At 51.3% G+C, this 68,471-nt stretch overlaps 3 protein-coding genes and 1 non-coding gene across 8 annotated transcripts; 2 read left to right on the top strand and 2 right to left on the bottom strand.

Moving 5' to 3' along the window:
• Window positions 1–13,983: 13,983 nt before the first annotated feature.
• On the bottom strand, window positions 13,984–20,024 carry ISCU (iron-sulfur cluster assembly enzyme). The gene is made up of 5 exons (XM_037156104.2): window positions 19,862–20,024; window positions 18,214–18,327; window positions 17,329–17,439; window positions 15,530–15,608; window positions 13,984–14,514 (listed from the first exon to the last, which is right to left on the bottom strand). The coding sequence occupies exons 1-5, from the start codon at window positions 19,973–19,975 to the stop codon at window positions 14,429–14,431; spliced, it is 504 nt and encodes a 167-aa protein (XP_037011999.2). The 5' UTR covers window positions 19,976–20,024; the 3' UTR covers window positions 13,984–14,428.
• Window positions 20,025–21,144: 1,120 nt separating this feature from the next.
• SART3 (spliceosome associated factor 3, U4/U6 recycling protein) lies at window positions 21,145–49,539 on the top strand. 2 transcript variants are annotated; one of them, XM_037156102.2, is made up of 19 exons: window positions 21,145–21,687; window positions 26,267–26,393; window positions 26,688–26,792; window positions 29,806–29,990; window positions 31,026–31,131; window positions 32,261–32,385; window positions 36,124–36,279; window positions 36,977–37,115; window positions 37,538–37,645; window positions 38,315–38,392; window positions 38,518–38,576; window positions 39,555–39,664; window positions 41,268–41,380; window positions 43,027–43,103; window positions 43,764–43,932; window positions 45,765–46,219; window positions 46,729–46,881; window positions 47,735–47,925; window positions 48,587–49,539. In XM_037156102.2, the coding sequence occupies exons 1-19, from the start codon at window positions 21,376–21,378 to the stop codon at window positions 48,759–48,761; spliced, it is 2,943 nt and encodes a 980-aa protein (XP_037011997.2). In that variant the 5' UTR covers window positions 21,145–21,375; the 3' UTR covers window positions 48,762–49,539. The 2 variants fall into 2 exon arrangements, with proteins under 2 accessions (XP_037011997.2, XP_037011998.2); XM_037156103.2 differs by having other exon boundaries at window positions 21,146–21,687; window positions 31,080–31,131.
• A 1,629-nt stretch (window positions 49,540–51,168) lies between these two features.
• FICD (FIC domain protein adenylyltransferase) lies at window positions 51,169–59,103 on the bottom strand. Of its 4 annotated transcripts, none has more exons than XM_037156101.2 (3): window positions 59,026–59,103; window positions 57,131–57,489; window positions 51,169–54,062 (listed from the first exon to the last, which is right to left on the bottom strand). In XM_037156101.2, the coding sequence occupies exons 2-3, from the start codon at window positions 57,429–57,431 to the stop codon at window positions 52,987–52,989; spliced, it is 1,377 nt and encodes a 458-aa protein (XP_037011996.2). In that variant the 5' UTR covers window positions 57,432–57,489; window positions 59,026–59,103; the 3' UTR covers window positions 51,169–52,986. The 4 variants fall into 4 exon arrangements, with proteins under 4 accessions (XP_037011996.2, XP_053525674.1, XP_053525675.1 ...); XM_053669699.1 differs by having other exon boundaries at window positions 58,970–59,080; XM_053669700.1 differs by having other exon boundaries at window positions 58,965–59,074.
• A 2,556-nt stretch (window positions 59,104–61,659) lies between these two features.
• On the top strand, window positions 61,660–61,789 carry LOC119057497 (small nucleolar RNA SNORA33). Its single transcript, XR_005084102.2, has one exon. It is a non-coding gene; the product is annotated as a small nucleolar RNA SNORA33 (small nucleolar RNA).
• Window positions 61,790–68,471: the final 6,682 nt, after the last annotated feature.

The following is a 68,471-nucleotide window of genomic DNA, read 5'->3' on the forward strand; positions in this document are numbered from 1 at the left end:
CTATGAAGGTTCTCGGTGCCCCTGGCGAAGCCTCCTTACTGCTGCTCCTCTCCACCCCCCCGCCCGCCCCCAGGCAACTGGTAATCTGCTTTCTGTCACTGGGATTCGTTTTTATTTTCTGGAATTTTACATAAATGGTACTGTACAATGTGTATTCTTTAGGTCTGGCTTCTTTCACTTGGCATTCATATTTCGAGATTTGTGTTGTTTGTATCAGTATTTCACCGTTTGTCATTGCTGGGTAGTGTTCCCTTGTATGGCTATATTACAATTTGTTTATCGGTTCACCTGCTGATGGCCACTTGGGCTGTTTCCAGTTTGGGGCTATTGCAAATAAACCTGCTGCGAGCTACTGATGTTATGTTACTTCTTCCTCACACCCTTGTTAATGAGACAGTCATTATTTCTTCCCATTTTCTGGGTGAGAAAAACAGAGAACCAGAGAGGTGAAGTAACTTGTCCAAAGTCACACAGCCAGTAGTTGGAACAGAGAACCTTAAATAGTGGGAATGTTTGAGCTAAGTGACCTCAGGGAACCTCTACAGGTCAGAACCCCTAATCGAGCCCAGCCCCTCGATATTTAAGAGGGTGTCTGAGGACCAGACAGGAGCTGGGATGGGTCCAGAGCTGGTGAGAATCGGGCTGTCTGGTGGGCAGCCTGGCGCTGTGCCCAGCTCTGGGCTGCTTCATCCCGGCTCTTCCCCCGGCTCTTCCGTCTGGTGTGGGGGAGGGACCCGGCCTGCCTGGAGTGGGGCGGGGGTTTGCCCTTTTTCCCGGAGGTTTTCACTTCAGGGCCCCTCCGGCTGCTCAGAAATAGCAGGAAGGATCTGGCCCTGGCTCCAGGGCCCAGGAGCTTTCCCCACAGCTGCTCCCCCTCTCGGGCCAGTCCAGGGTTTATGGCAGCAGCTGCAAAGTATAAAATAGCCCTGCTCATAAATCTGCTCTTGCCAGCGTCCCTGATGCCAGAGGCCCCTGCAGTGCCCAGCGCAGGCATCCCGCACCGCACGGGGGCCCTGCAGGGACTCCTGGGGGCGCCCTGGGAGGCTGGAGGGTCCAGGTCTTAGGGCGGCCACCTGGGACCTCTCCCTTAGGGTTTGGGGAGCCAGACTTGGCTGGCAGGTCTGGAGGGGGAAAAGGAGAGACTGGGATTGCCAAGGGGTCAATGGCTGGGGACAGCAAGGGGAGGAGGAGGTAGTGGGACATGGACATATGGAACCGGGAGACCCAACTAGGCCCTTCTAAGCTGTATGTCTTCAGGCAAGTCAGAGGTAAGCTTACCTCTTTGAGCTATGGGTCCCTCCCTTGTAAAGCCGGGACCACAGTCCTTGCCTTGTACCCCACCCCCCGTCCCCCAGAATGCTGAGCGGTTAATAGAATGCAAATGTACTTCACAGTGTACAGGGCAGTGTAGCATAGTGGTTAAGGGTGCAGGTTTCGTAGGACCTGGGTTGGAATTTTCTCAGCTGTGTGATCTTGGGCAAGTCACTCACCCTCTCTGGGCCTCAGTGTTCTTATCTGTGAAATGGGAATAATGGTGGTACCTACTTTGGAGGGTTGGTGGAAGCAGAGTTTGTTCACTTGGGACCCTCAGGACAGTCCCCCCACTCCCATAGGTGTTAGTGAATGTGAGCTTCTGTTAGCTGTATACTGTGAAATGCTGTGCCCAAAGATGAGAAAGGGAGGGAACTTCTGTCTTTAAATGTCTGGCTGTCCTGTCAGTTGCCTCTTTCTCTAGGTCTAGGTTTAGAAGTTTCAGAGTCATGAGATCAGTGATTCTTAATGCTTAACATTTTAGAGCCTTAACATCTGTTCTTGGGGGTTAAGGCAGATGGTCCTAGAAGTGAAACCAAGCAACGCCAGCAGCCAGGGAAGTCCTGTGACCTTCAGGGAGGGGTGAAGGCTGTGGCCAGAGGAGAGACACAGGCTCACGCTGCCGCTCTTCAGGTGATGTAAAGACCCCCATCCCCTGGGCCCCTCTGCAGCAGTTTGGCGCCCAGAGGAGGCCAGGGGTCATGACGCAGCTGTTCCCTGTCTCCCTCTGGGGCGTGGTGACCCCAGTCAGGGCTTAGACGTTGTCTGGGCTAGCCTAGCTGGACACGTGGCTGGCAACCAGGGCTGGGGGGCCCAGGGACTTGGATTCCAGGGGCAGGCGCCAGGACTGTCTCTAAGCGGCGGGAGAGGTGAGTGGGATCCAGTGAAATTAGTAGCCAGGTAACCTAGTGCAGCCCTTCCTTCCTCTGCCACGTTCCCATCCAGAAAACAGACCAGATTCCTGTCGGTGCTGATGAGAGCACGCAAGTCCTCCAGGCACAGTGGAGGAAGGGCGTAAGGTGCCTGGGGTCCGAAAGACTGGTGTTGGAATCCCAGTCTGAATTCCACTTTCCAGGCCGAGTGATGGAGAGCAGCCTCCGCCCCTCTCAGAGCTGAGGTGCCTCACCTGCGACACCACTAGGTCTGCCACGTCGCAAGGCTCAGGGGAGCGTGGCCCAGGGCCCTGGATGGGGAAGGAGCTCCGTTTTTCTCAGCTCTTCTCATTGTCCTTGTCGCCCCTACCGTCGGGAAGCTCCAAAGAGGGTGTCACGGGCAGTTCTGAGGTCAGGCGCGGTGCGGCTTCTCCTCCAGGCCCTGGGGCCCGGCATGGAGCTGGGTACTCAGTAGGTGCTCAGTGAGTGCTTAGCAGGGAGTGCTGAGCTCCCTTGAATGAGGCCCAGAGGGGAAGGGTGACACTGGGGAGCTGGACATCTCTGCGCCTGTCCTGGGAAAGGTTGCCACACAGACAGGCTCTAGGAAACCCCCCGAGCCCCCCAGTTTGTGGGTATACATAACAGGCATAGCCCCGAGCACGTTCTATACACTGGGTCCGCACACATCGGAGCGGGGCATGGGTATCATCCACTTTCCACAGGGGAGCGTAAAGAAGCTCAGAGAGGTGAAGTGTCTCGCCCAAGGTCACACAGCCAAAAAGTGCTGGGCTTTGAATCTCCTGGGGCTGTTGGTTCCCGTGGCCGCTGCTCCGCACGGCCTGCAATCCCATTCCTGAATGAACGAGAATGAATAAGTGCAGGGACACAGGGTGAGGGGCTGGAGGACGGGGCCCAAGGCCAATGTGTCCAAACTTCCGCGTGGTCCCACAGCTCAGCCGGCCCAGGAATGTTCTCACGCTGCAACATGGTGCACACCCCGTGGTCTGAAAGCAGAAAGGCTGCACAGGGGGCTTTGACCACACCCCACCACAGGGTCAGGCGGTTCCGGTTCACAAACGGCGCATGTCCACACCCCACCAGGCAGGCAACTCAAGGTGCCCTTCCGGCTCAGGATCATATCCTGCGCACCATGACCCAACAGGTGGCCGGAGGTCGCGGGGCTGGTGAACGACCAAGCCAGTCTGTTGGACTCCAATGCCCTTGGCCCTGCCCAAGGTGCTGCACACAGGAGAGACCCCGAGAGTCCACAGGGCCTGGAGTTCAAGCCACAGCCCCAGGGCTCACTGGAGGCGTGAGAGTGGGGTTGGGAGGTTCTGGGAAGGCACTGGCCTAGGGTCTGGACCCCCATGGTGGAGGCCCGGCTCTGTCTCTCCCCGGGCTCTGCTGCCTGAGCAAGTCACTCGGGCCTCAGCCCCCTCTCCGGCACAGGGGAGAAGGAGGCTTGCTCCGAATTCCAGCCACCTGGTGCCCCTCCAACTCTGTGACCCATCTCAGGCATTAGCACCTGGAGAAAAGACCTTCGGGCTGCAATTTCCCCTTAATTAAAAGAATCACTCGGTTCTTGGACATGAACCTCTTGGGAGAACCTGCTTCTTCTTCCCCCTTTAATTCCTCCCAGAGAGCTCAAGCTCCCCCACTTTAAGAGACCTTCAGAAGAGACCTCCCAGATTCTTCCGTCATGTCGCTAGCATCAGCAACCGCACACTACCAGGAAGTCCTTTCTCCTACCTAACCCAAGAAACGAGCCCAAAGACGAATTCCCCACGCCTGGTCTGCGGCGGAGCCCTGGCCGGGGGACTGGGCCAGCCGTGGGACAGCCCATTAGAGCCACTTTGGAATTTTTCTCATGACCTCTCCTAAGATAAGAACATGTTGTCTTTGTCCAGATTCGATCTTCGCGCTGTCTGGTTTTGAACAGACAGGAGTTAAGGGAGAAGTGGCCCCTTTTGGAGGGTCCTGTGGCAGCCACCCACCAGTGTTGTAGATTTCCCTGCCCTCTGCCCCAGAAATTCTTTTCTGGAACCTACTACCTACGAACCGCTGTGTGTGACCCGGAGATGGATGGACAGGGTTGTCTGTGCCACTTGTTTAGATGAAGGAGAAGGAATGTGCTCACGTGCCCACAGTGCAGGATGGTGCAAGGGACAGCGGTCCTCTCTAGTGACGGGTACCCCGAATTCGCTTTGGAACGAGGGTCTAGAACATAAATAGAGTCAATATCTTCCAATTTGCTTTTCTCATGATGGCTTCACATGCAGTCATTTTACCAACGACAAACCATTTCTGCTCAGTGAACTGTTGACAAATGCGGCTCCACAGAAGTGAGATGACGTGGCTTGGTGAGTTGGGGAGAGGTTTCAGGTGTGAGGTTTGGGCCGGTGGCTCAGCCTCCTTGTGGGGTGCGGTCCATCTCTTGGGAGGGGAAAAGAGCTTTGAGCTCCAGGGGGGCAGCTGTGACATGATGGACTCACACAGGAAAGTCCCCTGTTTGAGGTAGGAGCCCAGACCTCAGGTCACCTGGGCTCCGGGCATCGTGGGAGTGGAGCAGTTCAGACTTGGGGTGGGGTGGGGTGGGGTGGGGGGCCAGAGCTGGCGCTGGAGCTTACAGAGGGAGGTCACCGATGGCAGAGCTGGAGGGCCTTTGCGTCATCCCACAGGTTCAAGGACACCCTGCACACGCACGTCTTTGCAGACTCATGGCATGCTCCTAGGTCCTCCTGGTGGGCTTGCCACTCACAGGGGACACGTGCAGCACTTTCAGAGACGCTGCCAAATGACTTCCAACATGCGTCCCTCATTTCCATGCCCATCTTGGTCTGAGTGTGCTCCCATTTTCCCACATCCTTAATAACACTGCTAGTTTTTTTCTTTTTTTGTACCCAAATGTGTTTCTTGGGATGGTCCCCAGTCATCTTGATTCAGCTGCTCTTCGTGCCGCTTCCTTCTGAAGGAGCCCCCCCGTCCCGCCGGCCTGGCCTTTCCTCCCGTCGGCTGACAGAGCCCAGTGGGGTGGCCAATACACAGAACCACGTCTGGGCTGGGCTAACGACGGGGCAACGGGTGATGTTCTCATCCCGGGCACTTCACACCCATGGAGTGGGACCTGGGGCTCTGCACCAGGTGCTTCTTCTTGTGTTTCGTCTTCTGGAGACGGAGGGAGGAGGGTGTCAGCGAGAGGCATGTTGTCTGGGGAGGCGCTCCCCTCTGGAGAGCAGCTCTGCTAGTTTTGAGCCTTTTTGCCAAGAGGGGAGACACGGCACAGCATTACCGCTTCAGGGATGGCGCTGTGGTTGCCGGTGAGACAGGCCTTTTCCTGATGGAGTCTCTCTGTGAATCACCCGCCTCTGTCCTTAGTCCCTGTCAGCGTTCGTTGGGTGTCTGCTGGCTGTCAGGGACTTTGAGACACAGAACCCTTTGTTCTGATAAACTTACTTGCTTATATAAGCTGAAGGAAAATCGAGCTGGAAGGGAGTGCGGGTGCCCAGGGGTCTCTATTTTCTCCTTTGCTACCCCCGCAGGGGCCCCTAGGGCTCAGTGGTGCATAGTTTGCAAATAATTGGTATAGTCCTACCAGTCAAGTGGCAAATGGGGAAACCAAGACCCAGAGTCACCCAGGAAGGTAACGGCTGAGGCGGGTCTCCATTCTAGGCCAGCCGACAGTCAGTGCTCATTCCGGGAGAATCTCTGGGGAGGCAGATGGTCAGAGCATCCAAGAGGGGACTGTTCATAGCTTCCTGTCGATGCTCCTCACTGGCGCTTTGTGTGTTTTATTGCAAAGGCTGGAACTTCTAATTCAATGTCATTGGTGGCGGTGGTGGAGGTAGTGGTGGTAGTGATGATGATGGAGGTGGTGGTGGTGGTGATGGTGGGAGTAGACGTTCTTGCCTGGTTTCTGATCTTAGCAAGAAGACCTCCAACATTTTCCAGTGGCCACGAGGTTGCTGTCATTTCCTGGTAAATATCCTTCTTCACATGAAGGAAACTCATTACTTTCTATTCTCGGATTGCCGAGATTTCGCGTTGCAAATACGTACTGAAGTTTGGCAAATTCTTTCCAGTATTTACTAAGATGAGACAGTTTTGAGGAACGAGACGAAAACATGCCTAGGAAATCTGAACGAGCTGCTTTTGTCTGAAGCCCAGAACTGCCCCCCACCACCACCCCATTGTTCACTTTCCATCTCTTCCCCGCTGAGCAGATACTTTTCAAGGCCTGGGGAGCTGGACATGGGACGAGGGTGAGGCATCAGAATAGAAATGATCTCCTCGTGCTGGGTCAGCGCTTTCCGCCTGCTCGGCTTCTGCTGCTGTTTCCGGTACTAATCCTGGGGGGGGGGGAGCAGTCCCCCCCTACTTGTTCCAGACATAGCCCGAGACATTCTGAGGTTGCGTTAAAATGCTGGTGGCAGACAGACAGGGGGGATCTTGAAGCCTTGCATTCCTCTCCAGGATCCTGGAGCGGGGGGAGGGGGGTGGGGGTGACATGGGGAGGCTGGGAGGGTGTGTGGTGGGGGAGGAATTTTTCCTGGGGGGGAGTTGGTTCAGGGTATGGGGAGAAGGGCCGGTTGCTAGGCAGAATCGGCAGAGATGAATCATGTTCTGGCGTGAGCTGGGTATTGGCTAGAATGCGAAGTTGTTTAAGTTGGTGGAATTTTTTTGTTTGAGCTGGAAAGGAATATGGATTCATTGGGTCCGATCCCTCTTTTTGCAGATAAATGACAAACACAGAGGGGAAGAAAGGTTTGCCCAGGGAGTAAGGAACCCGTCTCTTACCTCCCCACTTTCCCCAGGGCGCCCGCTGCGGGGGCAGGCCCCTGGCCAGAGCAAGCCTTCGGGAGCGCCCCAGAGGTTTAACGGCGAACCCTCAGACCCACTCCCCTGAGCAGCACAAACCCAGAGTGCTAGGTGCTGCGAAGGAAACAATCAGTGTGATGACCCGGTGGATGGTCGTGGGTCTCTGCTTAAGGCAGGCTGGATGGGGTAGCCTGTCTGGGGAGATGACATCTGAGGCGAGACCTGAGTAGAGGAGGCAGCCTTGTGAAGCTCTGGGGAAGAGGACTCTGGGCAGAGGGCCCAGAAAGTGCAAAGGCCCTGAGGTGGGAATGAGCTTGGCGGAGCTTGGGGGGCAGCAGGGAGGCCAGTGCGCCAAGCGGGCTGAGTCTGGGCCCGACAGGGCTTTGGAGGCCAGGGCCTGGCTGGAGGAGAGCCCTCGCTCTGCAGAAGGCAGAAGCACCTCTCCCTCGACGCCTTCTCCCGCCCTGTGGTACCTGCTAAGGGCCTATGCTCTGGACGAACGAGCATTTAGTAAGCACCTGTGGTGTGCCTGGCCGTCCAGGGCACTTGGTCTGTGTAATCTTATCTCACCCTACAACACCCTCTCAGGTTGTCCACGCGGGAAGGACAAGTGAGAGAGGCCCACAGCTGCCCAGGGACCATTCAGGGCGGCGGCCCCGACCCAGAGGCTCCCTCCCCTGAGGCTGTCAGCTCAGCGAACTCGGCCAGAAAATGATTTGCTCGCACGAGCAGCGACCTAGAAAAGAGTGGGAAAGGTCAAGAGGAGACTCAGATCTCTGTGGCCGCCCAAGAAATCTTGCCAGAAAGCAGGGCCACGCTGTCCTGAGCCTTTGGGGTTAGGATAGATGAGCACCCACTTGAAGGGAGATGGTTCTCAGGGGCCCTGCCGTTGTGGGAACGTGAGCAAGATTCTGGGGCTGAAGGGCAGAAGGACAGGGTGAGAGAAGCTCCCCCGAGCTCCTCAACCCTCAGATACTAAGCCCAACAGATGCCTGGGATTCTACCACTAAGGTTTCTTCACTGGTGGTAATGTTTGCTCTTGGCCTCTCTTCTCGTAAAGTGCAAATCTCCTTTTGGAGAAAGAGTGAGAAGAAGTCTCAAGGCCAATAGTGGGATACAGTTTAGAGATTGTAAGCTGTAGGACAACTCTGAGCCTGTGTGGAGATCCCCACGGAGCCACGGAGACTTTTGTTGGGCTACGCTGCTGCCCATCTCCTCCCTTGGCCCAGTTCTGTGTTCACCACCCTTCCCCTCCCCCCAGGTGTGATCCCAGGAACACTCCCGAATAAACGCCTGACTCCCATCCCAGAGATGGCTTCCTGAGGCATCTGACCTGTAGCAGTGGTGGTAATGATGGTGATGGTGGTGATGATGGTGGCGATGGTGCTGATGGTGCTGACGATGGTGGTGATGGTGGTGGTAGTGATAGTGATGGTGATGATGGTGGTGGTGGTGATGATGATGGTGATGGCGGTAGTGATGATGATGGTGATGGTGATGATGATGGTGATGGTGGTGATGGAAGTGCTGTTGGTGACAGTCACCACGATGGCACTGTGGTGATGGTGGTGAAAGCTAATAACATATATTGAGCACTTACTGTGTGCCTGGCACTGTGCTTTTTTCCTTTTTTTTTTACTCTGCATTTGATAATTCAGGTTATCCTCACAATAGTTCTACGACTTAGGAGTTAGTAGGCTGCCAATTTTCTAGACAGGGAAATTGAGGCTTAAAGCAGTGAAGCCCCTGCTTCCGGCCACAGGCAGAGAGCCTGGCTGAGCTGGGACAGGAATGCAAGCCCAGAGCCTCCCATCCGAGGCTGTCCCCTAACGTCCTGGGGTCCTGCACAAAAGGGTGCAGTGACACAGCGCCGCATGTGGGGTTTGGGCCGAGGCGGGTCCAGCCCCAGCCTTTGACCCGTTGGCCAGGAAGGTCCCTGGGCCAGGAAGGGAGGCCCCTGGAAACTCTTTGGTACCAAAGCCCCAGGGGAGTAAGCGCCCTCCCTGCGGGGTGTGGGTGGGCTGCCCGAGTTATTCTGAGAGCCGGCCGCTCTGAAGTGAAGCCAGCGGTGGGAGTGTCCAGCCTGGCCTTTCCGAAGATAGCTGGGTGGGGTGTCGCTGGCGGCGTTTGAGGCCGGGCCTGGGGAACAGCCGTGCCCTGTGGTTGGCCCAGTACTGTGGAGAGAGCTTGCCTGTCAAGCCATGTGTGACAGAAGTCATGTCTGTGTATCTCCTGCAAGGGTAGAGGGAGGCCACAGCTTTGCTTAATTTTGGAGTCCTTGCCGGGAGGGCTGGGCTCATGGTAAAGAAAACCAGGTTGGCAGCTTGGAGGTGGCAGTATTTAAAAAATAGGAACGGTAGTACTACCGGTAGTAACAGCAGCAGGAAGAGTAACAGTAGTTACTGTTAGTAGTGATACTGATAATACCATCCTGGTAGTAACCGTGATAATGCCAGGAGAGATACAGCAGTAGCCTTGGCCTAGAACCCTGCCTCCACCACTTCCTGGCTGCGTGAGCTTGGACACATCACTTTACATTTCTGGGTCTTCATCTGTAACACGAGACCATCATGGTGCAGCAGATTTCTGTGGACTTCTGTCCCGGGTGAAGGAGGCCCCAGCAACTGGGGCCTGGGAGGCGGGGCTGAAGTTGAGCTCAGTCACAGCAGCTGCCGTGACGACGCTGAGCTTTCCCTGCGCCACGAGCTTTATACACGTGGTCTCAGATGATTGTCACATCAACCAGACCAGGCAGCACTGTTACCTTTCCCAGTTTGCAGAGGAATAAGCTGAGGCTTGGGGGGGGAGGTGAAGGCTCTTGTCTAAGGTCCCACAGTTGCAGGCAGCCTTCGAACCCGCCCTGTCCGACTCTCCAGTGCTCTGAGCTCACACTGCTCTGTCCCGGGCGCCCCCCCATCCCCAGCCCCTGTGTGGAGGTGGTCTTCTCCGGGAGGTGGCTAAGGAGCTGGCTGATGTCATCTTGGAGGGTGGAGAAAGCAAGCAGGCCAGAAGGAGCGGTTGATGAGGCCCACCTCCATCCTCTGGTTAGGGCTGGAATGGGTGTTTAAGTCTCAGTGGGACCCAGAAGTCTTTTGTGCTGTCATGAGGATGGACACAGAGTCCTCACTCTTTTTTAAAAAAGCTTTATTATTATTATTATTATTATTACTACTACTAATCTTGGGCAGAGAGAGAAACACTGATTTGTTGTTTCACTCACTGATGCATTCATTGGTTGCTTCTTGTATGTGCCCTGACTAGGGATCGAACCTGCAACCTTGGCATATTGAGATGATGCTTTATCACTGAGCTAGTCAGCCAGGGCCCAAAGTCTTCACTCTTGCCTCAAGTTCAAGGGGCCTAAATCATCCAGAGCTGCCTCCTCATTTGCTTGGCTCTTTAAGAGGGTTCCATGATAAACAGAGCTAGTTTTGAGAGGATAATGCTTCAAGTGAGGTTCTAAAACTGCACTTTAATGTGGCCTCAAGTGGCCAAAAGCCAGGAATAACATGTAGGAAAGGTTAGAGGCGTGGTCAAAGCTGTGGGTCTCCAAGGGGGTCAGAGGTGGACAGAGCATCTCAGCGAGGACTTGAACCTACGGCTTCCTGGCTGTGCCGTCTGGGGCAATTCATCACACCTCTCTGAGCCTGTTTTTCCACCCATCCATCCACCCTCCCATCCACACACCCATGCATCTCTCTACCCACCCCTCATCCGTGTACCCATCTGTTTACCCACCCACCCATCCATCCATCTGTCCATCCAGCCAGCTTCTCCCTAAGCATTCACGAAGCCCCTAGTAAGTTGAGAACTGTACCAGTGGCCGGGATGTCTAATTCAGACATTGGCATTAAACCACCTTACACAGTCACCAACAGAAGACTAAATGACAGACCACCACACACAGAATACTGAGTAGCCGTTCATGACAACGAGGCAGGTGTGTAGGAGCTGATAACAAAGAAATATGCTCAAGTGGAGAATGAAAAGATGCAGAAGTGTGAGAAGTGCACTACCATTTGTGTAAAATAAAAAAGGGTCTGTTTCTATACATACATACCTGGCTATGCCTAGAACATTTTTGGAAGGGCACTTAAGCGCGCATCAGAGATCACCTTTGAGGAAGGAATTAGTAGGGGCGGGTTGGAAACAAACCGCGCTGTTCTGTTTCAGGCTGTTTGCATTTTTTATAAAAAATATTGCATTATCTGTTTAAAATTGGAAAAATAATTTATGTATGAAAGAGAAGGCTCTGTCCCTGGGTCATGAGTGGTGTAGGAAGAGAAGAAAACGGCAAATTATCACGCCTTCCATGATACATGTGTAATTAGGGAGGTACGGCGGAGGTCGGGGAGCACTGAGGGGCACCTAGCTCAGCCTGGTGGAATCAGGGCAGGCTTCCTAGAGGAGGTGCTGCCTGAGAGAGGCTCTCAGGCCCAGTGGAGGTGAAGGAAAGATGCTCGGTGAGGGCATTCCCAGCAGCAGGAACAGCGTGAGGTCTGCAGTTACCGTTCAGTGTGGCTGGAACAAAGCGTGTGATGTGGTAGGAGGTTTGGAATTTGTCCAAAGGGCAACAGCAAGTCATGGGTGGGTTTTAAGAAGAGGAGTGAGAGGGTCAGAGTTTTGCTTGGAAAGACCCCTCTGGCAGCCACGTGGGGAGTGGTCCCAGCAGTGAGACAGGAGGCAGGCAGGCTGATGGGGAGGCCCGGGGAGAGGGGATGGAGACCTAGAGTAAGGCAGATGCTGGGCGGTGGTGGGTGGGGCAGAGAGGAAGCAGGATTCAAGAGCTCTTTGGAGGTGGGAAGTGACACGTTCTCACAAGTGTAAGCATCCTTCAGAATAATTTTAGCAAACTGCTTTGCCAAGTGCACAGCGCTTCATGGTGGTTCCCACCCATGAGCACACATTGGAGACTCCTGGGGCGCTTCAAAAGAACACCAGTGCCCCGGCCACGCCCCCACGGCACTGATGATATCGGACTCCACGATGGCTCAGATGCATAGCCCTGGCAAGGGCCGCGCTGTGTGGTGGTGGGTTGGCCGAATGGACGAACCGGGCTCATCCTGTTGGTTCACCTTCTTCACACACATGGTCAGGGCGCGGGCGAGCCTCTGACGCGCAGTCAGAACCCGGTGGCACGTTCTGCCCGAGGGGAACCAAGCGGGAGAAGTGTGGGCTTTGGGGCCACCCAGCTCAAGTGAGCTGGCTTGAGTCAGTTGACCTCTTGAGCCAAGTATCCTTGTCTGAAACTGACCTCAGTGGGTTGTTATGAGAACGAGCGGGGTCACAGGTGTCAGGGCCCCGCACAGAGCAAGGGTGACTGGTGGACCTGTCAAGATCCCAGAGGAAGAGTTGGAGACCCACTTGGAGACCGAGTAAACCTTAGGCTTCAGCTATCGAAGGGCGCACAACGCCCTCGTGTGGTGGAAACTAGATTTGCCTAGGAACAGGAGCGCTTTAACGTCAATTTGAAAAACCGCTCATTTCTTTTCGCTGCACCACGACATAGTTTGAGGTTCGGGCTATTCTGGTGATACTGTTTTGGTGGTTTACACGAGAAAGTGGCATCTGATGTGTACAGTTCAGCTTCAACGCTTCAACTCTCAGAGGGCGTTAACCAGGACAAAAACATCTCATTTAAGAAATCCTAAAAAAATGTGGTGGGGAATTGTAGGGTTGTCACCTATAATATAGAAGGGAGAGACCAGCAGCCTGGAGGGACCCTGAATTAAACAGTAGGCATGCCACACACGGGACAACGTGGTGCGGCTCACCGGCGGCTGTAATCTGAGATTCTCCTAAAGGTCTGTGCAGGCTGCAGGCGGCACGGAGCTTGCTTTGAAGTTCCGTGCCCCGCCCCCCCCAACCCAGAGGACTTCAAAACAAAGCAAAACAAAACAAAACAACAAAACAAAACAACAACAAAAAACAGCCTGGCTGGTTTTGTTGCTCAGTGGATTGAGCATGGGCTGTGAACCAAAGGGTCACCAAGTTTGATTCCCAGTCCAGGCACATGCCTGGGTTGCAGGCCAGGTCCCCAGTGGGGACCACAAGAGGCAACCACACACTGATGTTCTCTCCCTCTTTCTCCCTCTCTTCCCCTCTCTCTAAAAATAAATAAAATCTTTAAAATATATATATTAAGTATATATATACACACACACACACACACATATACATATTTTAAAAGAGGTGTATTTAAGAGAAGAGGCAGCTAGCTTATTCCTGAGCAAAAAAGCCACCATCAGAAAAGACACCTCTTAACGTGGAAGAGTTGAAGGAGACTTGAGACTGCTCTCTAGAATTTCAACGTCAAGTTTTCATGAGAAAATCAGGTGGGCTTTTGGTTGCATGACTGGGTGCCCCAGAAGGCTCCAGCCTGCCCAGCCCACAGGGTGGGGGGATGGGTAAGGGACAGTGATCAGCACCGTTTTCTCTCGCTTGAGCCGTGGAGCCGAGTTTCCAGCTTGCTGAGCACACCCACACTGCTCAGAAAGAGCGAACCAGCTGATGGTGTGCCCCCCCCCCCCCCCCCCAGGGCAGAGGAGCAGGCAGAGGGGCTCCTCCTCGGTGGCTGGCTGAGCTGCGACGGAAAGTCGCCTGCCTTGACCCACGGCACCGTCCTGAGGCTGGAATTCTGTATCTCCACTCACTCCCTGGCAGCTCGAAACTGTGTTTGGTCCCCACCTTTCAGGCATCGTCCAAGTCCAAGCCGGCACTCATCAGATTTCAGGACTTCGAAAACTAGTGAGGTTACAGAAAGAATCTTCCGCTTTCCCTCTGAGTTGTCAGTCTATTACTAGTTTGCCAAGAGCAAACAAAAGCGACGGCCATCTCCTCGTCCCCTAAAATGGGACATCTGGCTTTGTACAAGTCTCCATACATAGCCTCCCGCTCCCCGCCGTGTGCTCAGGGGTGTGTGCGGCCATGGCCCACATTCGGGATCCCCAGGGGCTGTGGGGTGTGGTATCCAAGAGACACGGCCTTGCAGAGGGAAACACATTCTTTTATTTATTATATATATGCAGATCTGTTTTATGTACAATACTCAGCTCTGTCAAATAATCACACCAAGGCATTCTGTTGGTAACCTTCCCCAAATAGATTCGGGTAAAACACACCTCTGAGCACTTCATGGACAAGCAAAACTTGAGACTTCGCTACCAATGGCAGTTTTTGAGACCATATACACACAGTTCCAAATAAACATAAACCAGACTAAGGCGACAAAAGGGGCTGAAAGAAAGCACAGGATTCCAAACAGTTAAACGGTGTATTTTGCTGTGTTACAGCCACACGTGAACAGCAAGGCTGCGGCAGGGCGCAGCTCTGCCCTGGGAGCGCTACGGCGGCTGCGCGGCGGTGGGCAAGCAGCGGTGGGCAAGCGGCTGAAGCGAAGCGTCCTGCGGGCAGCTCTGCCACGGGGGGGCTCATTTGCCCTCTGCCTCCCCTTTCTTGGGTTCTTGTTTCAGTTTGTAGTCCGCCAGGGCGGCCTTGATCGCGTCTTCCGCCAGCACTGGAAGGAAGAAAGGACAGCCAGCCTCAGTTTCTAGACCGAGAGAACAAGTCTTGGGAATAGAACTTCAGGCGGGTGGGGGGGGCACTGGGCAGGGCTCAGCCGCCCCTCCCGGAGTGCGGGGGATGGGGCAGGCCTGGAGACGGCAGTTTGAGCCAGACCCCCACCCGCACCCCCGTGGCCATGGAGAAGGAGCGGGGGCTAAGTCCCCAGGGTTCCAGGGTAGTTCCTGAGTCTCTCCGGATCTACTTTCTCTTCTGTGAAAACGGACAACTGTGCTTTCCTCGCTGGGTCTGTGTGAGGACGCGCATAGTGTGGCTGGCACACAGTAGGCACACAACAAATGTTAGTTCCCACAGGGAAGACTGGAGTAGATGTAGGACATGCTGGTTAAGCTGGCTGACGTAACCTAGGTCACGTCACTCTCCAGTGACCCTACATTTGAACACTTGTGTGGGAGCAAGGCTGTGGGGGAAACTCCAAGTCCGGGGGCTGGAGTGACGGCCCAAGGCCAGGCAACAGCGGACAGCCTGAGCTCAGGGTCCGGTGCCCGAGAAGGCCGATGAGAAGGCTGCGTTCTGTCTGAAGCAGTGTGAAGACGTCTGCAAGCTACGCCCTGTGTTCACGGGCACAAGAAACTCCAGCTCAAGCGGAAAGAACCCGGGACGGAGCAGACTCCTTGAAGACCGCGATAGCCTGTCCCTGTCCGGGCACACGGTTCTCCCATGAGCCCTCCCCGAGCCAGAGGCCTGGCTCTGGCTGCCTTGTAACTCATCTGGTCAGTAAACCTCCATCAACCTGCTGAGGCTCTGGGACGCACTCAGCCAGAGGCTGGCACAACCGCCACCCGCAAGCTCCCCAACAGGCGGTGGAAGACCAGGGCTCTGGCTGGAGCCCTCTGGAGGTTAGAGGGACAGAGCCCTGCCTACAGAGGATTTGTCATCACTTCGCCACCAAAGCGAGATGACTCCAGTACACACACATACTCCCGCCCCCCCCAAGAGGGTGGACTCACTGGAGCAGTGCAACTTCACTGGTGGGAGGCACAGCTCCTTGGCAATGTCTGTGTTCTTGATGGTCAAGGCTTCCTCCACCTGAGAGGCGCGTGGGGAAGAGAAGCGGTTAGCGGTGCTCCGACCGGAGGGACAGATGACAGAAAGGGAAGGCCCTCAGGGGATGGTTTCTACTAATAACTCCCAACACAGGTGGAGGACCTTCTCGGGACCCCCACTGGTGTGTCAAGACTGCAGGGGCGGTGTCTCGGGTGGGAGGTGTACACAGCTGTGTGGCCTGGCTGGGCTCGGCAGGGCCTCTGTGAGCCAAGAAGAGACCCTGTGAGAAGTCTCTTCGGAATCAAATTTGCGGGGGCCCCCCACTTCCTGCGCTGGTTTTGTGAGTATCAGCTTCTCCGATGTCCTTATACCAAACGCTTAGAATGAGCCCCTTCAACTAGCAGTGCTGATGGCACTGGGAGGTCGCAGAGGGTTGGACAGGCTGCTGTCCAGCGCGGGACAGTGGCACAGGCAGGTCCGGGCCGAGCGCTCCCCGTAGACTCCTCCTCTGCCGACCCAGGGAAGAAGGTGCCAGGGTGTGGCTGGGCCCAAGGGCACAAGCAGAGGCAGGCGGCTCCTCGCCCTTGGGGAACAGGGGCCGCCAGCTTAAGAAAAGCCGGATTTCCCCATCCTTCTGTTCCCCTAATCTGCCAGTTCTGCTAACTCCACTGAATTACCACTTCAGTTCTGTTTCTGGAAACTCAGATGGGAGGATCTCAAGGTCAAAGGCCATCTTCCTCCACTTTCTGATTGCAATTCAAAGGCCCCTTGCGGCCAGCTCCTGGGAGCACAGGTGCCCTGTCTCCTTTTCGCCCCTTTCCCTGCAGACAGCTGATGACAGCGCACTGCAGAGCCACCTCCCACTAGAACAGGTCAGGCGCGTGCCGCTTGGGCCCAAAGGAGCTCGCCAGCCAGCAGGCCCCGAGCCGCAGGAAGCAGGTGGCAGGTGGCAAGGCAAACCGCTCCGCTGCAGAGCTGCCCAGTGCCGCCCGCACTCTTCTGCATGACTCAGCTTCCCACATTTGCGTCCTCAGGGCTACAAGGATGAGCAGCCTGCAGTGGGGCTTTTCTGAGAGGGTTGAATGATGACTAGAGTGGAGAAAGCACAATTCTTCACTGGGCTCGGGGGCCTTTACTCCCGCAGCTGCTGGGGAGACAGGCTTTGGCAGAGAAAAGGATGGAGATGTTCCCGCCTTTCTCCGCCCTCCGAGGGCCTGCGACTGGCCACCTGCATCACTGTTCGCATGTCCGTGTTCACTCTGCCCCACCCGCTGCGTGTTCTGGGTCCTGCAGGCCCTCTCTCGCACAGGCCAATTTCTCATTTCAAGAATCCTTAAAAGCTACCTGCAATCCTTCCCGAACACACGAGAGAAAACAAACCACCACACAGCAGCCCCTGACCCCACCGAGATTCCTAAGAAGTTGTACCACCAGCAACCTTGGAGAAGGCCAGATTCCTTCTAAGCCTATTGTGTTAGATGGAGAGGTTGAGGGTCTTTTTAATATTTAATTAGAAACAAAACACCATGGAAATCCCCAAATGAAAACGATGATAAATTTAGTTTAGCGTCCCCCAAACTAAAAACCATTAATAAAACTATTCACTGTTCCCGAGGCGGAGAAGAATTTAATAAAAATCTGGGTAGGGGAAAGGAAAAATCATGGTTACTTTTCTCCCCCCACCCATCAGGCCCTCCCCATAACTGAGCACCGTGTTGGTGGAGCACGTGATTTAGTGCTGCCGGATTTGCGGGCACCTTACCGTCTTCCCTTTTACCCACTCGGTGGCCAGCGAGCTGGAGGCGATTGCAGAACCGCAGCCAAACGTCTTAAACCTGGCGTCCACGATCTTCCCCTTCTCATCCACTTGAATCTAGCAAAGACAGGAGGTGGGCCAGTCGCAGAGGTCTGCCGGGGCTCTCCCGGGGAGCTCTGCTCTGGCTTTCCCTGCTTTAAGTTTTGGCATTAACTACTGAATTTGCTTTGAAGAGCTCAGTGACAGAATGTTAAACACAGGAATGATTATAGAATTATATAGGCCTAGCTGGTAAAGAACAGCTGAAAAACATGCCCCCTTCACAGTTTTGTAACTGTAGCCTGCTTATGCCTGTGAAGTTCTCAGGGCTGCTATGTCAACCCACCTCTGAAGACACTGGGCGAGTCACACTCAAGGGCTCTGGTGAATGCCGTTCTCTCTGTCACCATTAGTGGCTCCGCCCCCCTGGTTTCTGTTTTCTAAGATAGGCTCAGAGACTCTGGCAAGTCACCACCCACCATGAAGGAGACAAAGCCTGGGTTTACCCAAAGTGCCAGTCACTACCTTCCTGTTGTCTTCAGTTTGGGGGGGGGGGGTTTGATTTATTGGATTTCTTCTCTTGCTGGGGATTGCTAGCTCAATGGTTTTCCTTCTGTCAGTGAAATTCACAGAACCTTTTATGTAACTGACACTGGAATTTAAGCTGATTCAGCAGGTGGAACAGAATGATCAGTTTAGTGCATCAGAAAGGGTCAGCGTAGTGTGCCAGCAGACTATAACACTGACTCATCCCTGTTCACCAGCATCAAGGTGGAGAACAAATGAAATGGTCTGTAAACCGCATAGGCACACAGAGTACCAGTTACCACCAACGATGAAAACCAGTTGTACCTGTAATTTCATTACATCACCACATGCTGGAGCCCCCACCAATCCGGTTCCAACATTCTTAGCGGTCTTGTCAAGAGACCCCACATTTCTGGGATTTTCGTAATGATCAACCACCTGAAATGAGAGTGTTAGGAGAAATCACATCACTCCTTTTTGGCGCCGACTTGATGGTGAGCGCAAGGTCAGCAATACGGGGCTTGGCGAACAGTCACTGAATACCAGAGCTCACCTCTTGCCAGCGAGAACCGCCTGTGACCCAAAGACTTTTTGCCTCTCCTCTCCAACTACCTTGAGATTTGTGATGCTGGAGGAAATCATGTTTTAGGTCCAAAGGGTTTTTAACTACATGTAATTATTTGACCTTTACCCACCTAAATTGCCAGATTTGGGCTCAAATGACACTTTTGTTTTTCCAGATATAACTGTTCTCAAAGGATAATTTTTACTCAAAAATCCTAAAAGCAACTATGGCCCATAAATTGAAGGCTTTTCCAGAAGCCTCAAGGAGACTGTTACAGAGGAACAATGCTATTAAAGTGTAGAATTCTGTCTGATGATAAACTCCGTTCTGTCACTATCTCAGGGCCCTGAAATTGCCTCGGCTAAGCAGCGCACCCTGGTGGTTAGAAGGCTACCAGCCCAAATTGATTCAGCGTGCACTGTAAACAAAACACACCCCTGGGTGGGGGAGGAGCAAAGGCCTTGGAGAGGAACTGAAGCCCAAACAGAATGTCTATTCAAACTGGCACATACAAGGCTCTACTAGCCTTGAGGTTTTTAATCAATTAGCCGTAAGTATACCGATCGTCCAGTCCCTCTTCCCCCACCGACGCGGCACGGACGTTGACTTCAGGCCCACGGACCTACAAGATAACAACCAATCGGGATTTTTTGCCCCATGTTGATTTACTGCATGCTTTAGTTAGTTGTTTTCCGAGTGCTAGAATCTCCTAAGGGACTTTAAGCCCCCGCAAAGCAAGGGCTGCAAATTACACGCCTACCCCTATCCCCCGCCCCCAAACAAAACGTGAAAATGAAAACAGGACTGTTGGCTACGCATCTGACTCCACTTGGAGGCTATGATGAGCTTCTACAACAGCGGCATCATAAATGGTCTCCATGGGCTAGGCACGAGTGTCTCGTGTAGGGGGCTACTAAGCTATCCATTTTACAAATGGGGAAACAAGTTCAGCGAAGGGCAGAGTCTTTCCCAAGGTCACTTGGCTAGGGCAGCGGCATGGCTGAAGCCGGAGCCCGCCCGGGTGTGTGTGTCTTCCAGGAGTAGGGCTGGCAGGTCCTAACGGGACCTTCCTTCCTGGGCTGTTCAGGTGTTTAAAGACTGGGATGCACGACGCCAGCCAACGGCAGGGCCCGCGGGTAGTTTTTGTTTCCTGCGTGATTAGTGTCACTGCGCAGCGAGGGAAGTTGAGACAGATTTATGCGAGGGTGCGGCCTCTCTATCCTTAGCCGGGGGCCGCTGTTACCCTGGATGATGGCAGGGGCTCCCCAAGCGGTGCAGAATCCCGTGGCCACTCCTCTCTAGAATGGGCCTCCGTCCAGAGCCGGCACGCACAAGTCCCCTCGGCGACCCTAGTACTCCCGGCCCCCGATCGCTGTGGATCCCGCGCACCCCCATGCCCACCCCTACCTTCTTGTGATACAGCCGTGCCGGCGCTGATAGCTCCCGGGCCGGCAAGCGCGGTCTCTGGAGCAACAGGGCAGACGCCGCCCGCCTTAGACGGCCGGCTCCAGCCGCCGCCATCTTGCGGCCTTGCGCCTGCGCAGGCGGAAAGCGAGCTCAAGGGGCGGGGCGCACCTGCGCGCGCCCTCTAGGACTTCACCGCGATTTCCGACCAGCGTCCTCCCGCTCTGTGCTTGTGTTGGCGTTCGGCCACGCCCCTCGGGGGGAAGGCGGGGTGTAGGGCGGGAAAGTCTGAAGTCGCTGGCGGCCTCGTCCTCGGTGCTGGGGTCTGGATGTACGAGGATCGCTGGAGTGCGGGACCCAAGTTTACGTCCACAAAGCTCACTGCTGGAATACAGCGCGGAGGGTTAACCAGCCCACCTTTCTTAAACCCAGTTTGAAGACATTCAGGTTCAGAATAGTTTAGTAACGTCCACGGTTGCTCAGAAAGTTAAGTTCATTTGGGATTCAGATTTGGGCAATACTGAGTTAGAATCCTGGTTTTGCACCTTCCAGGTCGTGTGACGCTAGGAAAATGAAATCAGCTCCCTAAGCCTCGGTCTTTTGTTAAGACGTAATTCAAGGACAATTCATTCATGGGCATGTGTATGTTGAGTGCCAACTATGAGTCAATGAGCCATACTAGGCCTTGGGGATCCAACGGAAAGAAAAACAGGCATAATTTCTGCCTCAGCAAGCTTGCTCGTGAAGGAGAAAGGGAACAAATAAATACACCTATAGTTTCATACCTCAAAATGGGAAGATTAAAGAGGAATGAGCACCATGTGATTTAGAAACATTTTTTTCTAAATAACAGTAAACTCAATTTCGTTGACAATACCTGGCAATTGCAAGTTTCTAGTTAAATGCTTAGTGATGTAATTTATTATATTGGTTTGCAGAATACAAGCTTATACAACGAGAAAACTCACAAGTGTATTTAACGCCTGCCAGGCACCAGGCAAAATATAAAAGGGAGAATTCTCTTTGGGAATTGGGTTTTTCACACGAATGGTGCAATAGATTCCCGAGGACTTGGAGTTTTCTCTGCGTTTGAGGGTTACTTGCTGGGAACACTTGAACCACACTCCAAGTCAGACTAGGCGACAAGTAAGGAATCTATTCTCACAATCATTTTGACCTTCTCAAAATGGCGCCAAATCCTTAACTACAGTCATCACGCTCCCTCCGCGACTTCCTCTAATGGCCCCCACTTCCTGTCCGAAGACCCCACGCCATCCGAAGTTGAAACGGAACAGATGCCGTATTAGTGAGTCTTTCTTTTTCTCACGAAAGCTTCTACAAAAGTAATGAAAATAAAATAAATTGCGAATACTTAGATACTTCCCCAACATCTGAGGCTCAGCTTTTCCTTTCCGGCGGCAAGGGAGCGAGATTTCGGTCAGGCGCGCGCCGCGGGCAGCTTGTACCCCAGCGGGTCCTCGGCGACGGAGCGAAAACCCGGGAGTCACTAGCGCAAGATGGCGACGGCAGCCGCAACCTCGGCTTCAGAACCCGAGGCCGAGCCCAAGGTGGGGCCGGAGGTTGAGGGCGAGGAGGATGAGGTTAAGGCGACGAGGACCAGAAGAAAGGTGTTATCGCGGGCGGTGGCCGCTGCGACGTACAAGACGATGGGGCCAGCGTGGGACCAGCAGGAGGAAGGCATGAGTGAGAGCGACGGAGACGAAGAGTACCCCACGGCTTCCTCCGCGAGCTCCCCTGGCGAGTACGAGTGGGAGTACGACGAAGAGGAGGAGAAGAACCAGCTGGAGATCGAGCGGCTGGAGGAGCAGGTGCGCCCGGGGGCGGGGAACGGACGCTTCCCCTCAGGTCCCCTGGCCCTCCTCCGCTGTCTGAGTGGTATTGCAGCGGGCTCTCCGAGCCGCTATTAATCACGGTACCGCCCATCCCTGGGCGTAACGCCCTTCACTGCTTGTCTGGGGCTTGGCCGGCGTCATCCCCAGGAATCCTCGCAGCGGCTCGGAGAGGCGGTAGTGTAGTCCCCGAGAAGGGTGCTTGCTTGCTCAAGGTTAATACTTCCTGTAAGTGGGGGAGTTAGGCTTTGAACTTGGGGGCCGGTTTCACAACTCCCATCCCTGACCACTCGTTCGCCTGTGCCCAGCAGCTTCGACGAAATTCTCGTAGTGTGGTAGGAAGCACTGTGGATCTCGAGGATGATACTGGAAATGGAAAAGTAAAGATTTCAGCGTTCCCCTGTAGATGTTCCACGCCTGCGTGTGCCTGGGAGGATTTCACTTCTATTGAGTTTCTGCTTCCTCGTCTGTAAATTGGGAGCAACAGTCCCTCCACCACGTAATTGTCCTAACAGCAGTTAATTGTCACTTAGTTGTAGGTGATTTCACGTCCGTTAATTCCTGTGTAATCCAGGGTCCCAGCAGGAAAGGGTGACACTTTCAAATGAGGGTGATTTGAGAAAAGGTGATTGGAGGCATTGCTGTGTTTATTGAAGGGTTGGGCAGGGAAGTCAGGGGGGAAAGGTTGGTGTCCCAGGGCTAGTCACAGCGGGACCTGTGCTCACCCTAAGGCCTGGAGGGGTGAGGGGTGTGACTGGTTTTTCAAAAGGTTGTGTGGCTAGGGTGCCCAAAAGGAGCTGGAGACCTTGGGTCAAAGGGTGCGGCCCCTGTTTCCTGTCAGGAAGTGGGGAGAAGTACCTTGACCTCTCTTCCTCCTCTGCCTGTCTCCAAACCTCTGCTGATGCCTTCTCTTGGGCAGACCCTGCTGGGAGCAAGAGAACCAGAGACCCCATCTATAGGATCCACATAGCAGGGCAGAGAGGAGGGTGCAGGGGGTTTGGAGGGACAAATAGATGGAGCACGTTCATTGTCACTGACAGCCAAGAGAGCAGGTTCAGAACAAATGATAACCTTGGAGTCGTTCATAAGAGGATTTGAACTTTGTCAGGCTGTGGATCAGATGCTGAACTGGATGTGAAATTATTCACCTAGATCACTCAGCCTTGCTGGGTGGAGGAGTCCTTGTAATGTCGTCTCTGGCAGTGGTGTTTTTGTTCCATTGTGAAATGGTGATCTCCTCCAGTCAGGGATACCTGACTATTTAGTCGGGGGCACAGAGCGCTGTTCCCTTATTGTCAAATAAAATAACATCAGCCAACGCAACAATTCATATTGCCGGTGTCAATGAATGAAAATAATACCTTTTTTTTTTTTTTGGTCAGATTGGCAAAATATACTCATGCATTTTCTGGTGTGCTGCAGATTCTGATCTCAGTGGTTCATGTGTGCAATGAGATGAAAAAGGCTGAAAATCGCTGGTATAGCTTGTCCCACTTACTGCATCTGCGTGTCAAAGGGACCAGTTCGGGTGGGCAGGTGGTTGCCATTTCTGCTGTCTATAAATTAGATGCCCGTGTTCAGTCAGTCTCTTTTTCATTCAGCAAATGCACTGCGAGGCTGGGTGCCAGGCTGGCTGTGTCCCTGTGGACTTCTAAAGCCTTGAGCCTCTCAAGGAGCCACTGGACTGACTTGGATCTTACTGGTCGGGGAGGAGGATTATTTTAGTGGAAGGGGAGGCTTGGAAGCAGAGAGGTGGAGGGGTGGCGGAGGGTGCCCCGCTGATGGAGAGGAGGGAGAGTCAGCGTGGAGGTCGCTGGGGCACTGGTGCTCTGTAGTTAGTTGCTGCCCTGCCCCAGGCCACTGGGGGTGAGATGCGGCTCAGAAGGTGACCATGAAGGATGGGGTCTGGCTTTATCTATCCTCTTTGTCCTGGGGTCTAGAAATGGACTTTTCCAGACCGCCCCCTCTCCTCATTCTAATCCCACAGCCTCCAGTTGCTGCTGTAACTGCTCTTAGGGTAGAGCATAAGGTTGAACAGCCCCAGAGAGGCCTGTGAAAGACTCAGGTGGCACGTATGCCATTTCCAGTTCTCGTCCCTCCATGTATTTTACGAAAGCCCTCAGTTAGCTGTGGTACCTGTCCACGTTACAAAGGCAGAGCGAGTTCCTGTTATCTGTGTTCTTCCTGAGGCTGAAAGTGGCACAGTGTGGTTTCTCACAGTCGCCTCGGCTCCGGGGCCTGCGCTGTTGGTCCCGGCTGGTAAAACGAGGGTTGCTACAGCGCCTCCTCCACAGGGCTGTTGTGGACCTTGGGGACACCATGTGTGTGAAGCTGCTGGCAGAGTTGGCACATAGTAGGTGCCGTGCGAAGGCCTGTTCCTCTCTCCTTTCCCTGCCTTGCCCCTGGTGGCCGCATGTGGCCTTTCACAGGCTCTATGACTTCACCCCATTCCAGGTCCAGGTCGGGCTGTTGGGTTTGGGGACTCGGCAGGTCGCTTTGTGCACTTGGCCTTGCTGCCTCTTTGAAGCGCCCTTTGTTACTGACCTGAGACCATACAGACCAGCAAGTGGGCCTGCTCACCTGTCAGCGCCGACTGAGCTCTGTGGAAATGTCCCTTTTAGATGCAGCAGCAATGCCTTTAATGTGCACACTTTCAGAGCACTGCCCGGGTATATGATCTTCGTTGTTTTGGCCTAAAAATCAGAAATGTAGACCAAAAGTTGTCTTACAGCCAGTTCCTCTACTTCAGTGACTTTTATCCCTTCCGACCTACGCGTGCGTGGTGTTCCGGTGAGGGGCACTTGCAGAGATGCTCCTTGCACTCACTGGTGAGCACCCTCCCACCCCCTTCACACCTAGAAAACAGGTTCAGACCCAGGTGAGTGCGAGGTGATGGGTGACAGGGAGGACTTAGAGTGTTCTTTAATGAGGAAAGGACTTATTTCAGGAACTTAATTTGACCGTTGTTAGTTGTGCGACACACTTCACAGTCAGTTTTGAAACATGGGTGTGTCATGAGAGCCCATGTGAGAGCCAGAGGTTCACTCCAGCTCTTTCCCGGTGCAAGTGAGGACACTGAGAACTAGTGGAGGTTGGAGCCCTGGCGTCCTGACCTGGCCCAGTCCACTCTCAACACGTCACACAGTCATGGGATGTGTTCAGCTAGTCACGTTTGATGTCACGAGCAGGAGGACCTTGCTGAAAGTCTTAAGGTTTTTAAGAGAATTAATAGGTCATGTTCTTATTTGTGGCTGATTTTTCTTTATCTTTTTGTATGGGAATTGATACATACAAACACAGCCATATCGGTAAATGATAAAGTATGGCAATCAGATGAACACCATGTACTCCCCCCTCCCCCCCGCCCCCGGGTCTGAGAACCTCCATCTGTGCTGTTCAGGTCTGGGCCTCGCTCCCGGTCCACGGCTCCGCTTGCCCCTTCTACTTTGCCCTCCTGAAATCCAGGTGACCACTCTCCCACGGCGGTGTTTCTCTCCCCCCCTCTCTCCTTTCCCCTCTCTCTGAAAAGAAATAAATAAAACCTTTAAATATATATATATATATTTAAAATGTTCTTTTTAGAGAGAGGGGAAGGGGAGAGAAACATGGATGGGTTGCCTGTTGTGCACCCCTAACTGGGGACCCGGCCTGCAACCCAGGGAATGAAACCAGTGCCCTTTCAGTTTGCAGGCCGGCGCTCAATCCACTGAGCCACCATCCCTACTTATAAATATTATTGTTTGGGGTATCAGATACTCCTAAAACTTTGGCCATCACAAACATTTCAGAAACTATAGGGAGAAGGATCATTCATTGTGCTTACCCACCTTCCTGCCATTTCTGCTGTTCCTTCTCACTGACGTTTTTTCTCGAATCATTTTCTTTGTTTGAAGAACAAATTCTGAGTTGCCCTTTTTCTCAGAAGTATGATAGCTTTGTAAGCACTTATTTAATATGTTTGAACTTTCAGTGTGAAAAGTTTCAAATGTACAAATAAATCTTTCCTGTGCCTTTCATTCAGCTTCACCGGATACGAATCTGTTGTTTTTGTTTTTACCACTAGGGATCTTTCTCTTCTTTGTCTTTGGTTTAGTAAGAAGAAAGAACTGTTACCTATTTACCTTGCACGTGCTAAAGCATGTTACTGAGTCATCTTTATCTTCACAAGAGCCTGTGAGTTAGAACGTAGTAGCATCCCATTGTATAGATGAGGGAGTGGGAGGGGGGCTTAGAAAGGTGAGCAACTTGCCCAGGTTGTACTTTGTGTTTATTTGTTTCATTAGAATGTTTCCTGTATTTTAGAGACAACCAGGGGTGTTCTGCCAGGAATCATAAAGACTTGAGGGAACTTTACGGTTGTTTGTTATAAAAAGCCTCTTGCATTGATTTTTTCCTCCTTTCTCCTGAGGGTAGTGTTTTGTTTCCATTTCAGAGGCTGTCTTGGGTAGCATGTTTATTTTGTTTATGAGGGTACGTGCAGTATCATCAGTGATGAACAAAGCGAAGTTATTTCAGTGGTGGCATTTTAAATGTCAACTTCTGTTTCTTTTCCCTCTAGCTTTCCATCAACGTCTATGACTACAACTGCCACGTGGACCTGATCCGGCTGCTCCGGCTGGAAGGCGAGCTCACCAAAGTGCGGATGGCCCGCCAGAAGATGAGCGAGATCTTCCCTCTGACCGAAGGTAGTAACACCGCAGCAGTCAGCGGCCGTGCTGGGCCGCGGGTGCCGCATAGAAAATGCCCAGCGGGTGTGGGACACTGGTGGTCGGGGTCTGGTCTCGTTTGGAGTCGATACCCTTCTGTGTGCTTGGCGCAGCTGGTAAGAACTGAATTTCCGTGAACTGTGCCAGGGTGTAAATGGTGGAGGAGACATTTGCACACTGATGGCTCACAGTAAACCCTGCTTTCCGGGCGCCCCTGGCGAGGGAGGTGGTGACGTGGGAGGTGGTGACGCGGGAGGTGCTGTTGTCTTGCAGAGCTGTGGCTGGAGTGGCTGCACGATGAGATCAGCATGGCCCTGGACGGCCTGGACCGGGAGCACGTGTACGACCTCTTCGAGAGAGCCGTGAAGGACTACATCTGTGAGTCCCCCGTGGGCCCTCTCCGGGGTGTGTGGCGGGGCCGCCCCGCGGGATGCTGCCACCCAGGAAAGAGAACGTCAGTCCAGCACTGAGGAAGATTTGAGTTCAGTTGTTACCATCATCATCAGTAGTTTTCCTTTGAAGGTGTTTGGTTTTAAAACACAGGCAGACCTCATTGTATTGTACTTTGCTGTATTATAGTTCACGGAGACTTTTTTTTTAATACAATTTTAAGGGTTGTGCCAACCCTGTTGAACAAGTCTGTCAGCACCATTTTTTCCAAAAACCTCGGTTAAGCATTTTTGACAATAAATACTTTTAAATTAAGGTATGTACATTGCATTTTTTCTAGACGGTGCTTTTTTATTTAGACGTAACACTTAATAGACTACGGTATAATGTAAACGTAACTGTCACATACACTGGGAAACCATAAACTTCCTGTGACCTGCTTTATTTCGATACTCGCTCTCTCTCGGTCTCTGGAACCGAGACTGCAGTGTCTCGGGTCTGCTCTGCCGGTAGGAGGAGTATCTGCAGTAAGTGGGTGGATGTAATCACACCCAGCCTTTATCCGGCAGGAAAAATTGATGTGCTCCTTCCAGATGACTGAAGATCACCTTTTACACACTTAATTGGTTTTTAGAAGTTTTGGGCAGACTGCAATTAAAAAATATTTTAAAATTTCGGGAAATAATTCCATATTCACAGGAAATTTCAAAAATAGCACAGAGGAGTCCCGGGTACCTACTTTATCCAGTTCCCCCCAACGTCTTATATCACTAGTTCAAGATCAAAACTGGGAGATTGACCTTGGTGCAGTACGTGTGTGTGGTTCTGTGAAATTTTACCCCTGTGCAGATTCCAGGAGCCCCCATGGCATCCGACATACGGAACCCTCCGTGACCGCAGAGAACACCCTGTGTCCTGGCGCTGGTGTTTTACCAGTGCCAGTGAGGCGTAGATTCCTGACCTTCCTCTAAGCGCCTTCACCCTGCCCCGTCGATCGTTAGCTCTCCAAATACCATCCCTACGTACACCGGGGGCCTCATCAGACAGTGCTATGGACAAGTTGTTTAAAAAGCATACAGGGCCCCCCGTTTACTTAAGCCTCCTTCCTCTCCATCCGATTTCCCTCTCTCCACCGTGGCCATTGCCCCTTGAGAGAAGCATCACTTCTCAGATTAGAGACTGCCCCCAGGGAGAGAATTTCTCTTGTACCTTTACCAGCCAAGAAGGTCAGTTTTTTACTTTTTATGATCTAAATAATGAAAATAATAGGTGTCTTGTGAATTTAAAATTACACTGAATGTGCTTTTAAACGCTGTCCCTGTGCCTATGCCCAGATGCCGCTGCCCCTGTGGCCTCTGAGAATCTCTCACGGTTTCACAGGCACGATGTCACATGTTTCTGCTTGTCCTGTTACCCCTTTCTTAACGTCTCCGAGTCACTGCTAACGGCACCCATTCTTTTCCCCATGCATCTCGTGGTCTTCCCCAGGACGTGATGTTTTTGTCTTGTGGTCCTGCTCTTGGCTCCGTGCTGGTGACAGCGCACCTCCCCTCCCACCAGTGGCTTCAGGGCCGCGGGGGGGGGGCGGCACGGGGCAGCCGCGCTCCTTAGATTGTGTCTCACACGTGGTTTTGAACAGGAGCCCGAGGGTCCTTGTGCTGTTTTCAGGAGCTTCAGTCTGTGGAAATGGTGTCACTGGTTTTGAATGTTGAGAAGCCGATTTTGCTTGCTGTATAGGTTTTTTGTTGTTTTTTTAAAATTAATTAATTTTCTACTCCACTTTTTAGTTTTTAACTATTCTTTCTTATATAAAAATGCCAAAGATAGCCTTTCTTTCTGGGAGGCGGCCGAGGCCCAGTAGCAGGACGAGGCCACGCCCTTCGGTTCCTCAGAGGTTTCTGAAGCCCTCGGTCTCGGAGGAGCCTTGTGCAGAGGCTTCAGGCCTGTTTCGGAACCTGGGATCTAGTGACACGTTCTTCTCTTTGTTTCTCAGAGTCATCGTGGACTCTGTGCCCTTGGGTTTTCTGAATTTAAAATACTGTGCATAGTATTTGTCCATCTAGATTGTTTAAATGTTGGGAGGAGCCATGGTGTAATCTATTGAAAATTACCTTCTCTTAGTGGAGGGGCCGTTCATCTGTGAACTTGACTTACCCTCTCACTAAGGCCGTCACCCCAAGAGCTAGCTCTTTTCCGTTGTTAGTTTGCAGCCCATCTGGCAGCTCTTCGTTGGTGAGTGAACACAGAGTAGCTAAAACATGGGCTGAGTTCTTGAAATAAGCCTCCTTCTGTGAAAAAGCAAGTCTCAGGAAAACATGTAGTAAGCCTCAGATTGGCTTCTCTGTCTTTCTAGTGTTTTTGTTTTACAGAGTTAGTGCACAGGCCTGTAGTGACTTTCACGTCTTCGGAAAGTGGGGGCAGATGTGCACAGTAAGAGCTGACGCGTGCTCACAGCCTCGTGCGCTGTCTGGCCTCACAGCTGTGGGAGCGGGTGCGTCAACAGTCGGGGGAGAAGAGACACCAGCCAGGCCTCTTCTGTCGTTGTCGTTTAAACACCGTTAGAAATAGGGGTGCAAAACACAGATTTCTGGTAACAGGATTGGTGCTTTTAATTTTTTTTTTCACTTTGAAAAATTCTAGGCTTTGAAACCTCTCTGAAGATTGATTCAGATTTGTAGCTATTTTCTTTGAAATTTATTACTGGGTTCCCCTAGTTTTAATAAACGAGCTTTACAAACGTGGTCATGTTACATATTTTACTACCTGGCATGTCGTGTTGGGCAGTGAAATCGCAGCAGTTACACCTGGTAGGAGCACTGCTCAGATACACCCTTCTCAGCCTGCAGTGTCAGTGCAGGTAAGTTGGGCTGCTTACTGATAGTGCCCTTATATTTTCACATTAATGAGCACGTTTTTGGTGGGCCCCTTTCTTTTGTTATGCGTCATTTTTGATATTTGGGTATTTCACATTCTGCACTAATAGAACACTTCTCATTTTTAGGTCCAAACATTTGGCTGGAGTACGGTCAGTACTCAGTTGGTGGAATTGGCCAGAAAGGCGGCCTCGAGAAAGTCCGCTCTGTGTTCGAAAGGGCCCTCTCCTCTGTTGGTTTACATGTAACCAAAGGACTGGCCATCTGGGAGGCGTACCGGGAGTTCGAAAGTGCCATTGTGGAAGCCGCCCGGGTGAGTGCCCTGTCCCCCGGGCCAGCGCTTGCCTTTGCCTGGTCGGGGCTGGTTTTGCAAGTGCTCTTAGAAGAGCACAGCTCATGGCATCGGCGTGGCCAGTCCCTCAGTGAGGGGGTGGGCAGCAGGTGGACGAGGTCAGTGTCTTTGTGGGCTACACGGTTTCTTCGACTATACAGCACACGACCCAGTAATTTGTTCCTGATGTTTAAAGATGCCGCTGTTTTAGTTTGTGGTTCCCGGACAAAGTGCAAGAATAACCGTATCACTGCCCCCGCAAATACATTCAGTAGAAACTGAGACATTTGACCCCATCGTGCGTGCATGTTTTAGGCCACAATGTGTGGTATTTTCCCGTCCCTCTCCACTGCGCGAGTGCGCAGAGGGTTATTGCTGATGCGCAGTAAAGCCCTCTGACAGATTGTTATTGTCGCACCAGCCCAGTCCCTGCAGGAAAATTGGCAGTGGTGCCGTTGGTGGCCCTGACGAAGCCGTCCAGGCTGACGCCTTAGGCTGGCGTCTGTGGCTTTCCAGGGTCAGACGTAACCCTGCGCAGACTCCGTTCCGCCATCCTTCTGATGTTCTTGCACTTTCTGGCCACCATACTTTTACTCACGATGTTCCTTCAATGGGGAGTCATTTTTCTTCTCTCGCCACTTGGCGTCGCCTGCAGTTGCATCCCATGTGCCAGCTCCTCCGGGAGTCTCCCCTGACTTCCTCCCTAGCAGGAGAAACCCCTCTGCCCTAAAAACCAGCCGAGAGCAAGCCACACTGCTCTGATCCTGGGGAAGCTTTGCTGATGTGATGGGGCCTCATTGTAGCCATTTGTTACGTTCCTTCTTGTTTTCTCCCCATCATAAACACTGAGTAACAGAAATAACTTCTATTTTTGTACTTCTTGCAGCATTTGACACAGTACTTCTGTTTAAGAGGTCATATTTTTTCTTTTTACTTGGAAATTAACACTGTGTTACACTAATTTTTTGAGGTAGGAAGGACCAGAGTTTGTCATTCACTGTGAATCTGCTTCCGTAGCCCATGGCTGGCTTCCTTTCCCCTTCTGACCGGGAACAAACCTTTGATTCACAGCTGGAGAAGGTGCACAGTCTCTTCCGGCGACAGCTGGCTGTCCCACTCTATGGTAAGAGGCACGGACGCGTCGGGCCCCCCGAGGTTTTTAAGTGCTTCCGGGTGTGTCGCGTAGTTAGGCCTGTCCCGGCAGGCAGATGTGGCTGGCATTCTATCACTGGAGTGTCCCTGTGGACGAGGCCCTTGGTAAAAATGTCTCGTGACTTGTTCATGCTCAGGTGGGTTGTGAGGGTCACCTGACTCCTGGTCAGGAGGTCCCAGTTGTTGGGGGGGGGTCTCTGAAAGGAACAGGGAGGCTGACTCCCTGCCTTTTCTGGGGGACTTCGTAGAATCCGAGTTACATCCTCAGCATTTCCTCTTCCCGGACAGCGTGGGGATTTTACAGGGGCCTGTAGGATTCCACTGTGGGGCTGGTTTGATTCAGGGGCACTGTCAGTCCGAAGTATTCACATCTGAATTTATTGGGGTTTGGGGAAGGATTCTCCTTTTGGGGTGCAAGTATTTTGTCAGGCCAAGCCTTTGAAGTCCTGGAGCTCAAGTGTAAGCAGCTCTGGAAGGGGTGGGCGCTGCCACCTTGTTTGTCCCTTAGGGGTGGTGTGTGCTGTGCCCCCAGAACCTCTGCACAACTTCACTTGAGCCTTGGCATTATTTCTTTTTATTTCATGGTTTATTTGGACTTGATTGAACAAATTATAAAGTGTCTCCAGGTGAAGCCTTGGGTGATATGCAGAAACTGCTGGAGTGGAACTGGCCTGTGGATTTCTTCTAACATACCAGTGTGAGGCCGCATAGTGTAGAGAGGGGGGGAGAAACAGCAGTGTGTGGGTGCCTCTCACATGGCCCCGACTGGGGACCTGGCCTGAAACCCAGGCATGTGTCCTGACTGGGAATTGAACCAGCAACCTTTCAGTTTGCAGGCCGGTGCTCAGTCTACTTAGCCACACCAGCCAGGGCTCATTAACTTGATTGATTGATTAATTAGTTGGTAGGACTGCTTGGGACAGTCCTTTGAGACAGTCTCAGGCCAAGCCTGAGCTCAGTAGAAGGGTTCAGACTTGATCAGTAAGAGCTTCTGTGGCCACAGAGAGAGGGGTGAGTGGCACCCAGTCTCCTGGGCTAGTCTAATTTTGGATTGATAAACCCAATGGCAAGACCCGTGGGCCTGAATCGTCTTTCAACAGATATGGAGGCGACATTTGCAGAGTACGAAGAGTGGTCGGAAGACCCGATACCGGAGTCGGTGGTTCAGAACTACAACAGAGCCCTGCAGCAGCTGGAGCGGTACAAACCCTACGAAGAAGCTCTGGTGAGTGTCGGCTCTCGCAGTCAGTGTCCTTCTAGACTTTTCCCTAGGCGATAGTTGCAAGTAGAACGATGTCTGTAAAACTTGTTTTATTGTGAAATATATAGAGTGTATAATAAGTGTGTTCTCCAGTTGACATACTAATAACAAAGTGAACATCCGTGTACCCACCACCCAGGTTAAGAAATAGAGCATTGCCAGTATCTTAGAAGTCTCCTATGTGCCCCTGTCCGATTGCCTCCTCTTCCCTCTCCCGAGAGGTAATCACTTTCCTCACTTTTGTGATACTCATTCCCGTGCGTTTACAGTTTTACAACCTATGAATATGTCCTTAATCAATAGATTATTTAAGTTTGCTCACTTTTGAACTTGTGTGTAATGGGATCATGCTGTACACTTCCTTACACCATGTCTGGGGTTTCACTCAGTCCACGTTTGAGGTTTTCACCCAGCGGACTGGGGTTCGCTCCTGTCCACTTGTTTTGCTCCGAAGTTGTGTATGACGGTTCATCCGTGTTCTGACTTGGGTTGTCCAGGTTGCACTGAGAGTGGCGTGTCGCTCTGACCACTGACGAGTCTCTCGGTGCACGTGGAGAGAGTTTCTTCCCTAGCTGCACCCCGAGGATCGGGCCCGCTTTCCCGGTCATCGACCTGCAGTCCTGCCCGCAGTGTCTGAGATCTGTCACTGCTTTGGCTCAGTGTGCATGTCGACGTCCTTACATTCGGCCAGTTTGTTGAGTCCAAAACTGGTGTTTTAGTTGGCATTTCCCTGATCACTAAGGAGCATGAACACCTTTTCACATCTGTTGGCCATTCAGATTTTCTTTTTTCGGTAAGTGGCTGTTGAAGTTTTGGACACATTTTCCTTTTGGTTTATCTTTTTATCTAATTGACTTGTGGGGGTCTTGAAACTTAATTCCTCCCTTCGGTTGTATGTACTGTAAAATACTCCCTTCGAGTTAGTGGTTTGTCTTTTAATAATGGCATCTTTTCATGACAGGCCTTAATTTTAACCTTACTGGGTTTATCGTTCTTTTTCTTATGCTTTGTGTTTTTGTTATGCTTAAGAAATCTCTCCATAGTCCAGAGTTATTAATATACTTAGCTCTGTTTTCTTCTGAAAGTTTACATTTTTGTATTTTGAGTTTAGCTCTCTGTTTGCAGTTGGTCGTGGTGTGTGGGGTGAGGCAGGGCCAGTCCCGTTTTCCATGGAGAACCCCTTGTCCAGCCCTGACCCCAATAAGTCCACCTCCCACCCCTATTAGCGGTCCCGCGTCTCTCCAAGATCACACGTGGCTCTGTTTCTGGCCTTTCCAGGCCGTCTCCACTGGCTTATGTGACCCTGTTGTGATGATAATTTTATCAGTGTTCATCTTAGGTAGCATGAGCCCTTTCCTTTCTGTTCCTTTGCCAGAGAGTCTGGGCTTTCTTCAGCTCTTAATGCTTTCATGGAATTTCAAGTCAGCTTCCCAAGGTCTGTGTTGTAAAAAACTGGATTTTTTTATTGTAATTGCTCTGAATCTGTAGATGAGTTTGGGGTAGAATTTACACCTGTTAAATGTCAAACCTCCCAATCTCTGAACATGGCGTAGGCCTGTGCTATTTGAAATGGACTCTGGCCTGGTAGTGTAGTTGGTTGTTCATGTACCAGGGTTGGGGGTTTGGCCCCCCAGTGGGGCACATGTGAGAACCCACCACTGAGGGCGTGAGTAGGTGTGGCAACAAATCGGTGTTGGCCTCGGTGTTGGCCTCTGCCTGCGCCTCTCTTTCCCCTCCCCCCACCCCACTCTCCCTTCCTCTCTCTAAAAATCAGTAAGTAAAATTCATGATAAAAATGAAGTAAAGGTGGCCTTGTATTTCTGTAAAGCTTTATATAATTATAAGTTCACCTGGCTTCTTGAACACATTTTTAGATGTATTTCCACATATTTGATGGTATTGAAAAAGGTATCTTTTTACAGATCTTCCTAGTCGTTCTTGGTATATTAAATGTAGTTTGTTTTTATATATTAATTTTTATCTATCTAACCTGCTAGATTCTTACTAGTATTAGTAATAGTTGGATTTTCTGTGTTGTGTGTTTTCTTTTAACAATAATATTATTTGTAAGTGGTCTTTTATCTTTCTTGATTTTAGAATACTTTCGACTTTATGTACCGTGCCTCGGACTTGGTCTCTTGTGTTCCTCGCCTTTTTGTTTGACCCTCGGGCGGTACTGCTAATGTGTCCTACTGTCCAGCCTTTCCCTCCCACTCTCTTTCCTCTGCTTTCCTTCGTGTGTCCTGGAGTTTTTATCTGGAATCACTTTTCTTTTGCTTGTGGTCCATCCTGTAGAGTCTTCCACACTCGACATTTGCTAGTAAAAGATTTTCTCACTTTTTGTTTGTTTGACAAGGTTTTACTATGTTGCTCTCCCCAAAAGTTAATTCTCAGGGCGTACAATTCTAGACTGACAGCTGTGTTCTCTCAGCAGTTAAGTGTATCGTTCTGTCCTCTGGCTTCTATCATTGCTGTTGAGAAGTCAGCTAACTCTTGTTTCTTTGAAGGGAACTCTTATTTGCTCTCTGGCCGACTTGAACATCTCATTGGTTTGGTTCGATGTCCTGCAGTTTCATTGCAGTGTATCCAGGTGTGGATATCTTTGTATTGATCCTGCGGCGGTTTGTTGGGTTTCCTGGCTTTGTGTTTGGTGTCTCACGCACAGTGAGTAAGAACACAGATGTTGGGAGCCAGGCTGCCTCCAGCTTGAGTTGCAGCTCTGCCACTCGGTAGCTCTCTCGCTGGGGCCAGTACTTAGCTTCCTTGTGTTTCATGTGCCTTCAGTGTCATGGTTATGTTACTGCCTCACGGGATTGTTGTGGGGCTCAACGTCTTCATGTATCTTAAGCCAGCAAAAGCGTAACCTTCACTTGGCTTAACCGCCTTCGCTTAGATTTCGTCTTTAGTATTTCTTGTTTCTTTACCAGTGTGTGAATGATTTTCAAGATGTTCTGTATATTTAACCCACAGTTTTAGTTGTTTTCAGGGGCACCGTGTGTCTGGGTATCTAATTTGTCGTTACTACTGGGAACTGAGGCTCTGAGACATCGTCTTTCTGTGTTCAGGGCACATGTGTGCCCTTGCTGTCCTGAGTGTCTCCCCCTTCTTCGCACGTAAATGATGTGTGTGTAGTTGTGCTTCACGAAGGCTCATCAGCGGCATCCTTGGCCAGTTCAGTTTTGGTTTGATTATCAGCAGAACGTGGCTCAGAAGAAAACAAGTTGACTAAGGGTTTTGTTGAAAAAGGCTTTTGGTGGTGTGTCTTCAGATCCATCAGCATTCAGCAAAGCCTCTTCCCTCTTCTGCTTGTGCCTGCGCTCCGGCAGGAGCTGGTGCTCGGAATGGAGCGGTCGCTGCCCCTCCCCACTCCCACCCCCATGAGGCCATGAAAGTAACATCTCTTTTGGAAGGATGGCTCGCATCGGTCATTTGTGTTTCTCTTTCATTCAGTTCCCGGTGGGTGGGAGATTTAAATTCCCTGTAGTTCAGGGGTAGATTTAGAAAAGGGTTTAAGGGGCCTTTGTAGCAATTGCCGTGAAGAGGCACCGTGGACTCTCCCTCTGCCCCTCAGATTGTAGACCTGGATTCTGAGCGGGGATTGGTGATTCTCGCCTGGGTGTAGCCGGTCTTCCCACAGCTGAGTGTGGAGATGTGTCTTGCTTCCGGACGGTGTCAGCTCACTGCCAGTCTCTTTGGTCCCAGTTGGAAGCAGAGGCACCCCGGCTGGCCGAATACCAAGCGTACATCGACTTCGAGCTGAAAGTCGGCGACCCTGCCCGCGTTCAGCTGATCTTCGAGCGCGCCCTGGTTGAGAACTGCCTGGTCCCGGACTTGTGGATCCGCTACAGTCAGTACCTAGTAAGATAACCGCTCCCGTTTCGTTCTTCTCCTCTTTGGGGGCCACATGGAGCCAGTCAGAGCGCCCGGCGTGGGCTGCGTGCTGCTCGTTTCTGCTCGTCCTCCTTTTCTGTTTGCCCCTCACTGAGGAAGTTCCTCCAGGGTTTTAACTTACTTTAAACTGATCGGGAATAAGAAAAAGTTACATAGCCTTACTGTTGAGGACCTTGTAGCAGATTTTTTCCTTCTAACCTTTTATCATGGAGAAGGTAGCCATACAAATGTGGAGGGATCAGTAAGGTGAAACCTCACTTACCCATCCCCCAGCCCCACTCCAGCAGTTACCTCGAGGCACTTACGTGGATAAACCCACGTCCCAACCTGCTTCCCCATCCCGTGTTATTCTAAGTTAAATCCAGAAATCACTATTTTTTTGGTAGATATTTCAATATGTACGTATAAAAGATTTGAACTGGATCTGAACAAGAGCTATGCGTTAATATTGGTGGATGCTCCTCAGGCTGTTTTAATCTGTGGGTTCCCATTTCCACCTCTTTTCCCTCACTCCCCACTGCGATTTCTTTCTTGAAGAAACTGGTCACAAGAGACATTTCTAAGGAAATTTCTTTTGTTAGTTGGTTGTGCTGGAAATGTCTCGTGGGTGGCGATGTCTTAACCATAAAATTTCACCCCCTGACCCTGGGATTCTGTACTGTAGGATCGGCAGCTGAAAGTAAAGGATTTGGTTTTGTCTGTGCACGGTCGCGCCGTCAGAAACTGCCCCTGGACTGTCGCCCTGTGGAGCCGCTACCTCTTGGCCATGGAACGGCACGGAGTCGACCATCAAGTGATGGCTGGTGCGAGCGCTTCTGCGGGAAGACCTCGGGAACGTGGCGCAGTGGCCAAGCCGGCACCCCCAAGGGTGCTGCTTCGGGTGGTGGGCAGTAGTGACAGGCAGGGCTCGAGTGGGAGGCCTGCTGAGGTGGTTTGGGCTCTCGGGAGCTTTTTAACAGAAGGCTGGTGTTTACTGCGACCTTCCAGGAGCCTTTTCTTCAGGCTGGCTCGCCCTGGAACTCGGATGCCATTTCCAGGGCGGTTCGGGCGTTGCTGTGGTAGCTTTTCTTTGGAACGTCTCTTTCTAGCTCATTTTGCTTGGTCATATCTTGTCATTATGTTAAATCATACAGTATTTTATGGTCAGAAGTTTTTTGTAATAATCTTGATAACTTCATTTTAGTCTTTTCAATTGGTCACAAACCATCTTTCTCCTCTACTCCAGCGACCTTCGAAAAAGCTTTGAGTGCTGGCTTCATTCAGGCCACCGATTACGTGGAGATTTGGCAGGCATACCTGGATTACCTGAGGAGGAGGGTCGATTTCAGGCAAGGTATTTGAGTTCGTGTGCTCCACGTCAGAACTGCGCTTTCTCTTAGCATGTCTTTCGGTGAGATGCCCAGCGCCCACATGCACTGTGATTGGGCAGTGTTGTAGACCGGCCATTGGCAGCTCCCTCTTGTCCCCCTGCCTCCCACATTTTAGTCATGAAGTTTTTCACAAGTCATGCTGTGGATTTTAGAGGAAAAAAGCGATGGTCCTTATGTGTTATGCTGGCTCTTGCAGCTCCTTCAGTCTCATTTTGTAGTTTTCTCTTCTCTCCCTCCTATGTACACAAAATAGTTCTCTAAATGAGGCTGCTGTGTTCCTATTAAATCTTTGGAACTTTTGCAGGATTCCCCTTCCTTTCTCTTTTCACCCTCAAAAAAGAATAGCAGCCAGAACCTTGTGTAACTCGTTCTTACACGCTCATGCACGTGGCCTTGGGCAGTCTACACCCAGCACCCTGTGCTCGCTGTTGTCATTGTGCCACTGTGCTGTGCTCTGCTCTAGCACCTCTGTCCCCCACTCCCTGGTGGCGGCAGGGACTGGAAATTTTATTTCTGTGTCCTCAGCATGATGCTAGGTGCCTCACAGGCCCCTGCGAGTTTCAGTGTAGGATTTTTAAAAAGACGTGTTACGTGGTTTTGCGGAGCCAAACCCCTTCTGCTCTTTCTCCCAGACTCCAGTAAAGAGCTGGAGGAGCTGCGGTCCGCGTTCGCCCGGGCTCTGGAGTACCTGCAGCAGGAGGTGGAAGAACGTGAGTGTGCCTCCACCTGCTGCCTCGTCCCGTTGTGTTTCCTGCTCTCGGTTGATGGGCCTTTTCAGGCAAAGGCCCTTTGTCTCGAAGTCGCTTTCTAATTTTGACTGATTCTATTTTTAAAGGTTTCAATGAAAGTGGGGATCCAAGCTGCATGATCATGCAGAACTGGGCCAGGATTGAGGTAAATATTTGACAGACTCGTTGGTTTCCTCCACTTTGAAGGTCCTTTGTCTGAGAGTGTGGCTGAAGTCGAGTGGGAATCCCAGCTGATGGTCTGGGCTCTGTGGGCGGTCGTGTTGTCTGCCTAGCTGGGTGCACTTTTGTTTATGTCTGAGTGCGAACGTGAGCTCCCAGGCAGCAGGTGTGCGGCCAGTGTCTCAACACCAGGCGTTCACTCACGTACCGCCTCTCTCCCTGGCTCAGTGCCTGTCAGGTTTGTGCTGTTGGCCAGGCACTTGGCCAGGTGCTGGAGTAATGAGGTCGACACAGTTCCTGCACTAGTCAGGCTTTGTGTCCTAGTGTGCGAAACAGACAGTTGGACAGTAATTACAGGGTACCGTGAGTCAAATGTTACTACGGGACCACGGACCCCACGGGGAGTGGGGCTTGGCGCCTGCCCAGGAGCAGCTCATAAGAGTTGCAAAAGTCGTAATGTCTTATTCTCTGAGGGGAAGTCAGGGCAAAGAAACACTTTTCTGGTAATTTCTGGGTGGGACGTTTGTGTGGTAATCATTTTAAAGATGAGGCAGCCAAGGCTTAGGGAGGTTAAGTAACCCACCCAAATCACTTAGTAAGTGGGAGCTGGCTTTTGCTTCTAGATCAGACTGACTTTCTCTACACTGCCTCTCAGATTAAACACTTGCAGTGAAGCTTCATAGAAAACAAAACAAACCAGGCCCCTGGCCAGAGCTGTGAGTGCCCACAGGCCCCTGCTCTTTGTTCTGGACAAAGAGGCAGCCCAGGGCGGTCAGTGCAGAAAGGCTGCCGTGCTCAGGCTGCCTGTAGCCACAGAGGGCGGCCTGGGAGCGCCCAGGGGTTCACGGGACACTGAGAGTCAGAGGCGGCTTTTTAGGCAGGGCTGTTGGAGTGTGTTTGGTGATGGGCGTAGGTGTCATCAGGTTCAGGTGCTTTCCTGACTGAGCCTTCTAACGCGTCTTAGGCCCGACTGTGTAATAACATGCAGAAAGCGCGGGAGCTCTGGGACAGCATCATGACCCGAGGAAACGCCAAGTACGCCAACATGTGGCTGGAGTATTACAACCTGGAAAGGTAACAGCCTGGGGTGGAGGAGGCAGGGCTGTGTTGGGAGGCACTCGCCTTCCTTTGATGGGACTGTACTTGGCCGCCGGGGCTTGCGTCTTTAACCTGGCCCCGCCTTCTTTCATCCTGTCTCTTTCATTAGTGGCCCGGGCTAGAGAACCAAACCTGGTATTTTTTGCCTGGGCTGTTACAGCTATGCGTTTCTTTTAATTTTCTGGGGTTTTTTTTTCCTTTTTGCTTTTTATTTTGTTTTGATTTTCTAGACATGAATGTTTTATTTGAATTTTGGGGGAACTGTTCATTTTTTTACTATATTTGCTTTGCCTATAGAAGTATAAAATACTAAAAAAACACAGAGGAAAAAGCTCAAATTATCTATAGTCATGGACCCAGGTGTAACCACCATTAGTTGTTTGGATATATTTTTTGAGGCTTTTATGCTTAAATTTTTAGAAAATTAACATGTAGTTATACAGTGCACCTGTTATAAACTTCTAAAATTATTCTAAATAAATGAGCCATGTGCAGTAATATCGATAACATGGGGAAGACATAAAGAGTACAACCAGCTTTTTTATTGTGTATTTTGAACGAAGACAGTGAAATGTGGGAGGAACTTGGTCGAGCAGAATCCTCCCATCCGCTGTGGACGGTTAAATAAGTTGTCCCAACACAGTCTTTCTGTTCTGGTGGGGAAGGGGGTGGCGATTCCCTCGGGTGGGGAACGCCCCGAGCCCTTCTCCCAAACAGTGGCTCTTACCAGGAGTGGTGTGGGTAGGTGTACACAGCCTACCTGCATAGCTCATCAGTCAGTGTCAGAAAGACTCTAGGCATACGGAGACAGGTATTATCTACAGAAGCAATGGAAGGAACACAGAGATTTGTCATAGGGCAGGGTCTGTTAGTCATGTTGACGCCAGAGGGCCTTCAAGACATACTTCATAAGATAAGGAGTTTACTCCTTAAGCCTTGAACTTCAACATCCGGTTTATATCACCAGGGTCATACAGAAACAAAGCAGAGCAAGCTTCAGAGGATACAATGTATTTATCAGGCCTGGTTCCCACGGGAACTCTGGGTGTTAGAGTGGAGTTGCGCCACCTTCGTTTGTATCTGGTTTTCCACGGAGTCTTACTAGCCCCTCTCAGGGCTTGCTGTCCTGGGGCTACAGTCCCGGAACCCACACAGAGTCGTCCCCAACAGTGAAAGTTCCCTGTAACCCCACCCCCAGAGGTGACACTATTAAAGCTTGTTGATTCCTTTTCATGAGCAGCTCTCAGGCTGTTTTTTGGCCTCAGAACCCCTTGGTACTTCTAAAATTGGAGGATCCCAACAGCTTTTGTTTATGTAGATTATCTAGGACTCTTGAGTATATACCGTTTTAGAGAGTGAAGATGGTGTTCCATGAAAAAACTAGTTCAGATTTCACCCCAAACAAGGACAGCGTTTTCTTTGCCGCCGCCGTGGTACCTGGTGTGCAGAAGGAGTGCTCTATGGGACAGGGCTGGGAGCCTCCGATCCCGTGGCACTGCCCGCTGAGAAGACTGCCCCTCTCTTTGTGTGCCTTCTGCTTTGTGTCTTGGTGGGAGCACCTGTTGGCTTTCTTCCCTAGGGCGCACGGCGACACCCAGCACTGCAGGAAAGCTCTGCACCGGGCTGTCCAGTGCACCAGTGACTACCCGGAGCATGTCTGTGAAGTGTTGCTGACCATGGAGAGGACAGAAGGTGGGGACGCTCGGCTCTCTGCTCTGGCCTGGAGTCTGTAAGGACAGGCTGTGTTCATGGCTGCAGCCCTTGCATGGTGCTCACCCTGGGACTGGCTGCTCCCAGCTCCTCTAGAGCCAAGGGGCACTGCCCGTTGTTTAGTTCTGGCATGGGCTCTTAGAGTTCTTTGAGGAGGGGCCGTCCTGGGCATTGCAGGGTCTCTAGCAGCATCCCTGGCCTCTCTCCCCACTGGGTGCTGGTAGCAACCTCTCTGCCCCCAGTTACGACAGCCAAAACTGACTCCAGGTGTTGCTGAATGTGTCCTGGGGGGGGTCAAGGTCCCTCCAGCTGAGAACCTCCGTTGGAGAACCTCATGCACACCAGGGGAGCACAGAGCGGCAAACGGCCCCTTTTGTGCTCGCCTGCCGAATTTTAGAGCCTCAGTATTACATTTCTAATGGGGAAATAGTTTATTCATGGGCATTGGTCTGGATTTTGGGTGGGAACCCCACAGAACTTGAAATAAAATCCCCAAAGAAAAACCAACTGAAAAATACCCTAACATCTATCATTTGAGATGCTTTTCAGATTTTTTAGTCTTAATATTGGATTTGCCAAAAGGTTTGTTTTTTTCCCATATGATGGGTCTAGTAGCGCTTAGTTGCCTTTAACTTAATTTGAAACAGTTTTGTTAGGTTGTATCGTGACAGCTGTCATATCAACTGTGCATTAAAATAAAAACTGCCCTGGCTGGTGTGGCTCAGTGGATTGAGGGCTGGCTGCAAACCAAAAAGCCTCTGGTCTGATTCCCAGCCAGGGCACATGACTGGGTTGCGCGAGCCAGGTCCCTGGGTGGGTCCGTGCGCGAGGCAACCAACTGATGTCTTTCTCTCTGTCTTCCCCCCTCCCTAACGCTCTCTGAAAAGAAATAAAATCTTAAAAAAAAAGTTACCAAAATTGGTGAATTTTTGTGTAGTCATTTTAATATCGAAGATGGAAGAAAATGTGCAACATTTTTGGCGTATTAAGCTTTGATTATTTCAAGAAAGGCAAAAATACAACTGAAACGTAAAAAGAGGTTTGTGCAGTGTATGGAGAAGGTGCTGTAACTGACCAATTTGTTAAAAGTAGTTTGTGAAGTTTTGTGCTGGAGATTTCTCTCTGGATGATGCTCCACGATCCAGGAGACCAGTTGAAGTTGATAGCAGTCAAATTGAGGTACAAATCGAGAACAGTCAACATTATACCATGTGGGAGATAGCCAACACACTCAAAATGCCCAAATCAGTAAAGTTATTGGTGAAAATGAAAACTTTTATTTTACAAAAAATACTGAACAGACTTTTGGCCAACCCAATATAAATGTCTTGACCCGTTTTGATTGGAATGTTTTCGTAATCTGCCAGGGAGCGCCCATGATAGATGATACTCTAGTTTTTAAGTCTCTTTTCTCAAAGAGAAGGGGAGTTTCAGACACCCGGTAGGACTGCTGGGATTCTAAAACTTCCAGCCTGCATGATGAAACGGACTTAAGATGGGGAGCTGACTGTCCGGTGCTTGTCTGATGGGAGAGATGTCTTCTGGAAGGTGGGGAAATTAAGAAAATTGTATGTTGTTATATCCTTCAAAACCCCCAAAAGTGAAAGCTTGCTTCTTTTTCTCTCAAGGTACTTTAGAAGATTGGGATATCGCCGTTCAGAAAACAGAAACTCGGTTAGCACGGGTTAATGAGCAGAGAATGAAGGTAATGATGCTGTTGATTGAAAGTCTGGGGGACTTCTTATAGCTGTTTTGACTGTTTGGGATGAAGGCTTTTTGTCAAAACCTGAGGTCTTTCTGAAATGTGTCTCAGAGTATTGTGAAGTATTTGAACCAAGATTTAAACCAGTCTTGTATTATTTCTTAGCAAAAGGTGAAAGATGGATACAATCTGAAGAGAAACCAAAGTGTGTGTAGTATTTTTTTTTAGAAAGACTTAACACCTTAGCCCCAACAGTGAATACTTACTTATGTTACAGCAGGGGAATTTGTGCCCTAAAACGTTACTAGAATAGATGAGAAAAATAATAAAAAGGTGATTAACAGCCTAGTGGTTGGAATATGAACACCCCCAAGTTAATTACGGCCCTGGTTTCAGAGGTTGTTGTCCTGTTGGTGCGTAATTCTTGGGGTTATCGTGAGAGGTGCTGGAGATTTGGGGGACAGATGCTAAGGGGCCGGAGGAGCCCTGGTGGGGGAAAACGCGAGCACATCCTCCACATTTTTTCATGGTCTTGTCCTGGCACTTGGGTTATGAATTCCCCCTGCCTGTCCCCTGTCCCCTTCCACCTTTCTTACCACCACAAGTCAGTGGAGTTGAGGTCATTGCTGTGCCCCGTGATGCATCATGTGCCCCACTTTCCAGGCTGCAGAGAAGGAAGCGGCTCTTGCCCAGCAAGAAGAGGAGCGGGCTCAACAGCGGAAGCGGGCGCGCGCCGAGAAGCAAGCGTCGAAAAAGAAGAAAAAGGCCAGAGGCGCGGACAAGCGCAGAGCGGATGAGGATGATGAGAAGGAGTGGGGCGACGACGAAGAAGGTAGAGATTTTCAGAAATTTCATTTTGGAACGTCTCAGCGCTCTGGAGAAGTTGCACAAAAACAGTACAGAAACTTCTTAGATCCTTTGAAAACGTCGCCCCTCCTCTCCTGCCAGGCTCTGTGCCCTGTGTAGGTGCTGCTCTGCACAGGGGCCTGGGCCCCAGCCCCCTGCACTGCGCTGCGGCCTCCACTGCCCTCTGTGTGGTGCCCTCCTCACCCCGCTGGGGCTCCTGTGCCCGGAGCTCTTCCTGTCGCTGCCCCACATGTGGACATCCCTTCATCCCACTCGGGGTCCGGTGTCCCCTGGCACCGCCCGGCCCCACCCTGCACCGACGACACCTGCCTTGTTTCCCTGCCTGTGGTTTTGACTTGGTAGCATGTTCCAACCAGTGTTTCTGTCAGCCCTGCAACTTCAGGAATGGGCAGCTGCGGGTCCGATTTATTTCAGCAAAGTCAGGGTAGAGAACTGTCTGTAGACGTTAAGGAACTCGATGTTTTCCTAGTACAGAGTTGTCAGCCAGAGGGAAGTAGTGATGGAGGCGTCATTCAGTTGACCTTCCTTGCACGCCTTTCTGGGGCTTTCAGAAACGGCCACTAGCTCACAGCCCTTCAGAGCTCCTGGGTTAGCAGGGTGAGGCAGGTGTGCTGTGCCTGCAGTGGTGCGTCATTGGGACAGTGGGAGCCGAAGAGGGCGCTAGTGGGCCAGCCCCCTGCGCACGCGAGAGGTCACGGGGAGGTGATGTGTGCACCTCGGCATCTGGGGGAGGGGCCGAGGGACTGGCAAATGAGTGACTGTCAAGTGAAAAAGACAGGAAGCCAGACAGAGCTGGTGTGAGCACGTCATGAGGCACAGACAGCCTGGCATTTTCTGTGAGCAGCAGTAACTGGGTTTGGGCCGCGATGCTGGCTTGGGGCCAGGTGCGGGCGTGGTGAGGCTGGATCAGCAGGCTGGGCCCCACGCCGGGATATTCTTTTTTAAAATTCATTTATTTTCCCTGGAGGACATGCATTTTGACTTTAGGAGAGAGAGAGAAACATTGATTTGAGAGAGAAACATTGAATCGTTGCCTCTTGCACATGCCCTGACTGGGGACTGAACCTGCAATCCAGATACGTGCCTTGACTGGGAATCGAACTTGCGACCTTTTGGTTTATGGGACAGTGCTCCAACTCAGGGATGCTCTTGAATGCAGCATGCGGCTGTTAGACTTCATCAGGAAGCAGTGGGAAATTGATGGGAGGGTCTGGAAGTGGGGGGTCAGTGCCAGTTGGGTTGCAGGACTCTCTCGAGACAGTGGGGAGAGTGGGTTGCAGTAGAATGTTGTTCAGCTCTCCTGAAGGACACAAGACAACAGTGGAAGTTTTTAGGAATGGTAGACCCTTTGTAGAGCTTCCCCAGGCGCGGCCCACATGTGGAGCATGTACTTCAGTCACCTAAGGTGCTTGTTTAAATGCAGGCCCATGAGCCCCATCCCTCCCTTGGTGACCTGGGCTTCTTAGAAGAGGGGCCTTGGAATTGGCTGGCTGAACTTTCAGACTCCCTGACCTTTTACATAATTAAACATGGACAGTGAGGACTTAAACGTTGTCGCATCTACTTGATTTAGCCCATTTATTCAAATGTAACCCGGGTCCAGAAAGCCGTGGAATAAGCTGGTGAGCTAAGAACAGCTGGCAGGTACTGCGCGTGCAGACGTGCAGAGAGGCGTGTGTTTATCACGTGCGGCTGTGGCAGACCAGCTGTTGGTAGTGGGAAGAGCGTGTGCGTGGACCAGCTCAGGGCAGAGAAGAAGTGAGTGATCGTTGCTGCTTTTCTCCCGACACCCTGTAGAGCAGCCTTCTAAACGCAGAAGGGTGGAGAACAACGTTGCCCCGGCCCGAGAGGCCCAGGACCTCGAAGCGGAGACAGGACTCTTCGGGAAGAGCGCGCCCGTAGATGCGGCCCCCCCTTCGAAGCAGAAGGAGAGGGCAGCTGCCCTGAAGAGGGACGCGCCCAAGGTGCCCCACGACAGCAGCAAGGACAGCATCACCGTCTTCGTCAGCAACCTGCCCTACAGCATGGAGGAGCCGGGTGTGCAGCTCCGGCCACTCTTCGAGGCGTGTGGGGAAGTGGCCGAGGTCCGGCCCATCTTCAGCAACCGGGGCGACTTCCGAGGCTACTGCTACGTGGAGTTTAAAGAGGAGAAGGCGGCCCTGCAGGCCCTGGAGCTGGACCGGAAGAATGTGGACGGGAGGCCAATGTTCGTGTCCCCGTGTGTGGACAAGAGCAAAAACCCCGATTTTAAGGTATGTCTCTGGGGAAAGAATGCCTTCCATGAAGGGCTATTACAAACAGACTAAGCCCTTTTTTCATGTAGCAGCTGTTATTTACAATGTCCGTGGAATAGGGGACCGAACTGTCTAACGGGTGTGTCCCAAGCTGGTTAGCTGAGGTCCGGCTCACAGCCCGGTCACTCTGAGCGCACATTCGCTGATAAATGGTCATGAACTGAGGAACTGTGATAATGGTGACCGTCCAGTAGTGCCTAGGAGTGACAAGGGACTGTGCTAAGTGTTTATGTTTACGTTACTTCATGGGATTCTCACCCAAACTTGGAAGATCTACTCTCATTCTTGCCACTTTGCAGAGGAGGAAGTGGAGGCTTGAGAGGTTAAGCGACATGCCCAGAGTGACCCAGTTAGCAGTTCCCGGTGCCCAGAATTGGCTCGGCTCTGCCTGGCTGGGACGTGGACTTGAAGACGAGGACTCTGGGCTGGGCATCCAGCCATTGGTTTTCCCTCCATTCTTCCTGCAGGTGTTCAGGTACAGCACTGCCCTGGAGAAGCACAAGCTGTTTATCTCGGGTCTGCCCTTCTCCTGCACCAAAGAGGAGCTCGAAGAGATCTGTAAGGCTCACGGCACTGTGAAGGACATCAGGCTGGTTACCAACCGAGCCGGCAAACCAAAGGTCAGCGTCCGAGCGGACGGCCAGACCTTGCCTTCCGAGGCTGGGGACCTGTCCCTGTGTCTGTTCGCAGGTTTTTGGTTTCTGGAGTGGATTCCTACTTTGTTTCCTAAGAAACAAATAAGTTAACAGAAGGATAGGTACACTAGGCTTACTTGTATTTGGGGTCAAACGAATCTTTTTGTAGCTAATTGCATTAAAAAGAACAAGGCAGTTAAAAAACAAAACAACCGACCGACCACGAAGTAGCAGGGAGCACAGTCAGAGCCCACGCTGGGGCCTTGGGGGGAGCGGCTGTCCTCTGCGTCTCCGCCGTCCTGCCCAGACCCTCCTTTCCTCAGGCCTCCCGCTGTTGCCCTGGCCTCGCCACCGGGCTCCTGTCGTGCAGCCCTTCAGCCCCTTCTCGGTCTCGTGAGTTCCGCTCTGCGCCACATTCAGAGTAGTGTTTCAGCATGAGCTTGGGTGATCTTTTTCCCCCTCCCCCTCATCCAAGTTAATCGAGAGTTAAAGGGTGTGTGAGCTGAGGGGGTGAGGAAGGCTCAGATGTCAGGGCACACCAGGGCCGCCCCCCAGTGCCCAGGCCACCTCAGCCGCCCGTCTGCTGGATGTATACTGGTCTGTCTGCCCTTTCTGCTGGAGCAAGCACAAAAGGTGCTGAGCTTAACACAGGTTCCTGAGGGCACAGTCAGTGACAGCCCAGAGGAAAGCGTGGGGGAGGGAAAGGAACTTACAGACAAAGGATGGTGGTGGTGGGGAAAGTCTCCGGGCGATGGGGCGCCTGCTCTGGCCCCCCAGCCGGAGGGAGGCAGTGGCGTCCTGGCTGTGCAGCCCCTGACCTGGCTCTGGCCTCTTTCAGGGCCTCGCCTACGTGGAGTACGAAAATGAATCGCAGGCCTCGCAAGCTGTCATGAAGATGGACGGCATGACCATCAAAGAGAACGTCATCAAAGTGGCCATCAGCAACCCGCCGCAGAGGAGAGGTCCAGAGAAGCCGGAAGCAAGGAAAGGCCCGGGTGGCCCCATGGTGCCTCGGCAGATGTATGGAGCGTAAGTGTGTGCAGCTGGCCGGTGCAGACTCCGTCCCGGCCGGCACTCGGGTCAGCTGCTTTCCTATTGGCGCAATGCGTGGGACAGAAAGCCAGGGCCCGCTGTCCACTGTGGTCACTGGAGAGGTTGTCCAGAGCACAGGCCTGAAGAGACTGAGCCCAGAAGTGGGACCCACCCGTTCTGGTGTTTGCCAGTTTCCACTTGTGATTTGTTGAAGGCTGCGTTTTTCTCTGATTGTTTTAAAGTCGTCTTTGCCAGTTCAATCTGTATGTTTAAAGAGGGCCCAACAACTGTACGCTTGCCAGGGTAGTCTACGCCTCCAGCCGTCTTCCTGTGAAAGCTATTTTTTTACCTCATCGGGTGACAGAGCACAGTTGCCAGGTGGTGCGGTGAGGTGCGACGGGGCACACGGCCATTTTCACCTACCCACAGGTGACTGCACTGCAGAGGTTTGGTCTTTGCCAAAATTGAAGAAAAGACCGAATTAGTGTAGTTTTTATCCACTAATCAGTCTAGGAGATGTGGGCTTTGTCTTATCCGTGTAGTGTTCTTTTAATCTTTGAACTTCTAGTGGTTTCAGCCTCGCCTGGCTTGTTTTCACAAATACACCAGGGTCATGAATTGTCGAGTTAAAGGGTACATTCATTGTTTGCTCTTCCAGGCGGGGGAAGGGGCGGACCCAGCTTTCTCTGCTGCCTCGCGCCCTGCAACGCCCCAGTCCCGCAGTGGCTCAGGCCGAGAATGGCCCTGCCCCGAAGCCGGTCACCACTTCAGCGGCCACCGAAGCTCCCAAGATGTCCAACGCTGACTTCGCCAAGTTGCTTCTGAGAAAGTGAACGGGATTCTGAGAGAAGCGGAATGCCTTACTTCACGCTGGCCAGAAGGACCACCGTCGCCCAGCTGTACCCTGGGTATGGAAGGGCCCGGGCAGCGCCCACGCCCACGTAGTGTCTGCTGGTCTAGACAGACAGGGAAAGGGTGTCCCAGGAAAGAGGCCCTCAGTGTTCCCTCATATTGAGGGTGACAGAGGAAAGCAGTCACTCCGCAGGTAGGGCCCAGAGTGTAGTTTCTAAGATATTTTTTTGTCTTGAAGAGTGATAAACGGAAGTGAAACTTGGACACGCTGTTTTGAGACACACTTGTCCAGATGTTTGCGGCCAACTCTGGCCCCTTTTATAAGACACTTCTCTCCCACTCTGCATAGTACACGTGCCCGCCGCTCTTTAATTTTCGAAAGACAAGATGGCAGATGCTAGTAATTCACCGGAATGGCCTATTTTAGTAATGGGGTGGGGACAAGGGAAGTCACATAAAAAATGTTTGACAGATTTTTGTCCAAGGGGGCTGTGCGTTTTTATATTATGTATTTGTAAATGACACGTCAACCCATCGTCCTCACGTTTCCTGAAAGCAGAGTATCTGTGACATTTGTGTCACATAGGAGTTCTGGGTGCCGTCTGCTGTGGACCATTTTCTTTGCCTAGTGACTAGTGGACTGTGTTCTTCGTCTCAATACTGAGTTTTAGCCCTTTGGTTTTGTTCAAATACCATGTCAAGTGCAAATTTAAGTTTTCCCCATTTAGGTTTGTTTATTAAACCGATGTTCTCTTACAACCCGCTTGTGGAGTGGTACTCAGCTCTGCGTTCCTCCGCGGATCTTTAGAAGTAGGTGTGCCTTCCTTTACCCAGCAGACGAGTAAATAGAACGTCTAAGTCAAGTCCCGCGTCACTCTGATTTCAGTCCTTCCAGCTGTGATGTGTGTCAGCCTTAAACTTCAGTTTATGGCTGTTCATGTGTGAGCCTCTATGGTTTCTACCTGTTCTCTTTCATCAAGGATTTGCTGCCTTGGTAGCTGACATTGGCGGCTCAGTAAGGAAACGTACTTCACAAAGGCACTGGCGCGGGGTGAGGGGTCGGCGGGCGGGAATCAGTCTGGGACTCTGAGGTGTGATGGAAATCAGCATGGCTCTTTTCTTAACTCTCACCTGAGAATCTGTTGATTTTCAGTAGGGGGCAGCGGAGAGAAAGATTGATTGGTTGGCTCCTGTATGAGCCCCCAATGAACTGCAGCCTTTTGGTGTACGGAGGACGCTCCAACTGAGCCACCCGGCCAGGGCAACTCAAGTTTTTTAAGTGTTTGTGCCTCATTCAAGCCTCACTATATTTAACTCACATTTTTAAGTGGAAAACGTTAAGATAAACTGTTTATGTGCCTCCCATCCAACGTCAGCATCTCTCACGCCAGAGCCATCTTTCTTTCTCTCTGCCTCTACCCCTGCCCCTCGTCCCTATTATATTGAGGGCACCCCCAGCATCAGAGCAGCAGCCAACGGTGTTGTAGCGTGTGTCTCTAGGAGAGAGTTTAAAGGCTATAGTATCATCGTTATTCTAGGAATATTAGCAGTAATATCTCGGTGCCATAAACTGTCCAGCGAACTTCCTGTTTCCTGTTCTTTCATAAATGTCAGTTCTATCCCATAAGTTGAGATTGGTGGATCATAGCTGAGTCTTCTGATCTGTAGGTCCCCCTCTGCTGTGTGTGTCTTTTGCATAAAGACAAAGATGTGTTAGGAGTAATCTGAATTGAATGCAAGCAGTGGGCATTGCTTATCTCGTAAGAATCCAGAAGAGGCTGCACTGTGCTCTGCAACGGCCCCTCCCTGCCTGCGGAAGCCCCCTCAGTGGGAGAGGGTTTGGGCTGGTCCGGGGCTGACCCTGCAGAGCCGTGAGTATTCCCTGGCCATCCCGGGTTTGAGCAGCTTTGCTTTCTGCCTTTTCATAGTTCATCTGTTCTCTTGTGGTCGGCCAGTCCTCTGGCCTCTCATGCTCTCAGGTGTGGGCACAGGTCTCACGCAGAGGTGAACCTTTTCAGACCTGAGCAGGACCCGGGGTGGGTTAGAGGCATTGACTATTCTAGATAGGGAGATTTAGGACTGTGTTACTGGGCTTGTGTGTTTTCCCCTGAAAATCACAGACTCGAGGTAAACAGAAACATGAAAAACCACTTCCGCTACTTGAGTCTTAAGTGAGAGACCAGTGAGCATGTCTGTCCGCCCAGGCAGGCAGCTTACCCTGCAGCTGCCTTGTTTCCCGGGGGAGTTCCCGGGTCTCCATTCTGCTCTGCTGCCAGAACTGTGTAAAGAATGGGTCTGTGGCCCTCCGACAAGTGGAACCATCTATTGAAGAAGACAGCAAAGTCTCAGGCATTTATTTAATGTAATAAAATACTTTTATTAGGGTCAGTTATTTGTTAAAGTAATGTCCTTCACATTTCACTAAAGTGCCAGTTTTAATAGTACAAAGCAAGCACTTCCATCAGGCTTCCTTGGTGTGCTTATAAAAACCAAGATGTAGATTTAAGAAATCCTTCACGGTAGCAAACAAATATGAAAATATTTTCTGTAAAGGTCTGAATAACTCACTTGGGCCCATTTCGTATATCTTTCCATTCATTTCCCTTAATCTTTCAGAAAACCTTTCTGAATATGCACACAATTAAATAGAACACCTGCCACGTAAGAGCAGTGACTGATCCTCAGACCAGAGCTGGTGCTGCATCCTCTGTGCCCCTTGGACACTGGTGGGGTGCAGGGCAGCGCTGGGCGCCGGCCTGTGTACCCGAGGCAGGAGCTGAGCCTCTGGCCACTCACTGAATAGCAGCAGTCGTGTTGGCTCCTGTGTCGTATGTGATTGAAAGATTCTTTCTGCTGCCACAGAAGGGTGGCTTGGCCGTAGTACATACAGCATTTCGTAAGTTGGGAGAAAAATAAGGCCACTCCAAGGTGAAATATTCTGTTTCCCCGAGGGGTGCTGGACAGTATGGTGGCTGTGGGTGGTTGGAGTCAGGTCAGTAAGTGGATCGAACTGCATGACCAAAAGGGACATGTCCTGGCCACGGCCAAAGGTTTTTCATGGTTCAGTACAAACCAATGCTCTAATTCTTTACCAAAATGCTTCTTTAACCCTGGCTGGGTGGCTCAGTGGGTTGGAGCATCTTCCCATACACCAGAAGGTTGTGGGTTTGGGTTGTGGGTTTGATTCCACAGTCAGGGTACATACTGGAGGCAACTGATCAATGTTCCTCTCTCCCTTCCTCTCTCAAATCAATAAACATATCCTTAGGTAAAGATTTAAAAAAGTGTGCTTGGTGGTGACGTGGCATCTGTGTTCTCAGAGGTGCTCTGTAACTCCTAGTTCTAGATGTCGCACTCAGAGAGGGGCGTGAGGGCAGAGCTGCCCACTTGCGCACTGCCTGACCTGCTGCGCTCTTCAGTTCAGGGACACCCCGAGAACTCTCAGACGTCTGGGCTGAGTTGCCGCAGATGCTGGAGATATAAACATGGACAGCACAGGAAAAACCAGGCGGGCCAGTCCCCTATTTTTCATTAGAAAAATAGTATCAGTATGGAAAAACAGCCTCTGATGCTAGAGCTTGCAAACTCTGGCTCTTGGAATAAGCAAGATACCAAAGTAGAAAGGTTGTCCGTGCTCATGTCATCTTATCTCTCAGTGCGCCCTGCCAGTAAGAATTAGTCACAACACCAGCCTCTCTGTAGGGCAGCAGAAAGCTCTAAGGAAGCAAGCTTTCAATCATTTCTCAAAACCGGGACCAGGTTCTCCTGGGTAAAACCACAGGACCTGTCGGCCAGTCTCAGAGAAGACTTGGAGGAGCTAGTCCCGTGTCTCTGGATCTCCTCCCAGTCTTGGCCTCTCGCCACCTTAGTGTACGTTCTGCTCCAGAACCTGTTCTGGTCACATGCAGAGAACATGTGCCCCCAGCGCCTGCCGGGACCACCGGAAGCATGGGCCACCAGCACGGGACAGACCCCACCACATCTACTAGCTCAAAAGAAGAAAATAAATAACTTGGCTGAATTATAAGTTACCCTAGAGACGAGTCTTAATAACTTAGTTTTTTTCTTACAAAAAATTGGAGGTAAAGAATGTTTAAGTTCCTTGTCTGTGTCCTTTTGCTTGGGGAAACGACAAGGTTTCTAGAAATGCTAAGTTTTGATTCTCCTCCCCCTGGAAACCCCATCACCAAGGGAGGTTTTTGAGGGTTAAGGCTTCACAGGTAGTGTCTCCTTGAACCCAGAGTGGTTGGGTTTGGCCTCGGGCAGTGCCACTGGGTACTCTGTTGTGGCAAAGAGCAGGGTGTCCAGGGTGGTCTCTGTACACTTGGCAATGAAGCGAATGAATGGCCTCACGTCGCCTTCGTTGGCGACTTCCAGTACGTGGTAGTACTCAGACCTCTGCTCCTTGCGGATGGTGATGGGTGGGTAGCCCGCCTGCATCAGGATGAGGTTCATCAGCAGCCGTGAAGTCCTCCCATTGCCGTCGATGAAAGGGTGGATATAAACAAGTTTATAATGGGCCAAGGCAGCAAACTCCACTGGGTGCAGATTCATGGCGTCCTCCGAGTTGAGCCACTGTATGAACTCTTTCATCTGCTTTTCCACCTCCTGAGGGTGGGGAGGGACGTGGTGTCCCACAAGGACCTGTGTTGTCCGGAACCTGCCGGCTTCCACGGGATCCACGTAACCCAGCACCCGCCTGTGGATCTCCAGGACATCGCTGATGGTGACGGACCCGATGCGGGAAACCAGCGTCGTGTTGACATACTTCATTGCCGCGTGCATGCCAATGACCTCATTCTGCTCCTCCAGGCTTTTCCCCGGCACGGCGTAGCGGGTCTCCAGAATGTGCCTGATTTCTGAGAGGGTGAGGGTGTTGCCCTCGATCGCCACCGTGTGATAGATGTGATGGTAGTACGTTTCCTCCATGACCCTTCGCAGCGCGGAGTTGCCCTTGGGGATGGACATGACCTTCTTCACTTTGTTGTCGATGATGCTGAAGTACCTCTGGTCGATCTCCTCCACCAGTGGCAGCGTCCGGTCCCGGTTGATCAGCGCTTTTTTGTGGTCGGGTGAGATGGTCAGTGCTCTGGTGTACAAATAATCCGCCTGGATAATGTCCTTGTCCTCTTCCGAGAAGATACCAAACTCGTTGAGAGCATCCACAAAGTCTGGGTCCATTTTCAGGGCGTGCAAGAAGAGCTTGTGGGCTTTCTTCCGCTTGCCTTGGCGTTTCATTTCCAGGGCTTGGTTCAGAGCTGCTTTGGCTTCCAACTTACCGGCTGGAAAAGAGCCGAAGAAGCACAGTCAGGGAGGGCAGGGAGTGGTCAGCTGCTGGGCCCCAGGGGAAGCCCTGGCCATGGGGGCTCGGTCCAGCCACGCTGCTCTTCCTTTTAGCGTGCTAGTACTACTGCCTGTGTGGATGTGTTTATTTCCCACAGCCCCACGGAGTGGGAGCTGGCGTTTTTCCATTTGTCCCATGGCCCTGGAGGCATCTCCTTGTCCCCTGCCTTCCGCCTGACACATGGGGAGTGGCTGTGTACCTCTGGCCACAGCTCCCATCACTCGGCCATCCCCACATCCTGGTGGGGCCTCCCCTGCCTCTGGAGGCCAGGCTGTGAATGGCTCCCCACTGGTTCTAGCCTTTGAGTCCTCCCCATCCCTGGGCCCTTTAATTCCCTTAACCTAGTCGTTTTCAGCCGCACCCTGTTAAACATCTAGTCTTCCTTCCACCAGCTCTCCCACCAAGTGAGTGTCAGTCACACTTCCTGGGCTTCTTTTAGTTCCTCAAGTGCCCGAGACTCACCCTCAGGCCTCTGCTGGAGCACTCTCCCCTCATAACTGTTCCTTTGGATCACTCCTGCTCACACTGTGGTCTCAGCTTAAGTGCCCCCTCTTCCAGGGAGCCTTTCTGGTGTGCTCCTGTGGCCTCCTTTGCTCCCCTATCACCCCACTGGTGGCACTGTATGGGTCACCTGTCAGCTTGTCTAGGCCGGGAGGTCAGGGCTGACTTCTTCACTGTGACCCAGTACCCTGCACACAGGTTGAAGCAGACACGAAACATCTACTGTATTAGCAAGTGCTGAGTGAGAGTGATGTGAGAGCATCATGGGAGAGTGAGAAGACGCCACTGTTTCTACCCTGTAATGTAGAAAAAGGTAACTGAAAAAAGGATTCCCCATTCAACACACGGATGTGCCTGAAAGAGCCACACACAGGGACATCGGAGGATGGAAGCAGGGAAGGTGGGGTGGGGGAAGGGCAGGGACGGTGGCCGCAGGTGAGGCTCAGCACCCACCTTGGCCCCAGCGAGTTGGCAGCCGTGGAGGAGAAGTGCTGCAGCCCTCCCGCTAGAGCCTGGCTCCGTGCCTGGGCAAAACCAGGTAGAGGCAGCTGGGAAGTCTTAACACAGTGGTGCCGACAGCCTCTGCTGCCAGGGGGGTGGGGGGCAGAGTCGTGAGATTGCAGACTTGCCTCCTGTGCCCCAACACCCTGGCAGAAGCTGGGGACGAAGGCTGGGAGGTGAAAATAGAACGTGGCAATGTTTGGGGGACACAGCCAGAGCGCAGAGTGGCAGCAATCAACAGTGTGGTACCAGCAGGAAAATGCACAGACAAGTGGTACAGAATTGAGTGTCCAGAAATAAACCCATACACATGGGCAACTGATGTTCATAAAAGGAGCTGAAAACATACAATGGAGAAAGGGAAGTCTCAGTAAATAGCATGGGAAAACTGGGAAGCCATACGCAAAAGAAAAACAACTGACAATGTGCACAAAAGTTGACTGAAAAGGGGTTAAAGACTTGAATATAAGACCCCAAGCAATAAAATATATGGAAGAAAATATAGGCATTAAACTTTAATACCTTGGTCTTGGGAGTTTTTGTGAACTTGACACCAAAAGCATGGGAAGTAAAAGCAAAAAAAAATACAAAACAAAACTCAAACTAAAAAGCTGCAAAGCAAAAAAGCATCAACAAAACAAAAAGGCAACCAACTGAATGGGAGATAATAGCATCAACAAAACAAAAAGGCAACCAACTGAATGGGAGATAATATTTACAAATGATATCTCCAATAAGGGGCCAATATGCAAAATATATAAAGAACTCATACAATTCAACAACACATGAAAAAACTTTGATTATAAAATGGGTAGAGGACCTGAATAGACTCTTTTCCAAGGAAGACATACAGATGGCCAACAGGATGCAAAGGTGCTCAGTATCACCCTGACCAGTGTGACTCAGAGGTCGTCCTGCCAAGTAGAAAGGTCACTGGTTCAATTCCCACTCAGGGCACATGCCTAGGTTGCAGGTTCTATCCCAGGTCCAGGCGCTTGTGAGAGGCTACTGAGTGACGTTTCTCTCTCACATCAGTGTTTCTCTCCCCCTCTTTCTCCTTCCCTTCCCCCCTAAGAATAAATAGAATCTTTAAAAAATTGCTCAACATCACTAGTTGGAAATATAAGTTACAACTATGAGATACCACCTTGCACCTGTTAAAATGGCTATCAATAAGAGAAGAAATACCAAGTTGGGGAGGATGTGAAGACAGAGCCCTCACATGCTGCTGGTGGGAATGTAAGTTGGTGCAGCCCCTACAGAAAACAGATGGAGGTTTCTCAAAAAAATTTAAAAAGTAGAGGTATCATGTGATCCAGCCATCCCTCTTCCAGGTATCTACCTGAAAAACTTGAAAACATTCATAAAGATGTATGTAGCCCTGTGTTCACTGCAGCATTCTTCACAGTGGCCAAAACATGGAAACCCAGGTGCCCTTTGATGGACAGATGGATAAAGAAGGTGTGGCACGTTATGCACGATGGAATACTATTCAGCCATAAAAAAGATGACACCTTGCCATCTGCCTTAGTATGGTTGTATCCTGAGTATTATGCTAGATGAAATAAGTCAGCTGGAAAAGGACAAGAACCATATAAATTCACTCATGTGGGATATAAAACAAAGCAACGAATGAACAAATGAAACAAAACTCATGCAACTGAATGGTGGTTCCCAGAGAAAAGGGGGACGGGGGAGGGCAAAGATGGTACAAGGGTCAAGTATATGATGAGGAGACTGTAGATACCACCACTGGGTGGTGAACACACAGTGCAGTGTACAGATGATGTGTAGACTTGTACACATGAAACTTATATAACCTCATTAACTGTCACCCCATAGACTAAACATTATCAAGTTGTACACCTAAAATTTGTTATTAACCAATGTTACCCCAATAAATTTAACAAGTGTAAAGAACACAAATGATAACATAAATCCAATGTGGCATAATCCAAACAAAGCAAAAAACCAAGAGTTGAGGAGAGACAGCCACTCTCTTACCTGGAGAGGACCTAGTCTTGACCACCAGCAGTGCCGCATCCTTGGAGGTGACGCTGAGTTCTGTGGATGGTCTGGTGTATCTGGTGACAGCGTGCTGTGCCCCATCCAACCTGCCGCTGAGCAGGTAGAAGCCTTTGAGCAAGGCCTGACACTGCTCCTCCATGGCCCCCAGGGGCAGCAGCAGGGCCAGCAGGGACCCCAGCACCATGCTCAGCACCATCACCCACAGGAAGCGGCTCCAGATGGAGATCCATTTTGGTTCACTCATGGCCATCACTGAAGCCATTGGTATGAGTGTCATCTGGACTCAGGGGTGGCCCCCTTGCACATATCCACAGTCGTATGAGAGAGAGCCGGATCTGAAAGGAACCAAGAGTTGGGAGGAGATGAGGCAGGGCAACTGGTATGTTTGGGATGCATTTCTGGCTCCATCTAGGGCTTGGCGACCCTCCAGGCCTCTTAACTCACTGTGACCAGGGGGTGAGGGCAAGCAGGGAGTGGATATAAATGGGGAGGGTCCAGCCTGGAAGGACTGAAAAGTAATGCTGCTGATACCCAGCATTTATTAGGCACTTACTGTGTGCCAGGCCCTGCGCTAAACACATCCTCCTGCAATCTTCAACAAGAGCTGATGCTACAGTCACCCCACTCTCCAGATGAGGAAACAGGTTTGGAGAAGGGAAGTGCCTCTTGCCTGGTCACCCAGTGAGCAGATGACAGACTGGAATGCAGGACCCTGTGGCTCTACAGTCTAGCCCTCCTCATCACAAATTCTGTGGCCTCTAACCCCAAACACTGAGTGGGACAAAAATAAGAACCTCACACATACCCAGATTGGCCAAGGCAGTTCTGAGGCCCATTCCTTGATAAGCGCAACTGTTTGGTGGCCTGATGTATTGTCACATGACTGGCCACCTCTTCCTGCCCTCACCCTGATATTAGCTGTGTCGCCAGTCCCTGCTCTGGCCTTCCTTTTCTGGCCTGCCCAGCAGGGATACTGCCTAGAGTTTGGGCAGTCAGACATCTCAAGGACAACTCAGGGTGTGGGCCAGAGCCAGTGACCCTGCGCTCTCTGTGACAGGGAGTTTGTGCTGGGGTCTGGCAGTGAAAGTGAAGGGGTCAAGCATGCTAACAATAAACATTTATTGGGCAACTGTGGTGTCCTGAGCCCTAGCCATGCATTATCTCGCGTAACCCTCAGTACCCTAAGAAGGACAGCCACCCCAGCTCCGCTGTACAGAAGAGGGGAACAAAACACAGAAAAGGCAAGTCAATTTCCAGGAGGCCCACAGGGAGTAAACAGAAACATCGGGTACGAATCCCTAGTGCGCCTGAGTTCTGGGTGCCCGAGGCGTCACCACTATCGTATCCAGAATCAGGGCCTGTGCACCTGCTCCTGGGGCTAGGCCTCCAAGAATCAGAGATGGCAGGTTAGGTTTCTCACTGCTCAGGGCTTTAGGTCCAACGGTGGGGGTGCGGGGTGGGCGCTGGCTCGTTGATCCAGAACATGAGAAATGGCTTGCTATGCGCTCTCATGGGGGTTCGCTTGGCCCACTGTGGGGTTACGGGGACTGGGGGTACGGAGACGGTGTGCGTCACTTTTGGTCCAGGTGGTCTGCGCGTTATCCCCGAGGAATGGGCTCCTTGGGGTGGCTGGTGTTCGCTGGTGACGCGGTTGTGCGCGGGGAGCTGGAGGTGCGTTCTGGGAAGTGCGATCTCTCACCCACCACTACTCTAGGAAGGGGGAAACTGAGGCCCGGGGAGGGGAGAGCACTGGACTGTCATTCTGGGGAGCGGCCCCTTTCCGAACCCCGCCCAGAACTCCCTGGCCTACCGCACCCTTCCCGGCTTGCTCCTTCCAAGTCCCTCCGGCTCGCCCCCTCCTCTCCGCGCACCTTTGGCAGACCCTGCCGCAGCTGTCCCGGCGTTCGCTAGCTCCTAAACGGGATCCAACAACCTCCCCCCGCCGCGGCTTGCCTTCTGGCCCCGCCCCCTCCAACTCGCCATTGGTCGGCTGGTCACTCTCTTAGCGGCGGGTTGGCTTCTCGAACCGGTGCGCTACTCGCACTTCCGGGTTCTGGCGTCGCTGACGGCTTCCCCGGGAAAGTCACGCCGTGGGCCACTCCCATTGGCTGGCTTCTGCGTTCATCTCGAGCCGCAGCAGCCAATAAACAATAGGAGGGGTGGGGCCTGGGCGACAGGCGGGAGGAGCGGGTGCGGAAAATCCCGCTGATACGATTTTGCAGGCACGGAAACTGGGAAACTAACAATTCTGCCGGTTTGAAACTGCTGTTCTTCCCGAGGGTGACCTTCTCAGGCATCTCTGCCGGCCTCAGTTTCCTTAGGTGTAATATGAGGATGTTGGTGGTTTGCACTTCTCCACCCTGGTTGACTTCACAGCCCACTTCTTATCCTCCATCCTCTGCTTCCAGAATTACGTTTTCTCCTTTTCCTCACCTTTTCTCTTTTCGTCCCTGAATTTTTAATTTAGATCCTCCAGAGAAGGGCCTGGCTGCTTGTTTTGGCTTCCCAGAGAGGGAGAGAGAGGATTTTTTTCCTTCAGGAAGAAAGGTGAAACCTCCATCTTTTTCTTTTGTATTTATTATTTTTTCCCTTTTTATTAAATATATTGGGGTGACACCGGTTAACAAAACTGTACAGGTTTCAGGTGCACAATTCCACAGCCCATCAACTGCACACTGTCCATCACCATTTATCTCCCCTGTACCTTCCTCCACCTCCCCCCCCCCCCTGCAGTCACCACACGCTTTGAAACCTTCATCTTCTTTTTGAAATCTCCATCTTAATTCACAAATATTGAAACTAAACATCCAGGACCTGCGGCATGCCCAGTAATTCCAAACATTAAGATGTCACGTCAGCTGTCGGTCGCTGGTGTCAGTTCAATGCTAACAGGAGCCCCCAGTTTGGGCCTTGGTGAAGTGGAAGACCCGTCAGTGAAGACAGCCCTGTGGTGCAACCGCACAGCTGTGGGTCAGCAGGCTGTGAGGTGGCCCCATAGAGGCCACCCCACTGTAGCAGCCCAGCCCCCCATGGCAGCTCCACTTCCCTCTGCTGAGCCAGCTTGCCTGTTGCAGCCCCCCTTTGGCTCTCTGCAGAAGGCCTGACCCTTCCAGATCTGACCTTCCCCAGAACACACATTTCCTCTGGGGAGCCACTCCGAGGGAGTGGTGGTGGGTGTCACCATCGGAGTCACACAGCCCTGAATTCGATTCCCATGTCTGCCTCTTGCAAACTGAGGACATTCAGCGATTTGACCTAGCCGATCCCATTTTTGTAAGATTGGCGCAATGTGATGACCGTCCAGCCTCTAGGGTTTTGTGGGAGAGCCGAGCGGTGAGTGTGTGCTATTGCAATTATTCCTAGAAAAGATACCACGTCATTGCTTATTTGTTACCTGCAGAAGAAACTGTCAGAGCTGCAGCTTGCTCCATCCCCTGGGGAGAGACCCCACTGCTGTTTCGTAGGGCTCAGTCAGATGCCAGTTTGGGGGAAAGCACTGACTCACAGTATAAAAGAAAGTGTCCAGGCCCAGGCCAGATGTGTGTTGTCATGAAAGACACCATGTGGGGACATGGGGAGGTAAGGGACCAAACAGCTTTGGCCCTTGCTGTTTGGGCTCCCTGTCTATAGCTTATAACTGGCCCCCAGTTTGCCCAGCTCCCAGCCCTTGGCATGGGGAATGGCATGAGGTGGTAGATGCTTGTGAAAGTTTGTCGGCTCAAATTGAATAAGAAATCTCTGCAGTAGGACCAACCATGGAGTTTTCAAGAAACAAAATCAGGACGGTGTTTATTTCTGGGGCTCCCTGTTTCCATCTTTTGAACAAAGATCTTGAGCGTCCTTCTCTCCATGTCACCTGAATTCCACTCCTGACGGTTCAAGCAGTAATGCAAACCCTCTCCCAGAGGGGGGCCTGCGACGCAACCAGCTAATTATGGGGGTCGGTTGGTGGTGCGGAAAGCAGTGAGGTCCTGGGGTCAGACAGATTTGTGTTCAAGTGCAGGGCCCACCACTTACTAGCTGTGTGACCTTGAGCAGGTTACTTAGCATCACTGAACTGGGTATTATGGGCTTGTGGACCTCTGTCCCCTCCTAGGTGCAAGGTGATGTAATCATCCACTTTTAAAGGTACCATCCTTTCTTCACTCCTTGGGCTGCCAGTGCAAACTCTTCAGGGAGTTTAGGCTATGGTAGCGAATCTAGAAGCTGTATAAGAACCATTAGTGAATAAACCTGTTGGGCATGAGACAATAGGGAAAGGCGGGGAGTGTGGAGAATGTGTGAGCACCTGTCTCATTCAAAGTGGTCAGCAGCTGGTCAGCTTTAGCCTACATTTATTATGTTAGCATGCAGTCCAGAAGCTGACAGGTTTTCCAATATTTCAAAAGAAGCATCAGGCCTAGATTTTTAAATAAAATCTCCAGATTTTTAAACAATTGGCATGTTTGCCTGCCGATTATAGAGAGCTGCCAGATTCCTGCTTAAAGATTTGCAAAATGGGCAGTAAGCCAGCCAAGGAGTCTGCTTACCTGGCCGTGTTTCTGCAGAAATTTAGAGAAAGCGGGCAATCGTGAAGCCATGTTATAAGCCTTCAAGACATTGACATTGTTAAGGTCCCTGAAAACGGCTATAAGAAAAATAAAATAAAACGGGCAGGAGATGGTAGCAGGGAATGCGGGAAGCAACATCACCAATGACTCTCAGCAAATGGTTGCACCACTGTCTGCGGGCACCAGGGGGCAGTAATTCACCTGGCATCACTTCCCCCATTCAGTGCCCAAGTGAGGAGAGAGCACTCAATTTTCTCGCTGGATGTTGTCTGCATTCAGTTGTGTTAAATGCACAAAATATGGTCCCGGAAACGATATTGAAAAGTTGTTTTTCTTCCTCTTAAGTTTCTGTACTGGGTGGAAATTGCCTCCCAGTGGTCCATGGAGGATTTTTCTAAAAGCTAACCTTGACACTTGACAGAGAACCTAAGAAAGTGGCTGCATGGGAAATGTGTTCATTATGCAAAACAAAACGAAACCCTTCCGCATCTTTAAGAAACAGCATTCAAGCACGTCTTGGTGGCAGAGGCAGATTAGAGTGCTGAGAAAACCCCGAACCCCCAATTGCGGCCATATTGCATTGGGGTGGTTCCAGGACGACTCGCCTGTGTTCAGAAGAAGATATACCCTACTGGTCCTCTCTCTCTTCATTCCCAGGCTCTTCTCATTTCCCAGCCTGTTTGGATGTTTCTTTTTCCTCCTTCTAACTTAAAGATGCTGCAGAAGAGACTCCAGCAGCCCTCCCTCCTGACTACTAAAACTCCTTATTAGGCATACCCGGTGCGGTCAGCTTCAGCTTTCAAAGCACCGCCAAGAGACAGAGTTTGGGGGACCCTGTGTGGGTGTCCCTGGGCTCATGCCCTGGACTCAGAGTGTTCCACGTTGTTAAATAGCCAACTGCTCTATTTCTTAAAAGCTAGACGGATCCTTAAAGATAAAATAGAAGGCACAAGTAACAGGAAGAAACATACCCATGCACGTCTGTACTGGATATTTTTCTATGCACATTTATTTTTAAATGTGCAATATTTCAGACATGCAGAAGGCATAGCCAATACAGTGGGTACCTGGGTGCCTGCCACCCAGTTTTAAAAAATTCCTTATTGTCTTCCCAGTGCACTGAAGCTCCAGGGCAGCCCCTCCCCCTGTTACATTCCCATCCCTCCCTCGCAGAGGTAACCTCCAGCTTGAACTTGATGCTTATTACATGCATGCATGGCCTTTTGCTTTTACCAACATGTGTGTATTTCTAAATAATATATAGCCATGCTCTGCATATTTCCACATGTTCTGTATACTCTATCCTCCTGCATTCATGGGGCGTGGTTCAGCATTACATTTTAGAGATTTATATCCATGTTAATACACTTAGTTCTGCTACATTAATTTTACACTGCTGTGTAGTATTCCATTTGGTATTTATTTCCCATTTACCTACGGATGGGCAGGCAGGGGACCCTTTCCAGTCCTTCCCTATTATGAATAGCACTGCAGTGAAATTCTTGTCTGACTCTGGCACACGCGTGAGAGTTTCTGTAGGGCAGAGTTCCTCAAAGACTCACCCGGGGGCCCTTAAACGAACACCCAGACCTGGGCTCACTCCAGACCAATGAAGTCCTCCAGACTCTCTGATCTTCCTGTATCTTGGCTCTAGGTGGAAATAATCATACTTGTCACATTATCTCATTATTGGGAGCGGTAACTACCATTTATTAAGCACTTACTGTGCACTAAATGATTTATATGTGTTAGTTTATTGGATTTTTGTAACCGTGCCAGGAAGCAGGTATGATTAAACCCAGCATATGGCAGATGACAATGAGGTTCAGGAGAAGTTAGGTAATTGGCCTGAGGTCACACAACAAGTAAATAGTAGAGTCAGGGTTCAAAACCAGTCTTCTTGACTCAAAACTTTTGTTTTTAACCATTATGAGACACTATGATTTCAGAGCTGACCGGTTACATTTTGATTTGTCTGCTTTGCAAGTGGGGACACTGAGGTGGGTAGAGGGCAAGACAGGGCCAGGACACAAACCCAAGTCTCTGAAGCCCCTACCCATCAACACGTCACTTTCTCATGTAGAGGTACTTTGGGGAAGGGAGCGAGGAGCAGGGAGAGAACAATCTTGATAAAGCCGTCTTTCTTCTCAAGACAACTTCTGGCTATTCCATGGGCTTCTGGGTCCACTCTGTGTCCGTGCTGTGTAATGAACAACCCCCTGATTTAGCAGCTTAACGCAACAATAAATGTGTTTTATCTCGCAGTTTGTGTGTGTCAAGAATCTGGGAACAGCTCAGCTGGATAGTCAGACTCCTGGTCTGTCTTGAGGTTGCATCATGCTGTTGGCTGGGGCTGCAGGCGTCCGAGGGCTTGAGGACCCGTTTCCGAGGCGGCCCACTCCCGGGGCCGGCCAGCTGGTGTTGGCTGGCGCTGGGGACTTCGGTTCCTCCCCAAGTGCGGGGCTCCATAGGACTGCTTGAGTGTCCTCACAACATGGAGCTGGTTTCCCTCAGCATGAATCATCTAAGAGTCTAATGTCTTTTATGACCCAGCTTTGGAAGTCACTCACTGTCACCTCTACTGAACTCTCTGGGTCACAACGCAGACTCACCTTGGAACAAGCCGACATGGAGGTAAAGGTCATTGCAGGCCATCTCGGAGGCTGCCTATCCTACACCCTCTGTGCCCGGCCCTCCTCAGACGCAATGGTGCTGCCCGACAGCCTGATGGCATGGGCTTCAGGCTCCTTTGGCGCCGGGTGGCCAGGTGGTCAGGGCCCGGGGGCAGGGAGCTTCTGCAGGTCTGAGACCTACCTGTGGGAACAGGGCTGTTTAATGGAAGCGTTCGGGCCGTGTTATTCTCATGGGCCAGAGACGCTGCCTTCTTCTGCCACCACATAGGGTCACGTCGACAAGGAGCCTGGCTCAGGTGCTCCCCAGGCCGTTTCATGTCACAGCCTCTAAGAGATGTGGGCAGTACCCTCTCCTCTTCCTTGTGGTGCCAGCGGCCCGGGGTAGCCACTTGGCCAGCATGGAGTGTGGACCCAGAAGAGCCCCTCTCTGCATCCTCTCCCTTCTCAGCGGGGGATGCCCCCTCCTGCAGCGTCCATCAGCGAGGTGGCCAGGGCGTGGGGGCTGCTGTGCAGAGCGGCTGTGGTTCACCCTGGGTCCAGATTACAGTCCCTTTGGATGTACCCCAAAAGCTCTCAGTGGAGCTTTGTGTTGCCATAGTAACGTGGAGACGAGGAAATTAACATGAGTACTTGGCTAGCCAAGAAAGCCAAGCTTTTAATAAGCATTCCCCTCTTTTAAATAGATAAGAATTCCTAGGAGGGCTTTAGATGGACATCAAAGGGTCTTTTTTTCAGGTGCTGAGAAAATGCTCTTTAAAAAAATTATTGTGGAATCAGGGCGGCCCTAATAAGAGAGATGCTGGCGGCGGCCTTGGGGAGCTTAGAGGAACCGGAGAATTAAGTTTAGAGCCAAGGCAACTTTCTTGGTTTGTTAATATCAGCTTTCTGGAGATATAATTTGCATAGCACACAACTCATTGATTTAAAGCATACCATTCGATGGTTTTTAGAACCTTCACAGAATTGCAAAACCTTCACCACAGTTGATTTTAGAACATTTTCCTCGCCCCAGAGAGACACCCCATACCCTTCAGCCATCAGTCCCTGCTGCTTCCCTGGGCCCCCCAGGAATCTGTTTTCTGTCTGTATAGACGTCTGTCCTGGATGTTTCCTATAAGTGGAACCAAACAATAGGTGGTCTTTTGTGACTGGCTTCTTTCAGCATTTTTATTCTTTGCCTCCTTAAGGTTCTCCAAGGTTTCTCCAGCCACAACAGTGTCTCTAGTCTCTTTGGGAACAATTCATTGCCTGGGGGTGCAGCTGCCACGTGAGCCCACGGGCTTGAGATGGAGAGAAGGGAGCGGATTCCTTCAAGGCCAGTGACCCGGGCCCTCCCTCTTCCATCCTGAGCCTTCCAGCTGCTCTGAGGGGAAAGGGGCCCCTCCGGAGCACGGCTGGGCAGGTGGCATGTCAGCGTGACCTGACAGGCTCTCCACGACTCCCCCTTTCAGAGGCTGGGGCTGGAGGATGATCACAGCCAGGAACCGCCTACCAGGGCCCAGGCACCAGACCAGGAGCATCGCATGGGTTAAGATGATCACATTGTGACAGGCCTTTTCCCTTTTTTAAAAAAATTATATTTTATTGATTATGCGGTTACAGTTGTCCTGCTTTTCTCCTCTTTGCCCCGCTGCACCCAGCATCCCCCATTCCCTAAGATAAGCCCCCCATGATTGTTCATGTCCATGGGTCAAGCATGTAAGTTCTTTAGCTACTCTATTTCTTACTCTGTAATTTACATCCCCATGACTACTCGGAAACTACCTATTGGTACTTCTTAATCCCCTCACCTCCTCACCCTTTCTCCCCCTTCCTCCTCCCATTTGGCCACCTACTGGTAACTAACTTCTTTTCTCTTCTCTTGCTTTTAAGATCTTCTCTTTCTCTTTAACCTTCGGCATTTTAATTGTAATGTGTCTTGGAGTGGGTCTCTATTCATCCATCATAACTGGGGCTCCGTGCTTCCTGGACTTGCATGTCTATTTCCTTCGTCAAATGAGGGAAGTTTTCTATCACTATTTTTTCAGACAGATTTCCAATTTCTTGCTTTCTCTCTTCTCCTTCTGGCACCCCTGTGAGGCAACTATTGGACCTCTTCAAGTTGTCCCAGAGATGATTTATACTAGCCTCATTTTTTTGGATTCTTTTTTCTTGTTGTTCATGATTTTATTTATTTATCTTTAGAGAGGAAGGGAAGGAGAGAAGGAGAGAAACATCAATGTGTGGTTGTGATGTGGAAAGCTTTGGAAAACCTTTGTTCACCCAAACCCCAGGTACCCTGGGAGAGCGATAAGGCCGTCTGGGAAAAGCAAACAGCAGGATAGTCACAAGGACTGGGGCTAGCACCCTCGCTGATAGAACTAATTTTCACATTTAGCCTTTGTACTCTGCTTCTGCCCCATAGATAGAACTAATTACCACATTCCACTTCTGTATCCCGCTTTGCTACGTAGACAGGAAGACCCCATAGGCTATATAAACCCCAAGAATCCTTTGTTCAGGGCTCAGAATTTGGAGATTGACTCCTCTGGGCCCGTGCACGTTAATAAACCTCGTACTCCAGAATCCCTCAGTGTCTGGTTGCTTCATTTTCCTGTAACAGTTGCCTCTCATGAGTCCCCTGCTGGAAACTAGCCTGCAACCCAGGCATGTGCCCTGACTGGGAATTGAACCACGATCCTGTGGTTCGCAAGCCTGCACTCAATCCATTGAGCTATGCCAGCCAGGGCTCTTGTTGTTCTAATTGGTTGTTTTTTCTTCCTTATGTTCATATTATTGATTTGATTCTCGGCTTCATCCACTCTACTGTTGTTTCCCTGTAAATTGTTCTTTATTTCAATTAATGTATCCTTCATTTTTGACCAGGTCTTTTTTATGCTGCTGAGATCCTCACTAAGTTCCTTGAGCATCCTTATAACTGGTGTTTTGAAGTCTGCATCTGATAGGTTGCTTAGCTCCATTTTGTGTAGGTTTTTTTTACTGCAGTTTTGATCTGTTCTTTCATTTGGGCCACGTTTCTTTGCTCATTCTGGCAGCCTCCCTATGTTTGTTTCTATGTATTAGGTAGAGCTGCTTTGATTCCTTGTCTTGGTAGAGCGGCCTAATGGAGTAGGTGTCCTGAAGGGTCCAGTGGCACAGCCTCCCCTACCACCCAAGCTGATGCACCCTTCATGTGAACTTAGTACACTCTCCTCCTGTCTTTGAGCCTTGGTTGCTGTTGGCAGGTCAGTGGGAGGGATTTACCCAGGCCAGTCAGCTGCAAGGACTGGCTTTGGCCACTGACCACCAACCTCTGCCCTCCGTGGAGGATCAGCTGTGCAGGGGCAGGGTGGTGGTGCTCCAATGTGGTCTGTAGCTGTGCACTGGGTGTGCAGGCCCTGGCATTTCCTGGGTGGTACAGGCCAAGGTCAGCCCCGACCTGTGTTTTGCCCAGGGCCACCCTTCCTGAGCTGGAAAGCAATCTGAGAGGATTGGTACTCGTTCTGGGTTTGCAGATTTCCGGGTGAAGCCAATCGGTGACTTTAATCTGGCTGTAGCTAGGGCTCACAGAAGCCAGCTGTTGCTTGTTTGAAAGGATTTCGGAGCCGAGACCAGCCATTCTTATGGAAAAGCAGCGTGGGTGGGCCTATAAATTGGCGGGGGGCGGGCAGGAGCCTCTGTTGATCTGTAAGGTGGGTCACACTGTGTTAGCCAGGCTGGTGGAGTCTCAGATGTGGCACCAGCCTACCAGCTCCGTGGGGGGAGGGCTCAGCAATGGGACAATGGCTTCTGCTCGCCTCAATGCCAGACACTTCAGTTTCTCCCTGTGTACCACTGGTGCCCCTCAAGCTGCCACCCCGGTGCTGGAGCCCAGAGCGAGTGAGCCTGAGTAGGTGAGTCCGTGCATGGGTTCTTTAAGAGGAGCTGCTTAGGTCTCCAGCAGCCTCCCCCACTGGTTTTTGCAGCCAGAAATTGTGGGGACTTACCTTGGGCTGGGGGCCTGGTGTGGGTCTGAGACCCCTTGCTCCTGGGATATTCCTCCCCAATTTTTATCCACATGGGTGTGGGGCCAGCCTGTTCCACGTCCATGCCCCTCCTGCCAGTCTGGATGAATGTGGTTTTTTCTTCTGTAACTGTTAGACTTCCTTTCAATTC

This window comes from Artibeus jamaicensis, unplaced genomic scaffold, assembly GCF_021234435.1.
Source record: "Artibeus jamaicensis isolate MK-2021 breed Jamaican fruit bat unplaced genomic scaffold, CSHL_Jam_final contig_525, whole genome shotgun sequence".
NCBI classification, from domain to species: Eukaryota; Metazoa; Chordata; class Mammalia; order Chiroptera; family Phyllostomidae; genus Artibeus; species Artibeus jamaicensis.

What these genes read in the sequence shown, in the direction of transcription:
- FICD (XM_037156101.2), bottom strand. Translation starts at nt 57,431, where the DNA reads ATGACACTCATACCAATGGCTTCAGTGATGGCCATGAGTGAACCAAAA. An exon ending in CAAGACTAGGTCCTCTCCAG is followed by an intron (nt 54,063 to 57,130) that starts GTAAGAGAGTGG and finishes GCTCTTTTCCAG; the next exon opens with CCGGTAAGTTGGAAGCCAAA.
- ISCU (XM_037156104.2), bottom strand. Translation starts at nt 19,975, where the DNA reads ATGGCGGCGGCTGGAGCCGGCCGTCTAAGGCGGGCGGCGTCTGCCCTG. An exon ending in GTGATGTAATGAAATTACAG is followed by an intron (nt 17,440 to 18,213) that starts GTACAACTGGTT and finishes TGTCTTTGCTAG; the next exon opens with ATTCAAGTGGATGAGAAGGG. An exon ending in AGTGAAGTTGCACTGCTCCA is followed by an intron (nt 14,515 to 15,529) that starts GTGAGTCCACCC and finishes TCTTCCTTCCAG; the next exon opens with TGCTGGCGGAAGACGCGATC.
- SART3 (XM_037156102.2), top strand. Translation starts at nt 21,376, where the DNA reads ATGGCGACGGCAGCCGCAACCTCGGCTTCAGAACCCGAGGCCGAGCCC. An exon ending in CCATTGTGGAAGCCGCCCGG is followed by an intron (nt 29,991 to 31,025) that starts GTGAGTGCCCTG and finishes CTGCTTCCGTAG; the next exon opens with CCCATGGCTGGCTTCCTTTC. An exon ending in TTAATGAGCAGAGAATGAAG is followed by an intron (nt 43,104 to 43,763) that starts GTAATGATGCTG and finishes CCCACTTTCCAG; the next exon opens with GCTGCAGAGAAGGAAGCGGC.